Source organism: Lactuca virosa, chromosome 5 (assembly GCF_052849685.1).
Source record: "Lactuca virosa cultivar CGN04683 chromosome 5, Lactuca_virosa_CGN04683_v6, whole genome shotgun sequence".
NCBI classification, from domain to species: domain Eukaryota; kingdom Viridiplantae; phylum Streptophyta; class Magnoliopsida; order Asterales; family Asteraceae; genus Lactuca; species Lactuca virosa.
This window is the reverse complement of record NC_136430.1, coordinates 42,723,071-42,786,401: the sequence shown is the minus strand read 5'-3', so window position 1 is coordinate 42,786,401 and position 63,331 is coordinate 42,723,071. Positions and strand designations below refer to the sequence as shown.

At 38.0% G+C, this 63,331-nt stretch overlaps 2 protein-coding genes and 2 non-coding genes across 5 annotated transcripts; 2 read left to right on the top strand and 2 right to left on the bottom strand.

The window, feature by feature from the left end:
* Positions 1-19,307: 19,307 nt before the first annotated feature.
* On the top strand, positions 19,308-19,424 carry LOC145118239 (U5 spliceosomal RNA). Its single transcript, XR_013713199.1, has one exon. It is a non-coding gene; the product is annotated as a U5 spliceosomal RNA (small nuclear RNA).
* Positions 19,425-23,148: 3,724 nt separating this feature from the next.
* LOC145118243 (U5 spliceosomal RNA) lies at positions 23,149-23,266 on the top strand. Its single transcript, XR_013713203.1, has one exon. It is a non-coding gene; the product is annotated as a U5 spliceosomal RNA (small nuclear RNA).
* Positions 23,267-25,245: 1,979 nt separating this feature from the next.
* On the bottom strand, positions 25,246-28,314 carry LOC145115211 (arginosuccinate synthase family). Of its 2 annotated transcripts, XM_079051448.1 has the most exons (9): positions 28,163-28,314; positions 27,997-28,089; positions 27,471-27,612; positions 27,110-27,158; positions 26,630-26,812; positions 26,465-26,539; positions 26,196-26,381; positions 26,025-26,113; positions 25,246-25,937 (listed from the first exon to the last, which is right to left on the bottom strand). In XM_079051448.1, exons 1-9 carry the CDS (start codon positions 28,221-28,223, stop codon positions 25,376-25,378), a joined length of 1,440 nt encoding a protein of 479 aa, XP_078907574.1. In that variant the 5' UTR covers positions 28,224-28,314; the 3' UTR covers positions 25,246-25,375. The 2 variants fall into 2 exon arrangements, with proteins under 2 accessions (XP_078907574.1, XP_078907575.1); XM_079051449.1 differs by lacking the exon at positions 27,997-28,089.
* Positions 28,315-29,550: 1,236 nt separating this feature from the next.
* Positions 29,551-37,038, bottom strand: LOC145114745 (uncharacterized). Its single transcript, XM_079050833.1, has 26 exons — positions 36,752-37,038; positions 36,428-36,650; positions 35,896-36,011; positions 35,705-35,815; positions 35,413-35,556; positions 35,019-35,321; positions 34,773-34,912; positions 34,567-34,688; positions 33,989-34,080; positions 33,725-33,896; positions 33,588-33,642; positions 33,276-33,495; positions 33,022-33,195; positions 32,874-32,945; positions 32,524-32,715; positions 32,329-32,404; positions 32,149-32,242; positions 31,630-31,699; positions 31,368-31,547; positions 31,162-31,284; positions 30,923-31,006; positions 30,652-30,836; positions 30,437-30,575; positions 30,290-30,349; positions 30,094-30,198; positions 29,551-30,004 (listed from the first exon to the last, which is right to left on the bottom strand). The coding sequence occupies exons 1-26, from the start codon at positions 36,851-36,853 to the stop codon at positions 29,891-29,893; spliced, it is 3,468 nt and encodes a 1,155-aa protein (XP_078906959.1). The 5' UTR covers positions 36,854-37,038; the 3' UTR covers positions 29,551-29,890.
* Positions 37,039-63,331: the final 26,293 nt, after the last annotated feature.

Genomic DNA, 63,331 nt, shown 5'->3' with positions numbered 1-63,331 from the left:
ATAAGTTTAAGTATAATTCTGAAGCATTGGAAAAGTCTCGATGTATGGCAGAACGAATGAGAAGAATCAAATTAGGCAGAAAGATAAAAGTTTCTCAAATCTGAAAAGATGGGAGAGTACTTTAGTATCATGTTTTGTGATCATCTTAATGATTAAAGAACCACATCACAATTGGTCTTCTAAGGACATCTTAGTGCATTCTTATGACTAAGAAGAGGAGTCATGAATTGTTGAAATGGTTAAATCAAGAAGATGAGTCATACTTCGTTTCAAAACAAGTCTTAGAGTCATACTCCAAGACTATAAGTTGAGTGACATATCTTAAAGAAAGGTTTATAACACTTGTCAAATGTAAGAGTAAAAGTGTCCTACTCTTGTACATTTGAAGTTGGTAAGTTGTGATGTTTTGGATTAAACAAAGACCAACTAAGGCCAATTGTGTGAAGTGTCTGTCTTGATAAAGAATCCGCACTATCCCCTTGAATATTTGACAAGATAGTCTTATATGTCAAGAGGACAGTGGGAGTCTTAAAGGTCTTGAAAGTCTCAAGATCTAATCAAGAATAAAAACCTGTAAGTTTGACACTAACACACGACGTGACATTTATAACCTATCGTGTTGACATATTCTGTGCCCATTCCAGTTAAATTTGGCTTTGCATAGGAGTTCTGAAAGTTCTCAATTGGTTGCATAACAACTTGGAAGCAATGGCAGGCCATGTACTGCCAGGTGGCAAGAAGTTAAGATTGCATAAGTTCAGTCCATATGTGTTTGGATTTGTCATTATCCTTGTCTTGTGACTATGGTTTTGACGATTCACATGGATAAGAACACATACACCATAAAATCTAAGGGTCATAAGGTTTCTCTCCGATTCATGAAAATGATGGTGAGGAAACACTTTCACCAAGTAGATTTGAAGCAGATGGCAAAAGGTATAAACAATTGAGACTATGATTACGGCATCCCTTTTCATAGTTCTGAAATTGTTTAGACACACATGCATGCTATCTAAGGAAAGGTGTATGATTTTGATAAAGTTTTATCAAAGCATCTCGTATCAGAAGTCTGAACTTTGGTAAGAAAGTCAATAAAGTATTGATTTCTAGAAGTCCATCTGATTTCTGAGTACATGTCAAAGCTAGTGGGAGCATAAGTGTTATGCTAATAAACATCATGTTAGTGGGAGCATGATAATTATGATAAAGGATGCAAGTTAGCAATGTCAATTATAGAAAACAAAAGTTTCGATTCGTGAGGCTGCAGGGGTTGAAAAAGTTGTTTTTCTATAATTAAGGGAGAGGAAATTCTACTTCATGTCAATTCTAAAAGGATTAGAGTGAGATTTTAAGCTTATATTGAGATTTTAATCATCTTTAGTCAATAATATATATATATATATATGAATTTCATGTTGAATTGGTTCAACATAAGGAAAAACTCTATATATTGTGTTCTCAAAATTCGATTATGATTACGGCATCCCTCTTCGTAGTCAAATTTTGTAAACATGGCAAATAAAAATATTGTAGCAAAAGACTGGTCTAGAATCATGTCTTTATGTGAGACATCATGAATCGTGTCCTATTTGCTTTGGGTACAAGATCGATTACATGTGCTATAATGTTTATCCTTTCTAAATTTTCCAAATGCCTTGGGGCATTAAGAGGAAAAGGTCTAGAATTGGATATGACTAAAGTGATTAAGCAATTGTCGAGGACAATCTAAGGTTTACCAAAGATTGGTTGCTCAAGGACAGTTGGAAGTATACTGTTAACATTGGAAGGACCATATTGACATAGTCTGAAAAGAGGCAACTCTTGTTCAGAAGTGGTAGTCAAAATGGGAATATAGAGTTGTCTTCATAGGTGGAAGCAATATGTGTAAGGTTAAAGAAACTTAATGCAAGAAGCATGTTCAAAGCAATGCGCTTTGAGTTTGAGACATCGTTTCCATGGAATTGCTCTCCATTGGAATACTCTGTAATGATTGTTGCCAAGTCTTTGTGGCTTTGTGCATAAGCATTACAAGAGGAACAATGCATATAAGTTTAAAATCTAAACATATTTCGATAAATGTTAGGAATTCTTACATTTACGACAAGGATTTAGGAGTGTGAAAATAGAATCATTGAAATTATGTTCAATTGATCTAGTTCACAAAGAAAAAAGGATCATAAATAAACATAGAGTGCATACTTGGTGTATGGCAAAGCTATTGTTTAGAAAAACATAGTGTACATGCTTGGAGCATGGGACAAGTAGTGTTTTTAATTCAAGTATACGTTGATAAAACCGAAACAATGAATAATGAGTAATCAGTATGGTGATAAATAAAAGTGGTATATTTATATTCATAGGGTTTGATACCATATTTGATTCATTTATTCTTGTGTTTCACTTTGCATGTTTTGACTTCCATAATAACTAGGTTATTCTTCCGGAATGACTAAGTTATTCAAACCATCCACAGTCGGTTATATGTTGGAAGTAGATATGAATCAAGACTGTCATGGGTTGGCTTGTAGAGGTCCAAGTTGGTGGACAAAGTTGTGCTACAACACTCATGAGTGCTCATAAGTTATGAGTATTGGATTCAACCCATGCTCATTTGAATCACTTCATGGATTTTATCACGAGTGATCATGAGACGATAATATCTTATATTCTTAAAACCTAGAGATATGAGTTGTTACTATGAGTTGGTTATACATTGATTGCACGAAAACGCATTGGTAACTCAATGTTATAAAACGTGCCTTTGTGTGTGATTCAACAAATATTAGAACAAGCCATATGAGTCGAGGTTTATCCATTCCTTTTACCTTCGGGATAAAAGCGATATTTGTGGGCCCCTCGATGATTTAGCGATGACACATGTGAGTGCTTGGCCAAGCCAGGACTGATTTGATTTGTTCAATCAGTCAGTCATCTTGAATCGGAAATCAGGAAACAACAAATTGACAGAGAGAATGATTGATAATCCATGTCTCAATCCATATGATATCTAGAATGGAGGAATATATGATCACTTATCTAATGGACAAGTCATTGACAAAGGTCAGAGATGAACGGCAAGGTCAGAGTTCGACGAAAGCTTTTGAGAGCTACGATTGCCAGTCGGTTCTTGAAGTCATACACAATAATAGTTTTAGACTTATCCAAGTGGGAGACTGTTGGATTAATGTCTAAGTCCATAACTATAATTGGTAAGACTTGACCCGACCCGACATGGTCCATTTGGGTTGCATGGCATCATGCATTTGGATAGACTAAAATGAGAGAAATAACACTTAAGGTTTACTAATATATTATAAGTTCTAATATATTAATAAGATTATTTAATTAGTATTGATCAATAATTAATCTAGAATTAATTAAGTGATCAAAAGAAGACTAATTAAATATATGGGTTGATTGTGTAAATCATCCATACTTTTATAGTGGGCTAAGACTCCATGGATTATCAAGTTGGGCTGAAACCCATAGGATGCTCCATGGATGCTCCATGGTATATTTGAACCCATGGATCCAAGGAAATGGAAAGCCATGACAATTAGGGTTTACCCTAATTGTCACTAACTATATAAGCATCTTATTGTTGACAAAAATCGGCCACTAGAGTGAAAAAAAAGGGCTAGCCGATTTTCATGAAGTGTGTATGTTCTCTTAAGTTATTCCAAGTGCATTTGGTGTTGTGTGAACCATTTGAGGTGTCACACTTGGGGCACTAGGCACTCAAGCTTCATGAAGTCATTCTACATCAAAGAGGTATGTAATTCTAACTTGATATATTCATATGAATCAATGTTATTATGCTAGTTAGGATGAATACCTTGGAAAGTTCATATTTGCATGTATAATAGAGAAAACATAGATCCAAGGTATTTAGGGTTGCATGTACACTTAGGAGTGTTAGAATGCTCAAAACCCAACAATATCCTCATCCGTAGCATACTGCGGAATCAACAAAGCTCGCTCTCGAAATTTAGCGGTGATCTCCGCCACCGTCTTGGTGGTCTGCTGCAACCCATGAAACTCCCCCACCAACCGTTGCACCTCAATAGGTGGCGCAAACTCCGTATCAAAACGCCAAACAAACTTAGCCCACGACATCTCAGCCACACCGGCTGCTCCCACCTGGCTAGTAACCTCGCCCCACCAATATCGGGCCCTATCCCTCAGCATACAGGAAGCAAATCCGACCTTTGCCTCCCCCGGGCAAGAACTCGTGCGCTGGGCATTCTCAATGTCCGCTACCCAACGTCTGCTCATAATGGGGTCCCTGACCCCCGAGAACTCTGGAGCTCCACATGCCTTGAGCTCCCGAAACGAGGGAGTTCGGGCTCTACCCTAACCCGCAGAAACATCAACCCTGAATGCCCCAAGTCTCTTCTCCATGATCTCCATCATGCCCTCCTTGATCGTCCCAAAGATGACTGGGGTAGCGTCAAGGATGCCCCTCGTAACCTCGACCGCAATCAACTCACGCAACCTCTCATTAATACCATCAGTAGGGTCGCCTGACCCAGTCCTGGACCCAGATCCCGATCCTGATCCCCCTGCTCCAAACCGTGTCATCACTATGCTGAACTGAAATATACAAAACATAATGATCAGGATACCTATAACGAGGGTTCTTTCACACTGGTTTCCCTCCCCTTTGGAGCCCCAGGTAAAACATGGCTTTGGGTACAGGTCTTGTGCTTTCAGTAGTACGGGCCCAATACTACCTTCCACACCTACCTGTACCTTTCCCCCACTGCTCTACCTAATGACTCCAACACAACCCAATACAATACCACAATCCACAACTAACACCCGAAACCAAATCCTGGGATGCCCTATGATTTGTCCTACCCATGACAATCAAACCCATCACAAAAGGCTGCTTTTATGCATGCAAATTATACACATAAAGGATCAAATAGACTTTCGAATAAGATATTCTACCCTAAGACCACATCCAGACAAGGAAAAGAAAATATGGCCAAATCAATCATTATGAGGCTATAAGCTCCTAACCGTATATAATTTTAAAAGCATACACATAGCAAGTTCTGTTGGATTAGTGTCTAAGCCCGTAACTATATTTGGTATGTACTTGACCCGATTGTGCATGGTCCTTCTGGGTTGCCTTCACCAAAGCAACTTGACAAGGTAATTTGATATGAGAGAGAGGATATTATGGTTTATTAGTATATTATAAGAATAATATATTAAAGGAGAAATCATATTTATTTAATTAGTATTAGTCATAAATTAATTAGGAATTAATTTGGTGACTAAAAGAGATTAATTAAATAAAGGGGTATAAACTGTCAAATGTGTGATAGTTGGATTTTGGGCTAGGAAACCTAATGGACTAGAGGGGGAACGAAAATACGATGAAAGGATCATCATATTTCGTCCAAGGCCCTATTCCAGAAGGTTCCTTGGGCTGCTTGGTGGCTAAGATGTCCATTAGGGTTTAGACTGAAACCCTAGTAGCCTGCAAGTATAAATAGAGACCCCTGCATGTGATTTTCGGCTACCACTTCTTGAAGAGAAACCCTAGAGCCGATTTCTAGCATCCTCCCTCCTCTCTCTTATTGCCTTTTTTTGCTACTTGGTGTTTGTGATCCATTAGAGGAATTACAATTGTGATTCTAAGCTCAAGCAAAGAAGATTCAAGCTATTTGAAGAGGTAAACATCTAGATCTGATGTTGTTTGTTATTTTGATAATATGTATGCTAGTTTAGGGTTTGCAAGACTTGGATTCAAAGCATGTACAATAGAGAAACCTAGATCCAAGCATTAGGGTTTGTATGAGCACATAAAACCCATCAGTGGTATCAGAGCCTTGATTGGTTTCAATTGTATGTGATGCTTAACTGTTTTGCTTGCTGAAAATCGAGTTTTTTGCCTCTGCCCGACTCAACTCCGCGAGTCAGTATCTGGACTCGGCGAGTTGGCCCCTACTCGGCGAGTTCAGAGCTGACTCGGCGAGTTCGAGCGTCAGACAGAGGATATTTCGGGATTTAGTTGCTGTTTTGACTTGGATACAATGCCTAAATCGTTTTTTGAAGTTAAAATCCGAATTTTATCTTAATTAAATGATTATCCTTGCCAAAACAATAGATAATTTCAAATCTTTTGAATATTGGTTGTTTATATAAATATGGATTATTTAAAATTATTTGGTAATTATCTAATGACTAAATAAAGTTAGATCAAATATAGATAATTATGAAATTAATTGTTTAATTTAAATTATGTGTTATTTGATCCCTTATGTTTTGAAAAGTTCAAAACTTGCCCTCAAGTTTTGAAATTTGAATTTTGTGATTAGAAGTTTAATTTGAAAATTTAAATTTCAAACCCTTAGAATTTTACAAGCTTAAAATTCAACCTTATGCTATTATATTATTACAAGATTAATTAATATATATGTATAAGAATAAGCTAGTCTTATCGCTAGTAGGCCTCATTCACGAAGCCAGTCTATAAGGTGGGTATAAGGTTGCTGCCTATAAAATGGCGCTTAATGGGTGTACACTCACACCTACCGCTTGCTTGACTGGTGGAGGGTCGTTAGCCGAACGGATAGGATAGGGCATTTAATTCATCATTATAAGTATAATGGAAATATTAAAGTAACTACATTGTTTTATAAATTCCCAATCTTAGTTACTTTAGGGTAAAATGTGAAAATGATGCTACTCCATGGAATTACACTTTGTACCCCTGTCAAACGTTAGTGGAGCGTGCGTGGTTAACCGACACACTAATTTGGGATTGACATTGGTGACAAAGGGTGGCTCGAGGTTTTATCATAGATCAATGGAGCGTGCGTGGCTAACCAGCACATTGATTAGGTGATGAAGACATTGAGTGCGCCATGTTGATTCGCATGGTTATTCACAAACTTATTTGCGATACTCGGCATCCCAGTCGCAAATCTGAAGTGCATATCGAGATTTAAACATGCCATTGAAATGTTCAATGAATCTCAAAAGAAATCTAGGAATTTTCAAATACATTTAAAACTTAATTCTTTTCGTTTTGCATGGTGAAAATTAGTGAATCGTCATTCACTTACCTTCAATATTATTTACTTTTAGATTACGGCATCCTTTTTCTAAGTTGTATATAATGTTGTTGGATCCTAGCCCTAATTTCTCATTTGGGTGTTTAATTGGGGATTCATTTCTAATCAAACCTTGTTCCTTTCTATTTCAGATGTCTAATGCAAACGCAAACAACAACACTTCTGGGTCGTTCTCGTTGATGAACCTGTATCAAAAGGTGACATTTGATGGCTCGAACTTCAACGAGTGGATGAGATACATTCGCATGATAACTCGCTACGAGGACAAAGAATATGTCCTCGACGAGAAGCTAGAGAAGATTAACCCAGAAGAAGCTACTCCTGAAGAGCTGGCCGCCTTTGAGGCCCACGAGCGTGATGCAACGAAAGTTCATTGCATCATGTTGGCCACCATGAACCTCGAACTCCAAAAGTCCTATGAGGACATGTATCCATATGAAATGCATCAAGATTTGCTGGACAGGTACCACCAGAGCGCGAGGCAAGAGCGCTATGAGATCATCACCAACATGATCACCGCTAGGATGGGAAGTGGAGAATCCGTAACATCTCATTTGCAAAGAATGCAAAGGTATGTTGATCGTCTTCACAAACTTAATGTTAAGTTTGATGAGGATTTGGCTATCGACATCATCCTCCACTCCTTGCCTTCCTGCTACAACCAAGTCAGGATGACCTACCACATGAACAAGGAAGAGGTCACCCTGAGTAAACTCCAAGGGCTCCTGAGGACAGCTGAGAGCAACCTCAAGGACAAATCTGTTGCATCATCCTCTATTGTAGCTGCTCCTGCGTTGGCAATTAGCCAAGGAAAGGGTAAGAAGAGGAAGGCTCCTTCCAAGAGCCACCATAAGGGTAAGACCCAAGATGACTCCTCTTCTAGTGGGACCAAAGCAGGTTCTATTAAACCCTCTTCTGACCCCAAGGAAGCAGAGTGCTTCTACTGCCACCAGAAGGGCCACTGGAAACGAAGTTGCCCCAAGTATCTGCAGGATATCAAGGATGGGAAGATAAAGCCCACCTTCGCAGGTATGTATTTAATTAAATCTAATAACTCATCACTTGCTACTTCATGGGTCCTTGATACAGGATGTGGTTACCACATTTGTTCTGATTTGCAGGGGCTAAGAAAAGGTAGGGAAGTGGAGCATGGAAGGATAAGCTTGATCATGGGAAACAAGAAGTCTTCACCAGTAACCAAGATCGGAGTTTATTCCTTAGTGTTGAGTAATGGGTTAGGACTAGATTTAAATAATTGTTGCTATTCGCCAGATATGGCAAGGAACATCATTTCTTTTCATGGATTGTTTAGACAAGGTTTCAGATATTCGTTTGATAATAGTAATGGTTCTATTAATGCTTATTTGAATGGTGTCTTTTATTTCAATGCATTACCTTGTAATGGGATTTATGAATCTGTGTTAGTTATTGGTAATTTAGGAAATGATGTTTTGAATATTGATTCGTCCACAAGTTTGGACAAAGCATGCTTGTGGCATTGTCGCCTTGGCCATGTTAATAAGAAACGCATAGCCCAACTCCAAAAGGATGTAGTCTTGGAGTCATTCGACCTTAGGGACGATGACGTGTGCGAGTCTTGTTTGCTTGGGAAGATGACCAAGTCACCCTTTACTGGCTCATGTGAAAGGGGTGAGGGTGTATTGGATCTCATACATACAGATGTATGTGGACCCTTTAGATCCACCACAAAGGACGCTTGTCGCTTCTACGTGACTTTTACAGACGATTATAGCAGATATGGATATATCTACTTAATCAAACAGAAGTCAGAAACCTTTGAAAAGTTCAAAGAGTTCAAGAATGAAGTGGAGAATCAGTTGGGCAGGAAAATCAAGATGCTTCGATCTGATCGAGGAGGAGAGTACCTAAGTCTTGAATTTCACGACTATCTAAAAGAATGCGGAATAGTTTCACAATTGACGCCTCCTAGAACGCCACAATTGAATGGTGTGGCTGAGAGACGTAATCGAACCTTGTTGGACATGGTTCGCTCTATGATGAGTCGTGCTTCGTTACCAATCTCATTCTGGGGGTATGCCTTAGAGACTGCCGCCCATATCCTTAACTTAGTTCCCACCAAGAAGGTTACCAAGACACCTCACGAGATGTGGACAGGGAAAGCTCCCTCATTAGCACATATCAAGGTTTGGGGTTCTGAAGCTTTCGTAAGACGAGAGACTCACGACAAGCAAGAACCTCGTAGTGAGAAGTGTTATTTCATCGGCTACCCACAGAAGTCTTTTGGCTATCTCTTCTATAGACCAAGTGACAATGTTGTCTTTGTTGCTAGGAGAGGGGTTTTCAGAGAGAGAGAACTCATAAGTCAAAGAGACAGTGGGAGTCAGATTGACCTTGAAGAGCTTCAAGAGTCAGGAGATGAAGGAACCTCTGACACTGGCATGCAACCTGAGGAGGAAACTCCTGTTGAACCAATTGACCAGTCCTTACCTCTCAGACGTTCAAGTAGAGTTGTTGTTCCACCCTAGTTTTATGGTTTCCATATTACTACTGACGGGGATACGTTTATTAGTGATAGTACACTAGTAAATATGGATGAACCTAATAGCTACAAGGAAGCCATGGCAGGCCCAGAGTCTGATAAATGGAAAGAGGCAATGGACAGCGAGATTCAGTCCATGTATGACAACCAGGTTTGGAATTTGGTTGATAATGTACCAGGTCGTAAGACGGTCGGGTGCAAGTGGATCTTCAAGAAGAAGACAGACATGGATGGGAAAGTGCACACTTATAAAGCGCGATTGGTCGCAAAGGGCTTTACTCAAACTCCTGGAGTTGACTATGATGAAACCTTTTCGCCAGTTGCCAAAATAAAGTCTATTAGGGTAATGCTCGCAATAGCTGCGTTTCATGATTATGAAATCTGGCAGATGGACGTAAAAACAGCTTTCCTAAATAGGAAGTTGGCTGAGGATGTTTACATGAATCAGCCAGAGGGTTTCGTCGATGCGAAGCATCCAAATAGAGTATGCAAGCTTGAGAAATCCATTTATGGATTAAAGCAAGCATCTCGCAGATAGAATCTTTGTTTTGACGAGAAAGTCAAAGAGTTTGGTTTTCTGCGAAACGAGGATGAGTCATGTGTGTATGTCAAGACCAGTGGGAGTATAGTGAGCTTCCTCGTATTGTATGTCGATGACATACTACTCATAGGAAACGACATCCCAACCTTGCAGGAGGTAAAGTCCTGGCTTGGGAAGTGTTTCGCTATGAAGGACCTCGGAGAAGCTGCATATATTCTGGGAATAAGGATAGTGAGAGACAGAAGTAAGAGACTGATAGGACTCAGTCAGGATACATACTTGGAAAAGGTGCTAAAACGTTTTAGTATGGAAAATTCCAAGAGAGGGGAGTTACCAATCCAATGCAATACCAAACTGAGTAAGACTCAGAGCCCAAGTACAGAGGCAGAGATAGCAGATATGAGCCGAGTACCTTACGCTTCCGCAGTTGGCTCGATTATGTACGCTATGACCTGTACTCGCCCTGATGTGGCCTTCGCTTTGAGCATGGTCAGCAGATATCAAGGGAACCCTGGTAGAGCACATTGGATTGCTGTAAAGAATATTCTTAAGTACCTACGAAGGACCAAGGAATGGTTTCTAGTCCTCGGTGGGACTGATGACTTAAGGGTGCGAGGGTACAGTGACGCTAGTTTCCAGACAGATCGGGATAATTACCGATCACAGTCGGGCTGGGTCTTTACCCTGAATGGAGGAGCAGTGACTTGGAAGAGTTCCAAGCAAGAGACCGTAGCTGATTCAACGTGCGAATCGGAGTACATTGCGGCAAGCGAAGCGTCAAAGGAGGCTATATGGTTGAAGAACTTCATAGGAGACCTTGGAGTTGTGCCAACCATAAAGGAGTCCATGGAAATTTTCTGTGATAATGAAGGAGTGGTTGCCTTGACCAAGGAACCAAGGGATCATGGCAGATCTCGACATATCGACAGGAAATATCATTTTATTAGACATCAGGTAGAAGAGGGACTCCTTGTTGTGAAGAGGGTATCGTCAGAAGATAACTCGGCAGATCCCCTTACGAAGGGACTGAGTAGGGTCAAGCATTTGAAGCACGCTAGGAGCATTGGGCTAAAGGACGATATTAGTTTAGATTAGATAGGTAGGAAACTTGTAATAGATAATTTTATATTCAACATTTGATGATTAAATAAAGGTGTTTTATTTATAAGAAAGTTACTATCCTATGTTGATTATTTATCTATTGTTTCAATTTTTGCATGTTTTGACTTCCTGAATAATAAGATTATTCGAACAGTCCACAATCGATCATATGTTGGAAGTAGATATGAAAGAAGATTGTCATAAATTAGTTTGTAGATTGTCTAAAAGGTTTTAGACATAGCAAAAGTTTGCTGCAAAGTTTATGAGTGCTTATGAAATATGTTTTGAGCATTGGAATAAACCCGCACTTGCTAGTATCACTTCTTGAATGTTATCATAAGTAATCGCAAGATGATAATATCATATAATCTTAAAACCTAGAGATATGGTTGTTGTTTGCTAGTTTATTATATATTGATAATACGAAAACGCATCAGTCACTTGATGTTATAAAATGTATTATTGTGTGTAACTTAGCTAGTAGATAATAAGAGCATATAAGTCGAAGTTTATCTGTTCCTTTTATTCTAAGAGGATAAAAGCGATATCTTGGCCACTCGATGATTTGGTTTGACTCATGTGCCGGGCCCGGTCAGGATGATGTTGATGTGTTCAACTGAATTCTATGTCGAACGAATCAGAGATCGAGAAACAAAATGCTAGACAATAAGTATTGTCTACATGATATCTAGAACAGAGGATTATAGGATCCCTTATCTGAAGGACAGGATTTTGATCAGAGTGACAGAAGCGTATAAGAGCTACGATTGCTAATCGGATTCTGAAGACGTATGTGAGATATAGTTACTAGACTTATTCAAGTGGGAGACTGTTGGATTAGTGTCTAAGCCCGTAACTATATTTGGTATGTACTTGACCCGGTTGTGCATGGTCCTTCTGGGTTGCCTTCACCAAAGCAACTTGACAAGGTAATTTGATATGAGAGAGAGGATATTATGGTTTATTAGTATATTATAAGAATAATATATTAAAGGAGAAATCATATTTATTTAATTAGTATTAGTCATAAATTAATTAGGAATTAATTTGGTGACTAAAAGAGATTAATTAAATAAAGGGGTATAAACTGTCAAATGTGTGATAGTTGGATTTTGGGCTAGGAAACCTAATGGACTAGAGGGGGAACGAAAATATGATGAAAGGATCATCATATTTCGTCCAAGGCCCTATTCCAGAAGGTTCCTTGGGCTGCTTGGTGGCTAAGCTGTCCATTAGGGTTTAGACTGAAACCTGAGTAGCCTGCAAGTATAAATAGAGACCCCTGCATGTGATTTTCGGCTACCACTTCTTGAAGAGAAACCCTAGAGCCGATTTCTAGCATCCTCCCTCCTCTCTCTTATTGCCTTTTTTTGCTACTTGGTGTTTGTGATCCATTCGAGGAATTACAATTGTGATTCTAAGCTCAAGCAAAGAAGATTCAAGCTATTTGAAGAGGTAAACATCTAGATCTGATGTTGTTTGTTATTTTGATAATATGTATGCTAGTTTAGGGTTTGCAAGACTTGGATTCAAAGCATGTACAATAGAGAAACCTAGATCCAAGCATTAGGGTTTGTATGAGCACATAGGATTGTTTCTTATGCATAAAACCCATCAAGTTCCATATAAGCAACAAGACTCAAATATCAGTATAGCATAGCCATTCAAATTGGGAAACTACTTACTTGGCTTGGCTGATCACGCGCGTCGCACTCTCAACTTTTGGGTTTCTTTTAATTCCTTTTTGGTTACTTTTGAAAACATTTTATCACCTTCTTAGTTTGAGTCCTGGCACACCCGAGGATATGTCCGAATCCCTAAAACCAAGGCTCTGATACCAAGTTGTAACGATCCAATTTTACCAAGAAAGTTTTTCATTTTTAGTTAATCAAAACCAATCTCATAAACCATAAAATCCCAAAACATTTGCTTTCGAATCAACATTCATTACATCATTGTTTTCCTTTTTAAAACATCAGAGGGTCCCAAGCACATCAAGAAGAGAGTTAGAGTGCACGTCACGTCATCACGCCTTGCCCTTGCCCTTAGGCTCTGAAGTACCTGAAACAATTTAACAACTTGTAAGCGAAATGCTTAGTGAGTTTCCCAGAGCATACCACACACATTCACATACACATATCCTGATAGCTAAAAAAAGCTATAAACATGCCACAAAAACTATGAAATATGATTCAACAAGAATGCCATGGGCTACCCCACATGGTCTTTACCTAGGACCGCCATGGGCTACCCCACATGGCCTTACATCCAATGTCATGGGCTACCCCACATGGTCTTTACCTGGGACTGCCATGGGCTACCCCACATGGTCTTATATCCAATGCCACGGGCTCCCCCGGGGTCTTCCATACCAACATAATATCACATAACATATCAATTCATAAATGAATAACACACACATAACATGATCACATAATGGGCCGGCCTTGGTGGCGTAGACCCATAGGTATGGTGAGAAGACTCACCTCCGTCCGATGAATACAAATACTGCCCTCCCAATAATCCGCAACCTCCCAAGCTGAATAATAACAATAATATATAATCAATGATAAGACCTTAAATTACCCAAGGAAAGGCCCAACCTTCAAACTCTACCCCCAAGGCCCAATTACCCTTTTCTTGCAAATTGGGCCTCAAAATCCAAGTCCAATATCCTCAATGGGCCCCTTGGCCCAATAAGGCCCAACCAATAAGTCCTCCGCCCAAATAGATGAAAAGGCCTCAATATTACAGAATCCAATCAAGCTCAACAGCCAAATGAGGCCCAAAGGCGCAAAACAGCTTAGGGCCCAATTGAGCTGCGTACGCCCAACGTACCTCCCTCTGAAGGTCTAGCGACTACGTGTTGCGTACAGACAGTTACGCCCAACGTACAACCATACTAAGCACTTCTCCCATTAAGTGCTTAATGCTCGAATCCCTCACGTCCAAAAGCTAGATCTAAGTCTGAAAAGATGTCCTAAGGCATAAAGTTGGCAACTTTATGCCCTTGCATGTCACATACACACCCAACCACTCCATTAAGACCTTTCCAAGGTCTTTTACCCAAGCATGAGGTCAAATCTCCCATCAAGCTTCCATTTTTATACTTCTAAATGACTAGGGGACCTCAGATCTGACTTTCATATCAAAAGGGAAGGCTTAACTCAACAAAAGAGGTCCAAAGTTCATAAAAGGGACAAACCACCAAAACCCTAGCTAGATCTAAAGATTAGAAAGGAAAGATGCAAGATTTTTACCTCCAGAAGCCTTGCAATATGCTTTCGGTGCAGTATCTTGAAGCACCCACTTGATCCAAGCTTGCTTGACCACCCCTTCTTCTTGAAATACACACAAAAAGGCCACAAACGCACTCTTTAAGGCTTAAGAATGATCTCACAAGGTTTACAGGAGTATATGGACGTTCTAAGGATGTGGAGGCTCTCTAGGGTTTAGTCCAAGGGACTTAAAGTTGTTTAAATAGGCCTCAAGTCCGGAAAATTAGGGTTTTGCGTCCCTGACGCGTACGCCCCGCGTAACTCAAGGTACGCCTGGCATACCCTGATTCCTCCGCGACCACTTCCATGCAGTACGCTAAGCGTACACTTAAGTACGCCCAACGTACTTAAGGGACCAATTATGCAAAAATTATCATTTCTTAGGGTTTCAAGACATACCAGAGTTTTGGATGTTACACGAAGGTTGTTCACGGCCTTAGCCGGGTTTGCGGTCCTCGGTCCAAATAAATTTCCTCAATACACACACAACACCTTAGAATACTAGGTTTGAACACATTCATCTCATTAATCCAATCTAACCATAAGATAATGTTAGAAATAAGTTTGACTTTTATTATATAAGTTTGACTTTCATTTACCAAGTTTGACTTTTACAATATAGAAATTACGAGTTGTCACATCAAACGCGTTGTTAGTCCAACTACGAGTTTTTCCATGAACTTCATCATCTCTTCGTAACGTTCAGTTTGCTCCGAGAGCCCGTTAACCTTACACGGGTTTGGAGCGAATCATGATCAAAACCGGCTCCATTGCTAGTTTATCTTGTCCGCCTCGAGAATAAGCCCAAAGAAGGAAGGAGGAGGCACAAACAGACCAACCTCAAAGTAATAGAGATAGAAGTCGATCTTACCCGGGAAAGAATGATCTATGATCGCTACGGGACTAGGAAGAACGACACCACCTTCTTCAATAAGATGATACTTATGAGAAATCTGTTTAAGACACTCGTGAGTAACAGTTGAGTGAAGCAAGGTATAAGCTTTATACCTCAAAAAGACTACAACAAGTGGGGAAGTTCTGGAACTAAAGCCTGTCCACCAAGCTAGACACCTTCACTTCAAGGCTCCTTCAAGAGAGTACCAAAAATCAACACTCAAAGCTCTCCACAAGCTCACACACTCAACTATGGAATATGATACTCGAATTTAGGGTTTCTGGACAGAGGAGGCTGGTAAGGAGGTCATCCAAAGGACTTAAGGCCTTTAAATAAGGTGTAACGCCCTAAAAATTAGGGTTTCCTTCCCAGCTGCCAACTCGCCGAGTTGCTTCATTAAATCCCACGACCAAACATTCCTCAACACGCCGAGTTGATGTTACCCAACTCGCCGAGTTCGACTGAAAAATCATACAGGAGATAATTCTTATACCTAGAAGTCGGGATGTTACAACTCAATCGATGTATGCCCCTCTCACAATGCAAAACTCACACATGACACCGTCTATCCCTCCTCTGTTTACAAATCTATACTTTCTTCTCTTTAGTTTATCTCTACATGGTTAATATTAGAGTGCTCCCCTAAATCTTGAAATTTCTTGATGTATGTGATCAAATGCGTTATCTCCATAAGTATTGTTCGATCTTATTCGTAATTTCCTCTTGGTATCTTGATTTCTATAGGGTTATGGTCTCGTTGACCGTTTTATTATCACGAAAATGAGTGTATTAGTGGATCAATTTTAGTGACAATTGAATCAAATTCATTGTGTTTTTTTGGGGGTTGTGAAATTAAAATGTATATGAGCTTATTTAGGTACACTGTTTATGTTGTTGTAGAAATTTGACACACATTTGAATCATGTATTGAGAAAAAGTTTGATTTTTAGGAGGGGAACACACATATGATGCAAAAAATAGCAGCGGTGGTAAAGTGGCTACCACAGGTGGCTGTTGAGGATGAGTAGTGGGGCTAGTATTGATGGTGTTTTTTTTCTTGTTTGGATTATTGATGCACAAATTTTGGCTCAAATATGAGCACTTGACCTGATAGATAAATGTATTAAGAGGTGGTAATGGTTGACAAAGGTGACACTGATACAGTGGAGATGGTGTGGATGAGGATGTGTATTGGAAATGGTGGGGTATAGACGTGTCCCGCCTGATAAGAACAAATTAATGATAATAAAAAATACAAAATGGAGGGTAAAATGGACATTTCACAAAGCTTAACAGACAAAAACTAACGAATGTTAGTTCAAGGTCGACCCATGGGCCTGGGCAAGCTGGGCGACCGCCCTGAGCCCCCAAATGTCAAAGGGCCCCCATTTTTTATTACTTATATTAGTTATATAGTATTATCCCATTAAATTTAATCCCGTTGGACTGATTATTCAAAGCCCAATACGGTTATCAGCTTAAAGCAAAACGCCAACCCAAAAAAGAGAAGTGGGAGGAGCGCTGCGTGAGATGAGTGATTCTGACTTCCAAGGAACAATAAATCATCAACAATCAATTTTTATGGAGTATGGAAAATCCAAACGTTTTCTCCAGATTCCACAGGCAACGGTTAGTTGTATTTCTTCTATTTCTTATTCAAATTTCAACCGAATCGATTTCTACTCCTTCTGAATTTATGATTCTGTCCATAACAACTTACAACCATCGACCATCGTATATGATACTAAAATCGGCAGTGAATCCGTGAATGAAATGAGACCTTATTGATATTTGCTTCACCTTTTCAGTTTTCACAATTCCTAAAACTTGATTATTGCCTGTCTATTTTCGATTTCCAATTTTTTTCTATAATAGCGTTAGACCACCAGCGCATGAGAATCGACGATCACAATCTTCTATTGTTCTTGAATTGGGACGAAATTGCCAGTAAAATTTGAGTATCCCACCTTCTGATTGTGATTTGTGAATCTCTATTACTCTGTAAGTTCAACTTTCTAGCCTTGAAATTTCTTATTATTCGGTGATATATATATATATATATATATATATATATATATATATATATATATATATATATATATATATATATATATATATATATATATATATATATTATGACTCTTTTGTGATTTTCAGAATTTTATGTTGTGTTACTGTGTAGAATATGAGAATCTAAGTTTATGACCTTCTGATTTTGAATCCCTGTAAGCGGCTTCTCGGTTTTTTGGAGATGATTTCACATTCATTTGCTTAATTTCAAATTTTGAATGTTAATTTTCTTAATTTTGATTCCCCTGTTTTTTCTTAACTTCAAAATTTATGTTGTGACTATGTTGGGAAATTGCTTAGAGATTAATCAGATTATTCACAACATGCAGTGCATCATAAGCAACCAACAGTAGGTACAAAAGAACACTCTTAATCTTGTTTTTTTTTTGTAATATGTTTGTTATCTTTGTTATCTGTTTGCTATTAGTCTCTTATCACTTATATCTGTTGAATATGTATCCTAGAAAATATATGTTTGGAAGTAAAAAAATGAAAAAATAAACAATTTAATGAAACTAAAAAAAGATCTATGCAAAAAAAAATTTCTAAAAAGAAAATTATGCTGCTGATGTACAAATAAATGAAAATGCTCGAAATTGCTAGTAGAATCTTACACATGAAACTGTTTTAGTTGATGACTTTCCATCTAAGAATGATCGAAAATGTAAATTTTTTAATTTTTGTTTGCTATGTATATGTATTATGGTTTAGAGCCGCCGCATGTTCTCGCATTTTTATTTGTTGTTTTGTATAAATAATTGTTATGTTATATTGTTATTTGGCTTTTGGGGTCTGTCCCAAAACCTTTTCCTTTCCATAGGTGGAGAATTTCCAACCTGCAATTGTATTATTTTTTTTATTATTATTATAATTAATAAAAATTTTCTAAGGTTCTGCTCTCATTTACAAAAATTTTTTATATATATTGTAAAGGGGCCAAGTTTTTTATTTCGCGCGGACCTCAAAATGTCTTAGACCGGCCCTGTGTTAGTTTAAGGATCAAATTCACTGCTAAACCATCAAAACTATTAAACCATTTTTTTTTATTTAGGAATCTAATACTTTTTGGACCTTAACAAAAAAACAAAAATACACAACACACGAACTATTTCCTTGAGTTTTGTCAAACCCTTATTAGCATCCGTACCAATGAACACAATTGTCAATAGATTATTAGATGTTGTCTAATAAAATAATATTAATAAGGCATGTGAAATACTTATTATTAAATAATATCAATAGGCACAGATTTGTCTTTTCAAAGTGGTTATTGTAACTTCAACAACATATATAGCAAATTGGAGCAGGTAAGTTTTATCTCTAAATGGTCAATAGTCAAATTAATAGAGTTTAACTAAGATTTAAACAAGTTTGTTGAAAGTCATCCAAGATATATTTAACCTTTTAAGTTGTTTTATTCACATATTATATTGTTATTGTAACTACATAGTTGTCATAATAATGTGTAATAAATTAATTACCCCTGCAATAAGAAAAACAACAACAAAAGAATGTTTCGAATCAACTTGCCGACCTATCCCTTTTGTAAACATCAAAATGGAATTTATTAAAAATAAACATTATCAACTACTTTAATGTAAAAAGTAAAGACATAAAAGATTTATTAAGTTTTATCATATGCATTTTATTTAAACCAAGCACAGGAGTAAAGAAAAAAAGAAAACGGAGGGTAGGAAGACGCGTCACAAAAAGGTAGTTTGGGACTATATCCCACATCGCCTGCTTGAAGAAAACATAAGGCTTGGAATCCATTATATAAACCAAGCAGATGGGAGAAGGAAAAGCAAGCAGCCACGCATTGAACACAAAGCGAACTATTCTTTCGCCTTTTACTAAAGAATACCGTGTGTTCGTTGCATTAAGTGGCATACGTCCATTTTTGGAGAGTCCCTTCTAAATAAGGGCTCCAACCAATCTTAAGTTAAAAGTTTTGAAATGTAAGTGCTGTTATGGAGATAGTCTGTCAATTTTCATTAAGATAGAAAGAGACGATATATATAGAAAATACCTGATTATATACCTTAGAATGCAACAAAGATGATTTCTGCGATTCATATAAAAAAAATGAAGTAATAACTCATGAACATTGAACGTTGTTTATATTTCTAATACAGTTGTTTGGATATTATAAACGCCCTCTTATATTTTTTATCAACATAACTTATTTACAAAAACACCGTCATATTAAGGTCATAAACACCTTTTCCGGTTATATACTATAATCAAATAATTTATCAAGCTTATACTCGTACATTAAAAATCAAGATCAGTTAAGTTATTTAATTATTTTCATACAAATTTAGTCACACCATTCACACAAATCATTAATAACGGTTAGAATAGCAAAATATAGTTCACCAAGTTGGTCATTTTGCGTTGTTATCTTGTATTATCCCAAATGAGCCGTATATGTTGGTGAATCCTATTAGCAATAGGCAAAAATATGTAATTGATCATGTTCCAATTTGAACATGTGGACAAGTTGAGTAAATAATAAAAAAAAACGTATAATATATTATATAACTTGAAACGGGCCAACTTATGTTTGGTGGACCAAAACGTTTTTTGTCTAATCTAAATAACTTTTTTTTTTTTTTTTTGTAAACAATTAGTGTTAGATATAATTACAAAAGTATACTGCCAATAATAACCTAACTTTTAGATTAAAAAAATTTAAATGTTATATACATTTGAAATATATATATATATATATATATATATATATATATATATATATATATATATATATATATATATATATATATATATATATATATATATATATATATATATACATTTCAAATGTTATATACATTTGAAAATTTAACCTATGTTTTTTTTCCTCCCGAAAAAAAAAAAAGATTGGTTTTAAAGTTAAAAATATAATTAAGTATTTTTTTTTCTTTCTAAATGCACATTTTCATTCACCAATAGACTGTAAAGATAATTTTACAACATAAAGGTATTTCACAATTTACCACTTGTTAAATGTGTGTCTTCCATTTATTAGTTAAAATGATGATCAATTTGTCAAATGGATCAATTTATGTTGGTTGTTTTTACAATCATATATAAATGACGTTTGAATAGTTGTACCGAAAGACATGTAAAAATAAATAAAAATAAAAGTCAAAGACCAAGTTGGACTTGAAGCAATAGTTCGAAGGAATCAAGTCCCTAAAAATGTTATTTTTAGGTAGGGTCGTAGGGATGTCAAAACCCCTGTAACGGTGGTTTGAGGGGGTGTGGTATAAGCAATTCGGGGGAAGAAAACGTGAAATGAGGGATTTCAGAAGCAGAGAAAATAAATAGTCATTTAATCTGTCATCTAACATAGATGTGAAAGATAAGAAAACATATAAGTTGTGTTTATTTGATTGAAGTGGAAAAAATGACATTTATGATCGAGCCATTTGAAGGTGTGTTTTGGAAACTTTGATTGGTTATCACAAAAATCTTTAGTAGGCTACGTGGAGTGGTCACCACCAACTCACCGGAAAAGTGGTGTCACCTCTGCGCCACGTCACCTTCACCACCAACCCACTCCACTATGGAAATGGTCACCACTAACAACATTTACTTTTTTTTTTTTTTAACATTATATTAAATAAATAACATATTTTATAAATAACATATTTTATATTAATTAAAACCACATTACATAATTTAAAACATAGAAAATTAAAACTAAAATACTAAAAAAACATAATTCATACTTAGAAAATTAAACCTAAATTACTAAAAAACATCAAATCTAGTTGCGATATTGGTCGAGAACTTCTTGTTGAATTTTCAAAAACACCCTTAAATTTTCCGGGTCAAGATTTGGTTGCGGCACTGTGTTTACGATTTGAAGATTGGTGAGTGCCAATTGTTGCCGGCATTGCTCCTCCGTTGAATCAAATTTTTTTTCTAAAAAATTTAGAGTTTTTTTCGATTTTCTCCGCTAATACGTCCTCGTTGGTTGATTTCCCGCTATACGAAGCCCCCTTTCTCGCTTTATCCCTTCCCGGTGGTCAACGAAGATGGACGTCCGATGGACCCTCCCCCTCGGTGGCGTCGAACTCATCATTGAGGTCGAGGTTAGCACCGATGTTCGACTCAGACGTTCTCGACCTTTTGTTGGAACCGGTGGTAGATCCCGAATGCGCCGTTTCCGGATAAAGGACCTATTTTGGGCCATTGCGACAAACTTCTCACGCTTTTTGGTTGCCAAAAGGTTTACCATTGTTGGTAATTTTGTATTGGTGCAACGCCGTTGACAAAATGTTGAAATCGTTGCTACCACTTAGATGCATATTTTTTAGATTGTCAAATACGCCATTAAATTTGGTACACGTCGCTCTAAGATCATGCCATTTAGCATTGACTGAATCATATGTCCAGCTCGTTTGTCTTCCTAATAACGCGTGGAAGTGGTCTAAAACACGATTCCAAAAGCTTTGTCCTAATTGCGCGTTGCCGACATCCCCGTCTTGTGATATGGCAATCCAAGCTTTAGCTAAAGCTGCCTCCTCCTCCTCGGTCCATTGGGTATTTTTCTTTTTTGTTGAATCTTTTGATTTTTTTTGCCTTCTACAACTTGGTTGTGTTTCTTGAACCCGTTCGTCGTCGTCTTCAATGTCGAGGTTTACGGGTTGAGATTGCGATAATGGAACTTGAGATGGTTGTAAACTTGGTTGTGGATGTTGGGAAGTTTGGGGCTGAAATCGCGGAGCAGGTTGTTGTTGAAACGGTTGAAATTGGGATTGAACAAATTGTGGTGGTGATTGTTGTTGGTAGTAGTGTGGGTGGTATGAAAGATTGGTGAATAGAGGTTGTTGTTGAACGGGGGATGATAACAATTGCATATAGCCAATGTTCGCTAACAGATCATTTGGAGTGTTTGGGGTGTTCGGGGTGGGTGAGTTATTTTGGTTTGGATCCATGGAGGAAAGTGTATTTTTTGAATGAGAGTATATGTGTTTGTGTTCAAAGTTTGTTGTGTGTTTGAAATGTAAAAATATGTTGATATATATAGAGAAATGATTGTTAGTAATTAATTAATTAATTAATTTTTTTTTTTTACAAACGGTCAAGAGCGCAACAACGGTCAAAAAAGTCTTCCCCCAATCAAATCACCCGTCTTCGTCCGTCTCCAGCTCCACGGAACAAGAAACCCACCAGAAGGTGGGGCGGTGTTCACGCGTGAAGGGGGCTGACACGTCAGCTCCCACACGTCTTTCTGCTTCCACTCCGGGTAGCCTTAAAGAAAACTATGGTTCATATGTCAAAACAATAAGCATCACATTACTGAATACTGATACAAAAAGTAAAACCATATTACATATATATATATTTACACCGAGGTTTAAAGTAACATGATGAAAGGCTTTTACAGTTTTACTCTTATTAGTGGAATACCTTATTTTGAATACCCGATATCCCCTAATTACTTTCTGAAAATGCATTTCCAAACACTTGTTTAGAAAAAGAAAACCAAAATGAATTCAAGGTAAAAGAAGGGAAAAAGGCCGAGGAGGAGAAATTTAATTGAAGTATGGGGTTCATCCCACATCTTCAGCTTAGAAGAAACAAAAGGCTTCCAAGTGATTATATAAACCAAGCAACTGGAGAAGAGAAAGGCACGCAGCCATGCAGTGAGCACAAAGCGAACTATTCTTTCGCCTTTTACTAAAGAATACCGTGTGCGCGTTGTCTATAGTGGCATACGCCTATTTTTGGAGAGTCTCTTCTTCTTGAAGAGCTCCAACCAATCAAAGTTAAAATTTATTTTGTTTACCAAATAATACTTGTCAAACTTTCTACTACACTTAATTTAAAATATATTGTTTAACTTAACTACTTACAAAATATATATTCTTTGTCATATTAGTCTCAAACCTTGTTAGCTTTTAAGCTAACGATGTATAACATTAATTTATCTATCATGTATACTTATAACTTTCAAAATCATATAAATCAAGTCATTTTCCTAACACTTTTAATCAAATTAGTGATGACAGTCATTCCATCGTCATTTGTCCCAAACGAACCATATAATATGTTACTGAATCCGATTAGAAATAAGCAAAAGTACTGTAATTGCCTACACTTGTAAAGTCAGGCTTGGTTGCCTAAAACATTTTGTCTAACTTTCTCCTTGTATACAATTAGTGTTTAAATGTGATCACAAACTATATTATTAAAAATGTTAAATATATTGAAAAACTTTGCATAACAATTTAGCTATTTTTTTATTATAACAACTAAACCCGTTAAAAATAAAACATAACTAATAAACGAGTCAGAAATCACCATCTCTACCACTGATATAAGTTAAAACATAGCAACTGATAAATTCTTTTGTTAGAAAAAAAAGACACTCAAATAGTCTGCTAAAAGCAATAATATACTTGTCAACTAAAATATGCAACATATTAAGAACCATCTCTAATTGTCACTTTTTTATGGCTTTTTTAGTAGTTGTACAACCCATTGCAAATCCTTTTTACCATTTGAATGTTTTTTATGGCTTCTGCCACTTGGAAATCTATAACTACTTATTCCTTTTATTTAATTTCTACATTTAATAAAAGTTTATTTAACACCATACTTGCATTTACGTGGTAAACCTTTATCATTTTATTAAATATACAAGATAAAAATGAATGTATTCAAGCAGGTTTGTCATAATAGATGAGTATAATTAGTTTGTTATATATGACGTGCACTTAAAAAAGGACAATGTAGATGAGGATTGAGGAGCTTTATAAGACATTTAAGATAGATGAGTTTAATTTAGTTGATTTTAAGAAAAAGCTTTTAAAAAGGTTGATCTATTGAAGAATGTGTTAAAAATAGAAATCATTTGAAATGTTAACAATGGGAGATGTTATAATTGGAAACCAATTACCTTATGCCATGACACTGATTTAAATTTTAAATGCTTATTTATGCAACAATGTTATAGTGATACATGGTTTCATATTTTGGATCTACAAAGTCGTAGAACAATTTAGGGGCGAAATCAAGCCTCATATTAAACACAAGTTGTACACATCAAAGCCTTTTTCATCACAAGGACAAAATATGAAACTCATGAGGTATCTGAAGGTGTGTTTTGGAATGCAAAAATCTTTGATAAGGCAAACTATGATTCTCAGTGTATAGAAGCTAATTAATAAGCATCACGTTACTGAAAAAGAAGTAGAGTTAACAAGAAGACAAATGCCAGTGAGAATTGGTCTAACCTAGAAATGTGAAAGGATCAATCTTTCAAGTGAGTAGAGTTAACAAGAAGACAGAGCATCAGAAAAATCAACTGTATTTGATGATGTTGGCGCTACTTACAACCTATGATTTAGTGTTAGGAGCAAATATCTTGCAAGTATGCAAGTCTCATTGACACCTTGTTACTTTACAAAGTTTGCACAATAACTTATTTACAAAATAGATCAAAAATTATAACATGTCTTTTCCAGCATCACATCTAAAGTGTATGGTCTCAAGTAGTCATAAAGATACAAATACCTTGTTAATTTTAAAGTATAAAACACCTTTTTAAGCTTATATACATACTCCCACGGAAATAATTTATCAATTATATGTACTCAATACTTTTAGAACCATATCAATTATTGTTCATTCCATGGTCATTTTGTCCCAAATCACTATCTCTACTACTAAAAAAACATACAACTCATAAATGCTTCTTTTAGAAAAAAAAAAAACATACGCAAATAAAATAATCTTCTAAAACAATAATATAGCATAATCAACCCAAAATCAAAAAGCTTCAAAACACATTTATTCAATGTTAAATCCCCACAAAAATCTCTAATTCAGCAACAAAGAGAAAGCAAGAAGAAATAGATTTTAATTTTTCCCAAGCTCCTTTTCAAGCATGGCCCTGACCCTCATAGGCAGCCCATACAACTTTATAAAGCCAGCAGCATCAGCCTGATCATAAATCTGGCCACTTTCAAACGAAGAAATATCCTCTCTATACAAACTAAACGGACTCTTCCTGCTAGCCACAATAACTGAACCTTTATACAACTTAAGTGTCACCGAGCCCGAGGTCGTTTTGGTAATATTCTCCATAAACGCATCCATGGACTCACGGAGCGGGTCGAACCACCGACCCGCATACACCAACTCAGCGTATTTGAGGGCCATGATGTCTTTGAATTGGATGGCTTCTCGATCGAGTGTGAGGGACTCAAGTTCACGACATGCTGCGGCTAAGATGGTCCCACCGGGGGTCTCGTAGACCCCACGGCTTTTCATTCCGACCAAACGGTTCTCCACCATGTCGATTCGACCGATTCCATGACGACCACCGATGTCGTTGAGTTGGGATAGGAGAGTCGCGGGGGAAAGTTCGATTCCGTTGATGGAAACGGGGATTCCGGAGACAATTCCAATCTCCAGGTACCTAATAGTATTACAAAGTTAGAAAAACAATTTATAATTTTATTATACACATGAAAATCTAAATTTAGAGAGAAAAAAAAAATGTTACTCGGGTTTGTCAGGGGCATCTTCGGGGTCAACAGACATCATGTACATATCCTTCTTGGGTTCATTTGCGGGGTCTTCCAAGATGTCTCCCTTCAACAACAACAACAAAAAACAATCAGATCAAGATTTTTTTTTTTTTTTTTTTTTTTGACACATAAAGATATATAGTTACCTCGTGACTGAGATGCCATAGGTTTCTGTCTCTACTATAGATGGATTTCTTTGTGACTGGAACAGGGACATTGTGTTTCTTGGCATATTCAATTGCATCTTCTCTCCCTGTTATGTCCCATTCTCTCCAAGGAGCCACAACTTGGAGATCAGGATTCAGAGCGAAAAATGTCAGCTCAAAACGCACCTGTAAAAATTTATAAAATTTAATATTATGTCTTTATTGTAAAAAAGAAAAAAGAAAAAAGAAAATCATAATCTTAAACATGCCTGATCATTTCCCTTTCCTGTGCATCCATGGGCAACTGCATCAGCTCCCACTTCTTTTGCAACATCCACCATAGCCTGTAAATGTTCATCACAACATTTTTTCAAATTTTGGAAGGTTTTTAGATAACAATTTACTTATTTACCCATTAACTATTCTTAGTTAACCTTTGCAATAACGGGTCGAGCCATTGAAGTTCCCAATAAGTACTTTCTCTCGTATACAGCTCCAGCTCTCAAACAAGGGAATACATAATCTTTCACAAATTCTTCTGTCAAATCTTTCACAACCAATTGACATGCACCACTAGCCTTAGCTTTTGCTTCCAGACCTTCCAATTCTGATATCCCCTAAATGAAGTAGAAATCATTGAAAATGTGAAGGCTTGTTTAGCTGATATTGTATTCTTTAGGGGTTATCTCCCTCTCTGATACATTAAACAACACTTTTTTTATTTCTTTACACTAGCCACTATGCGTTGCCAGGTTTTATGACTTTAGACAAAAACTTGATATGTAGATGCAAAAATAAGCATAATATTCTGTCAAAATTAGCTCAGAGTGGTGTTCTTTTTCTGCATTTAAGCAAGGATAACACTTTTCTTGCCAATCAAACCAACTGATTACCAAATACACTAAAAAACTTACTTGACCAACATCTGCAGTAAAGCAGACAACCTCACATCCATAATTCTCCCTGCAACATTTTTACCAAGTTACTAGAAGATATCGGATGTAATCTATGAATAAAATGTAGATAGGTCTATATATATATATATATATATAATAAAGCATTCTCTTCCTCATGAAATGGAAAACCTTAAAAAAACATTTTGCATGTGTTCAAGATTAGCATCTTGTAGTTAAAAATCTACAAGAAAAAACCTTTAGAACTTAACAGAAATCTCAAATTTGTCTATCAAGATTGGATCAAGTCTATTAGTATTAATAATGGGTTAAGTAAGGAATCCTGAACTGGATGTATGTTGTAAAATGTAATGTAATGTACCTTAGCCAAGGAACAATGACGGAGGTATCCAAGCCACCACTATAAGCTAACACAACTTTGTTCAATTTGCCACGAAGACCCCTTTCTTTAGTTCCACTTGATGCATCTGTTTCCTTATCACTGGCCAAAACTGCTTGAATTGCTGTCCATCAACCACATTCCGTATATTAAGCAATTTAACACCATAAAATATTAATGAAATTGACAGGGTTTGCTCAAGAACAAAACAACATTTTGAAGGGGTGTTTGGAAGTGTGTTTACAAACTAATTGTGGCGATTAGAAACTTTGAATCAGATTCAAATAATTAATTTATTAAAATTTGGGAATTGGGATGGTTAGGCGATTTTACGTTTATCTCAATGGTTACAACAGTTTACCCCAAAATACGACTATTTGAATCAAATCCAAACAACCCTAGTACAAATATTCTTAGTTCACTCTTCTTATCTCACACGATGATCAAATTCTACGTGTAGGTTTAGAAGATGCCAAAACGACATAGTGAAGTGATTAAGCTAAAATACCTTGATTTTTACAGGCCTGAGAAAGATTCCTAGTGTTATGATGAACAAATGCCACTCCACCAAACTCACTTGATTTAGCCCCTAATTTACACTCTATCATAAAACAAAAGACATTTCACAAACTGGTATTGTCTATATCGAAACAACAACTAGAAAAAAAGACTACCCCGATTTGGAACAGGAACAAGGGGTTTTGCTGCAGATGTGGTGACCTGCAAGTGAGCCATGGTCAACGGCGTATCTCCTTAGCTAGCACGCACGCACGCACGCACAATTATCGGACAGTTTGTAGTGACGACTAGGGTTTATACAAAAATAGGGTTTAAACCATCTATTAAAACTTAACCGTTTCAGATTTGAAGGTGGGTGGGCTTTGTAATTTGTAATTTCTCTTGTTGGGCCTCTATTTTCTCTTGACAGGGTAACTGCTCGTACTTTCTATGACATTTTTTTTTGTTGGAGATAGACTCTCATTCCATATGGTCAATTATCATGCTTTCAACAAATCAAAAGATACGGATTAAATGATATATTTGTCAATCATGAAGATGTATTTTCCTTGTAATTTGACAATGACAAAGGTTTACAACATGTTTTTGAGAAGGGTCTTTGGAGTATAAAAGATACTCCCATTCTCAATAGACAATGGGATTTGGAAACCTCCCTCAAAATGATAGGGTTCCGGTTTGGTGAACGTTTATATCCCACTTCAACTTTCCAATAAGGACGCATTGGTAAAAAGCTTGGAAACCCATTCCAGGTTGATTCTTATACAACATTTAGATGTGAAATTTGCTGCAGGTTTATGCTTTCCTTATTTATTGAAATGTAAAATGTTGGCTAAGTAAGTTTGGAATGATGTAATCAAAATAAAAGGTCAATACTCCCAAAGGTACCACCACTACTTGGAGACCTAAGAGATGTGACCAATGCAATATATTTGGCCATGACCACTATTCGTGTCCTATCCATGTTGTTCTTCCAACTTCGGTTGAGCAAACTTCCAATGGCATGGCTTAAAACGGTTGGTCAATGATGATATAGTTACAGTTTTAGTTTTTTCCCTATTTCTTCTACTTTGGTGCTTTTGGGCTTGGGCGAATCATTTGTAGTGTTTTATATATTTTACATGAGGCTTGTTTTCTCTTACCAATAAAATAAAATAAAATACAAATGAAACTTTAAAAACAAATTTGATGTTAATATAACACCATATTTTGTGATACACCAAATTCAGTTATCGATTTTTTTAAATATATTTAAGTCGTATTTAAGAACAATCTGCTTAATTTGTTTGGTAAATAAGAATCCAAAACGACGTTATCATACTAATAGGGTTGACTTACGAAAGCAATATTTTATTTAACTTTAAACTTGTGTATATATTTGACAATAGTCGAGTATTATTGTATTAAACCAAAATGAAAACGTAGGATATAATTGAAGAAAATCAAACAGTTTTTTACCAAACGACCTGAGCCACACTTTTTTTATTTTATCCTTGTACTAATGGAACTTGAATCAAATAAATAAATAAAGATATGGATATAGATATGCACAAGATTGATTGATTGACTGATTGATATAACTTTTATTCCTATCCAGCAGCAGTTGGTGTCAAATAAATAAACCAAAAAAGACAAAAAGAGATGGAGATGGAGATGGGGTAAAGAAACAAAACAAAAGCTGATGATAACTATGATGATGCAGCCTTTTATGCCAACCATCTCACAGAGACCGAGACCACTCACTACTTGAGAGAGAGAGAGAGAGAGAGAGAGAGAGAGAGAATATTTTTTAAGTTAAAAAAGAAAGAAAGAGCCTCTTCCTCCTCCTCCTATACTTGATGATGATGATTGTACAAAGGAACATGAGTAGTAGAATGTGTATTTTATCACATGAAGTAGCTGAGAGGCTTCTTTCTTCTTGATCCTCCTTCTCCATACAGCTCGTTCCATTGCACAAGCTCATTCATGTTTACCGACTCGGAAGACACGCTCGCACAAACCTATCATCCACAATCAACAATAATATTTTAATAATTATAACCTATTTTATTATCTCTTTTAATATAAACAGTAAACAGTACTACCCTACCTGTTCATGTGCAAATTTAAAGTCGTCCAGGTTCAAAGCCCGGATATCAGAACTCTCGCTTAGAGCTGGGACTGGTTTGCCTTCTGCTATAGCTGCAGCATGCTCCTGAATCATTCATCCAATTCATATCATATCATATCAATCCATCCACAAAAACTAAGTTTTAAAAAGTACCTAAAATACTGTCTGTACCTACCTTTTTCTCCTTTTCTATGATTTCTCTAATCGGACAATGCGCCGCAGTTACACATAGATTCTGCAATGCAAAGCAATATAAAATAAAATATCATCACCTTCAACATTATTAATTTTTAATTTAAAAAAAAAAAAAAAGACAACAAACCTTTAGGTCACTTCCAGAGTATCCCTCGGTCATGCTAGCCACTGCATCCAAATCTATATCAGGAGATAAATCTTCTTTTGCCAGTATTACCTTTAAGATCTTTGCTCTATTCGCCGCGTCTGGTAAATTCACCATCAATCTAAGACACATTACATTAAATTAATCAATATTTTATATATTAAAAAAAGAAAAAGCATTAGGATTGAGATTATTACCTACGGGGGAGCCTTCTAATAACAGCCTCATCGAGGTCAAAAGGTCTATTTGTGGCTGCAAGCACAAGAACCCTCTCTGTATCTTTTGTGCGCAGACCATCCCAATTCACCATAAATTCATTCTTCATCTTCCTCATTGCTTCATGCTCCCCCGGATTCTCCCTCCTCCCCAACATGCTATCCACCTGCCCCATTCCCATTCATACAAATTAACACCACAGACCACACTATTTTCAAATCAATTACTCTCAAATCACACAAACAAACTTACTTCGTCCACAAACACAACACTCGGGGAAATCTTGCTAGCCAGCGTAAACACAGCCTTCACGTACTTTTCACCCTCACCAAACCACTATTACCAAACAAACAAACAAACAAAAACTCACATCACATATATATATATATATATATATATATATATATATATATATATATATATATATATGCTTAATTAATCATTAAGTCATTGGTTTCTAAATCTAAATAATAGTAGTATTAGTATATTACCTTTGATGTGATGCTTGACATGGATATATTTATGAAGTTAGCACCAGCCTCCGTCGCCACAGCCTTAGCAAGCATAGTCTTTCCAGTTCCAGGAGGCCCAAACAGAAGGATACCCTTGCATGGCTGTAATTTTAAAAACATTCATTATTTTCATAATAATTCCCTTTAACTCTTTTAATCACATCAAATATATTAAAAATGAAGACCTTGGTTAATTGGCCCTTGCAAAAAAGTTCGGGTCTTTGTAGAGGAAGCATCACCAGCTCCTTCAACGTATCTTTAACTTTTTCCAATGCTCCAATATCATCAAATGTTACTCCAATGTCACTAGGAGGAATCACATCCGCTAGAAGCCTTTTCTCAAACTCATTTTCCGTTACAACATCCTATCAATATTAATATTAATCAAAACTGTCAGCAAATTTCATATAAACTCCAAATCTCTTATAAACCATCAAGTAACATCACCTTGAGAGATTTCTTCAAGCTCTTGGATTCATTCTGAATTGCTTGGAGAATTTCAATACCGTATTGTATGCTGCCAAATTAACAATTACATATTCTTTACTACGCTTCCCAACAAAAAACATTATCATTATATACTATTTTTATCAATACGTTACTTTATCTTTTATCCTAGTATCCATCCATGTATTTACATTTCTTTACCCACGATAGCAACATACTTATACTTATTTTACCGATAACAACCACAGACTTATTTATTGTTTACTCATATCGTAATAAAACTGCACTTACAATTTCTTACCCGTAATACCAATATGTAACATGAAACTTGTAAGCATTTTACAGTTTCAAGTTATATATTGGGTTGCTATTATGTGTAGAAAATAAAATACATTGGCCCTTTTGGTAGAAATAGATAGTAATACCCACACCACATGACAATTTGCTCAAAAAAAACATACTGTATATAGGAAAACAGAAGAGTGAGATTAAGTAAGTGAGTTTTAAATAATAGGGTACCTGTCGTTTGAGAGAGCAAGTCTTGCCTCTGGGTCAGCTTGAGCGTGCTGCATTAGATGATGGCTTAGAGCCCATCCAACAACCTTCTCAGCACCTTCAATATAAATTATAATGCCAAAATATTTATTTAAATAATAATTCACTTGCAAGATTCTCAAAATCAATCTTACATTCACATACCTTCGTTTGTAAGCAACTGATCCTTGATGCATAACGTCTCAAGCCCATCACATTCTAAACCAGTCCTATTAAGAACCTGTCATAATAGATCCATTTTAATCTAAAAAGGAAGGAAGATTTGGCATCGAATTTAATTTTAGAAAACCTGTAATAGCACTAGTAATTGATTAGGAATGAAAAGTGTGAGTTGCTCACATTACGTAGATTGTTGAGATTTCCCTTCATCTTTAAGGTTTCAGAATCACGATCCAATAGCTGTTTCCAACTGGCAAGGAGGTTCTCATCCTGAGGCATGTGAATGGCCACTTTATTCGGAAAAAGTCTGGTTAAAAGCTTAGTCGCCTTCGGAACCTCCTTCCCCCTTTCATGTAGCCTCCCAAAACTATCCTGAATATTATATAAACATCATGCTCAATACCATTACATAAATGCCCTTTATTATCTTATCTTATTAATTATTATTATATAAATAGTCTTCAAGTAAAGAAACTATATTTTCAGGCTTCAGCTTAAACTTGTGGAGTAGAGGCAGAACAAGTCCTTACCGGAAAAGCCAGGTCAAGAAGAGCTGTTTGGTTGCTGCCAAATTTTGTAAAAAGCAAACCACCAGGATGTGACTGCAACAAAAGCAAACAAACTGCAATTATATCATAAAACTTTAACAACATAAAAGGAATTGGACTAAAATTTTACCTTTTCTTTGCGACTATCTGTATGAGTTTGTGAACCAATAACAACAACATTGTCTGGTAGCTTTTCAAGCCTGGTTTTAAATGTTGAATATGATTCTGAGCTCCCAACAATCGACTTCTCTGCATCTTTCATGAACAAAATAAAAGGAACATTCCTACTCTCACTGGTTACAACCTGCAGCAACAATCCATTCATTATCTACCCTTATAAAAATGGAGGAATGATAATCATATATTTGGGGGCCCAAAGCATACCTCAAACAAAGTGGTAATGAGCAATTTATCCAGATCTTCAACCCCAGTTGAATCCAATCGAAGCTCATTAGCAGAGCAGAAGTATCCATAACCCCCATCACAAAGTCCACCAAGGTCAACCCCATCAGTAACGACTTTATCAAATTTCACACCAATTTTTGAGAGAGAATTGTCTTCAAAAGGTAGCAGAACCTTCCCACGAGCTCCAGCAGTAGGACCCCTTTAGGTCAAGAAAACATAGCAACCAACCAAAACTTTAACTAGGAAACAAACACAAGAGTTGTATTGTACCACATGAAAACCAGATTGTACCTTGAAGAAGAGTATATGGCTCCTGAAGTAGGACCTATATATTTCACTCTGTCATCTACATGTTTGTATTTAAACGGGTAAGAACTGGAATAAGAAAAGAATAAGCAATTAGAAGAGAGTGAGTGCATAATGCATACCCAATTTGAATGTGGGGGTTTTAGAGGTTCCTGCAACTGGAGGGACAAAGTCAACCTCCATTTTTTGTTGTGGCTCAGAAACACTTTCATTCCCCGGAGCATCCAATTCACTAGGGCTGGTGCTTTGCTTAGTGCTTCCTTCTTTCAATAGCTCGGCTTTCAGTGATAAACCCTAAAACACAAATTCACCAAATGACTTCTCGTTTCTAAACTTAAAATAAGCATTTTGGCACCATAATAATAATAATAATAATGAAATCTTACACCCAGAAACGAATGGCTATCAAATATAAGCAATTTGGCACCATAATAATGAGCAAGTGCCTTTGCTAGCATCTCTTGATAAATTTCAGATCCTGAAAAGGAGGATTAAAACTCAGAAGGAAAATACATAGTAGCAAAGATCCAAACTCCAAACATTTTATACAATGCAAGCAATAGCAATATAGTTTCATTAATTTGCTTATTATAGCATCCTACTGTCTTAATAAGAATTTTTATTTAAGTAGAATGCTATAATTGATGGATTTTTCAAAAGTATAAAAAGGAAGGAAAAGGCAGAATGCTATAACTGGTGATTTTTCAAAGTAGAATGCTGTAATAAACAGTTTTGAAAGTAGGATGCTATAATAGACAGATAAATGACAGTATGTTGGCTGTTTTTGCATAGGTTAGGATCTCAATTTCTTTTCTAAAACATTTGCAGAAGCTACAATAATGAAATTAGTACTGAAGATCTACATAATAAACAGATTAATGAAAAGCAGTTAAAAATGGGCTTATGGAAAATTCATAGTTTCTATTTGATGCCAAACTGTTAAGAAGCATAATTTAAGACATACCTGCAGGCCCAGAAAGCAAGATTCTAGGATTCACAGTTGGTAGTTCAGAGGCATATTTAACTTGGTCTCTATGCTTCAAATGTATATAAGAAGCTGCAATAAGAACATTTTTTGTGTTCTCACTGCATAAAAAAAGTAGAAAAGACATAAGAAAAACATGGCCAGATCCTTTAATAGCATGACAAATGGTCCATTGAGTATAAAACCTTAAATAATAAGGGAAGTCATCAAAAGAAACTCCAACTTCCTTCCCATCAATAATCCCTGCAAAAATCTCTTCCTTCAACATTGCAGATCTTATAGACATCCCTGGAACCGGAGGCAGTGAATCCCTTGTTTCCAATACCTGTCAAAAAATTATATTTTCCATCAAGTTACAAAATAATAACTAGAAGATGATGTCAGCAGTCAGCAGTTGGGAAATAATGTTAATTAGGCACAGAAAGCTTTACATTTCCTGTTTCAACAATACTAGGATCTAGATTGCTGCCAAGTGGCGTGATCTTGCTGGTAGCTCCAATTTCAGATGCACTATCATTTCCAGTATTTGTAGCTGAATTCACTTCTAGACCATCAATCTCATCATCATGATTAGGAGCAGGCTTCAAACGAGATACATCTGCTCTAAGATTTGAAAGAGATGCCAAAATTGAAGCACCTGCAACTGCTGATGGGTCCCCTGCACGTCTTTCAGTATGCAGCGTTTTGGATGTATGTGTTTTTAACAACACATCGCTTGTTAGCTGCTGGAAAATCTATTGGAAGGAAGATTAAAGAAAACCCCAGAAGAAAAAATAATAATACTAGTAGTAGTAACAAACACTGGAAACTGGAAAGGAAGGATACATAAGCATGAGTCCCAGGAGGACCAAAAGCAACTTCATCTCCTGAATTCAAAACATGGTTTGTACCCTTCTTAATACTCTTCCCATTTATATGCACAGATCCCTTGCTTCCTTTGCTTTCAAGCACAGCAGAACCACCTTCGAGCTGATCATGTCGACAAACAGTAAGTATTCATACTGCAAGTAGACAATATGGAGTTCATCTCCAAGAATCCCCTATAAACTTCTGTTTGTTTGTGCTTAATCTTAATGTCATGTGAATCCCTAAATATCACTTAGTAGTTAGTAAGTACCTCATCAGGCTTGATAGTGCAAAGAATAGCGCTTATATCCTTGATGGAAAGATTAGCATTCTTGTTTGATCCAACTAAAAAGTTTGCTGTATAAACGGTCATGGTTTGGTTCTGCCAAAAAAAAAAACAACACATTTCTTTCAGCTCTATGTATCCCTTTGCTGAAATAAAGAGGAAGGATTTATACTAACCGATGGACTCTGAGCAAGAAGCCTGCACCAAGGTGTGGCCATCTCACAGCTCTGATTTTGCTGCTTCCATGAAGAGAATGAACTTCTCAGCTTCTCCCCTAAAATGGGCACCGATGCTTCATAGCAACCAATAAAAACCCTCAGCATTAAGTGGTTAAGCCCTTTCCAATAAAAAATACCCAACTAAGAAGAAACTTTTGCTCTTCAATACTAATGTCTAATACTCATAACAAGCATATCTCAACAAGTGCCCAAAAGCCCCATTAGACTTCTGTGGGTAAACAAATTTATATCGACAGTTAAGCACACATGTTGACTTCTGCACTCCTTAGAATGTGTGCTAATCCTAAACCCTGATGTGTTCTGTACCTACACTATTGTTTAGTTGATCATTTTCATCATGAATTTCAGACCATGAGATGTGGTTCTTAACAGCTACAAACCCAACAGATTAGATTTAACAATGCAGAAAGCCTAACATTTTAGTAATTTGCATGCAATAGATTTAGAAGACAGCGAAAAAACAACTTGCCTTGAGCGATCGGAGTGACGACGGATGCAGCCGGAGCCGCCTCCGGCTTCCCAGCACTAACAGCCTCGCCTTCGGCGCTTCCATCTTTCCGTTGATAACTTGCTGCGGCATTTTCAGGTGGATCCAGCGCCGTTGGCGAACTAAATTCTTTCGAATTGTCTACCACCGGCTGTTGCAAAGGTTCCTGCGGCGTCGATTTCTCCGATGCACCACCATTATCAGCCTATGAACATAAAATTAAATCAAGGCTCAATCAAGACGGGTGAAATTCGAGAAACGACGAAGAAAAGTGCGTGAAACTACGGGGGGTAGAGCATTTGGGACCTTTTGGCGTTTGGGGGACGGGGGTTTCTGTTCGGAAGACGATGATCGTTTGTTGTTGCTGTTGTTGTTTGATATAGATCCGCTGCGACGCGTTGACACCATATCTTTGTGCTTCTTTGTTGTCTTCTTCGTCGTCTTCGTCCTCTCCGAGAGAGAGAAACAGAGCGAGAGAGAAAGAGTCTAGAGAGGGAGAGAGATAGAGAGAGAAACCGAATGAGACGAAGGGAATAAGAGAGAGAGAGAGAGAGAGAGAGAGAGATGAGCAAATATTGTTTCCTCAAAAAGGAAAAAATAAAAAAGATTTATGTAAGCAATTTTTAAGTAGTAGACGTTAGATTTACTAAATTTGTTAATCTTACACTTTGCATGTCTAAAGTTTCAAGATTTAATTTTATGCCCTCATTGTTTGATTTTCTTTAAAAGGGTTATTTGTCTAATTGTTGTACTACGGTGGCATTTGGATGTATGTCCTTTGAAATGTTATTTGATTATTGTGATTTGAAGCGATAGTAATTAGAGATGTACATAGGTCAAAATCATATTTGGCTAAACTAGAACAAGAGTAAATCAAAGATTGATTCGGTTACAATAATATTTAAATGTGAGAGCTAGTTTTCTAAAAACTCTAAGAATCGGAATAAAGATAGTTTTAAAACTATACAACCAAATGTAATGGGTCTATATTTGATTTTATGATCCATCAGTGTTAATCGAGTTATGCACATCATTCGTAATAATCAATTTTACAATTTGGAATAAATATATTTTGTTTCTAATTACTTGATTATTTGGATATCATACAACCAACTTTGATTAATCACATTCATACAATATGTAATTAGGATAAAACTATACATTTTTCTCTTAATTAAACATATGATTTGGAAAAGATTGGCCCAATAGCATAAACATAGAATTGAAAAAAATCACTTGGTCATAATTGTCGCACCTAATAATAGTCTAAATAGTTTGGATGTGTCAATGAGAGTTTTCTTAAACGATCTAAACATTGATGAAAGCCTTTGATACATTGACAAACCCAAAAATATTATCGATCGTAATGTATAAATACTTTTAAAAGAGAAGTGAGAATAATGAAGATGTAATGGCAACACCATTTGGGGATGATGTTACATGGAAACTTGAATGATAAGTTCATGTCAAATACTGACATCTTATCACTTAAGTGATTACTGAAGACGAAGCCTTCTTTTGAGGATGGACGAAATGTAACTGTAACGACCTAAAATCACGACACAAATTTTTTTTGTTTTTAAATAAATAAATTACTAATACAGATTGTTTTTACAAAACTAGAGTAACCAATATTTAGCAAAACATCAATTAACCAGAGTAATCCACAATGTGCGGAAACATGTGGTGTATGCTCTGCAATCATCCTGAGCTTTTCCATTTGAAAACCGGAGTACCTGAAACATAAACTGAGAGTTGTAAGCACAGAGCTTAGTGAGTTTCTCCAAAATACCATACCACATACAATCACAGACTATCACACACATAAATATAGGTGTCATGGGCTCCCCCATGGTCTTTATCTATTATGTCATTGCCCCCCCCCCCCCCCCCCGTGGTCTTTACCTGGAATGCCATGGACTTTCCCCTCATGGTATGACATCTAATTGCCATGGGCTCCCCCCGGGGTCTTCCATGCAAGTATCACAGAGACAACTAGCATACCACGTAACACATAATGGGCCGGCATTGGTGCCTTCGACCCATAGATATAGTGAGAAGACTCACCTCGCACTGCTAAATCTTATAGAGAACTCCTGGCTGCAGGCTGACTGATCCCCGAACTATTAATAACAAAACGACACTCAATTAATAATTGAGTTCCAATCCAAACCACAACTCCATGCATGGGGTAAAAGGACCATTTTACCCCTACCTAACCTTGTCCAAATTTATGACCCAACTACACTCTGAAAGGCCCAAAGGCCCACAAATCAACCACTAGCCCAATTTTCCAAATTGGGCCCAAACCCCTTACATGACCTTGCCTTAAGGCCCAACCATTCTCTTTAGTCCAATACTTTGTGTTCTAATGGCCCATTAATAACTCAAACTCTCAAGCCCAAAACCAAGGATCCACAAAGGCCCACTAATGGCCTAATTTCCCAAATTGGGCCCAATCCCATATGGGCCTTATCCTAAGCCCATATTTTCCTTAGATACATTTCAGATTACCTCAAGCACCCCCTTGAGAAAAACTTGGTCAAAGACATAAGCCAAAAGGACAAGATCCATAATCCATATGGACCCAACTCGCCGAGTTGTCTAATCAACCCGTCGAGTTCTACATCAACTCAGAAAACGGGGAAAACCAAAACAACTCGCCGAGTTGACCAACCAACTCGCCGAGTTCGCCCGAGACTCAACAACTTAATACATTAAGTTGCCTTCATCGAATCTAAGAGCTCCAAAGCTCAAGTCTCGACCAAAATGAGATCTAGAAGGGTAAAGTTTCCAACTTTACCCATAGGAACCACCGAAATGGGTTCAAACCCAAACCCTAGACTTAAAAGAGTGATGACTTAACCATTAAGCACTTAATCTCCAAAGACAAAGCCTCAATTTGTAGATCTGACACCCTAGAGCTGAAAAACCACGTAAAGTTGCCAACTTTACATTCATGCATGCCTAGGAGAAACTCAAAAGCTCAAGAAGGGCTTAATAAGGGACTTAATTCAGACAAGAAGTCCTTAAATCCATAAAGTTGTCACCTTTATACCAAAAGAGACCATGACAACCCCAGATCTGAAAGAATAATGCTTTGGGACTTCCTAATCCAAACATTCATCCAACCCATGGCTAAAGCATAACAAATTAACCCAAAAGAGAGATCTAAGCATCTAGCCATCAAGATAAGAACTTGATACCTCAAACTCCTTGCAAAATGGGTGCATATTCTGGATCCAAGACTTCATTCTCCAAGCTTAGAACTTCAAGATCTTGTAACTCCTTCATAATGCCCAAAATAACCACCAAACTTCATCCAAGGCTCAAATGTTTGACAATGGAGGCTACAACTTGATTTAGGGTTTTGACAATAATGAAGACTGCTAAGGAGGCCAACCAAGCGAGCTTAAGGCCTTTAAATAGGGTGCAACACCCTAAAATTTGGGTTTCCTTCCCAGCCACCAACTCGCCGAGTTGAGGCACCTCAACTCGTCGAGTTGGCCCATTTAATCCCGCGAATATTCCATCATAAACTCGCCGAGTTGGCCCTCCAACTCGTCGAGTTCAACTCAAATAAAGCTTATTCTCAACAATTTCTCTTCAAGATTTCGGGTGTTACAGTAACATCCACAAACATTTTCCACGTAGTGTATTCCAAGTCTTAATTTTTTGGTAAATAGTTGAATTTGTATGTGTATGGAGTATAAACATTTTAGATAATGTCATGTATTTTATTCAATATGTAAGTATAACGGATTTGGATCGATATAAAGGTTCTAAATTAAAAGGATTTGATATTGAATGGAAATATAAGTTCTTTATATTGAGAATTTATGCATAGGTACATATAAAATGGGATAACTACAACATTATATTAAATCTGGTAATAGGATACATAGCGATCTTTTTAATATTGGTTATCAATGATGGTATAGACCATTAAAATTGATAGGACCATGTGGAGTTTATATTGTGGATATATGTCAAAAACACACGAGAATGTTATCTAAGCTAATAGATATATGTTTGTTTATGTTTATTCATGTTCATTTATATTTGTTCGTGTTAGTTTGTACATAATCGTTCGTTTATGTTTGTTCATTTATTTTCATATATGTTTGTATATTTATGTCCATTAACGAACATAAACAAAGTAATTTCTTAAAGGAAAGAAAACGAATAAGATAAGTCGTTTGTTGTGTGTTCATGTTCGTTTGTTGTTATGTTAGACTTAAATTAACGAACATGAACAAACACTCGTTCGTTTTAATTTGGTTCGTTTATAATTCTATACATTTTAATGCAAAAATCTACAAATTTCGGAAATTCACTGCAATTTGAAATAGAGTTTTCATACACATATTGATTTATATGAATTTTTTACTTAAAAAAATGGACATTAAAAATTTAGATGTAAGATTATATTTGGAAGAACAGTTAAAAAATTAGTTGTTAGATGATAAAAAAAACATCTGGTCAAAAGTATGTGATAAGCTTGTTGAAAAATATTAATTTATATAAAATAGCTTATGTATAAATAATTTTAAAATTCATATGTATAATTATTGTGAAAAAATAAAATTATGTGATATATATATATATATATATATATATATATATATATATATAATTTTACTAGTCTAATTCATTAGTTAAATTAATATCCGCGTCAATAAGATAAAACGATCAAAGTTGTCAAGATCAAATAAGAAGGAAATTTTTGGTAGGAAGGTAAAAAAAAATTTTTCTACATATTTTTTTCGCGAACAAACAAAATGAAACATTAGATGATTCATTTGTAAGATGATTCACAAGAAAAAATTCTCAAAAAAACATCTCGATGATTCATTTATACAATGATTTTGTTGTTATTCACTAAAATTGTCATAAAAGTGAATTTTTTCTTAATTTACTTAAAAATGAATAATAAAGATGTTTTTTTGGGAATTTTTTCTTGTGAATCATCTTACAAATGAATCATCTAGTGATTCATTTATTTTGTTCGTCAAAAAAATATGTAGAAAAAAAACTTCTTACCTTCCTACTAAAAATTTTTTCTTACCGGATCTATATCCTATATATATATATATATATATAATTTTACTAGTCTAATTCATTAGTTAAATTAATATCCGCGTCAATAAGATAAAACGATCAAAGTTGTCATGTTTGGGAAAAATTTAGTAATAAGCTTTAACGTGTAAAATCAAGAATGGTTATATTTATGATTTATATGATCAAAAGATATAAATTGAAAGAAAAAAAATTAAGAGACACAACACTCATATGGTCACTATTTACTAAGGACAAAGTTATAAATATTGTTTTCAAGTTTAATCAAATTCTGATTGTAATGTTTGAATTGTAATAATTATTATTTAAGTCCTCATGCATTCATGCGCATTGTGGTGGAAAACTTCTTTACAATTAATAATAACGAAAACTATAAAAATAAATTATATAAAAGACAAAAAACGTAACTTAAAAATATAATGAGGGACGAAAATCACAAATTATAAAATACTAATAATTGAACTTTAAAATGATGAGGAATGAAAACTTTTAAATCAAAATTTCTTTATAGGAAAAAGTGTAAATTTAAGTTTCCGCTATGACCAAGACGAAATCGTTATTTCCAAGAAGCTGTTTATTTTGCATCTTGTAAGTATGTTGTTAAAATTGTAATGTGATATGAATTTAATTATTTTTTAATTGAAATAATAAAAATAAATGAACAATAACTTTATCTCATAGACTTATTTTGGTAATTAATATATATATATATATATATATATATATATATATATATATATATATAGTTTTCGAAAATGAGTTTGGTTAAATTTGTGTTTTATTTATGGTTTGAATTTTTATATTTAATTCTTAATATAATGTTAGAAAAATCATGGTTATTTATTGGAAAGTTTAAATTAAACAAAAAAATACAAATTTATAAAATGTATAATTTTGGAGGATTTTAATAAGTCTTCAAAATCTCTATTAGAATAGTAAACCATATCATTGAGCATTCCAAGCCAACCCACAAACAAATATATTGAGTTTTAGGTGTGTCATGATTTAAACATTTACATCTCTTTAAAGTAGTACTATGAGTAGTTTTTTTATAAAAAGTTGACTTATAAGCTTTTTTTAAAAATTTAGCAAACATAACAATATTAACACTCGGCTCTCGATGAAACGTCCAAAAACATGATCTAAAAATTTTATTTTTAATTTAAGTAAAAACAGTATTCCAAACATTTTCATACATCCCGAATAAAATAAGTGTATCAAACATCATAAAAATCAGAGTGAAATCTCTAGTGCAGAATCCATATGGTGTGTGCGATGCAGTCAACCCGAGCTCTTCCTTTTGGAACCGAAAGTACCTGAAACATAAACTGAAAACCGTAAGCACAGAGCTTAGTGAGTTCCCCAAAATACCACATACCATACATATAGCACATAACAGACCCCACCCAATGAGTGTAACGGCCCCCACCCTAACTCGCATAACGGGCCCCACCCAATGAGTATAACGGGTCCCGTCCTAACTCACATAACGGGCCCCACCCACATAAAGTTCATATCAAATAATAACATGCAAGATAATCATCGGGCTCCGCCCATAAAGCATACAAGCACATACACATACTAGTGCCACACAAACAATGAGCATTCTAACATATCAATTCTTGGGTCGGAATTGGTGCATTCAACCTGCTATACATGGTGAGGGAAACTCACCTCGAATGCCAAATCTCACTGAAGATCCTTAGTTGTTGTCCTGACGATTCCCCGATCTATCAGTACAAAATAACACCCAATTAATACTTCATGGCCCAAAACCAAATAATCCTCGAATGCCAAATCTCACTGAAGATCCTTAGTTGGTCTAGCTTAACCCAAAACCAAATAATCCTTCATGGCCCATTTATGGTCCAATTTTCCCAATTGGGCCCAACCACATCATGGGCCTTACCCCTAAGCCCAATAACTTTTTCCAAGACCAAGATACTTGTTCCCCAAGAGCTCATAAACCCAAGCCCACCAGGAGGCCTAGACCATTGGCCCAACTCGCAAAATCCCTCTGACTGAGTACGCGGGGCGTACTCAGCTGTACGCTAAGCGTACTTGCTGCTTGGTTTGTAACTGTGCTGTAACGCCCCAAAATTCATGACTAAAAATTTCCTTTAAAATCATTACTTAAAACATAATTGTCAAACCATAAACGAAACCATACATAAACCAGAGTATTAATTCCAAAACATATTTTCATTATCAGAGTAAAACATCCCAGGATGTCTAATCAATGGTGTGTGCCATGCGATCACCCCGAGCTCTTCCCTCCGCTACCGGAAGTACCTGAAACCAAAACTGAAAACCGTAAGCACGAAGCTTAGTGGGTTCCCCAACCTACCACATACCCTGCATAATCACATACTGCAAATACTGGGCCACGCCCGCTACTTTTGGCCTCGCCCGCTACAACGGCCCCGCCACTCCAGGCCCCGTTTGGCTTTGAGCCCCGCTCGGATACAGATCTGTTTCTCTTAGGCCCCGCCTGTCCCTGGGCCCCGCCCGCTAATCATATACTAACACATAAACATACCACAACACATAACCAAAACATATACTACTCAATCCTGTTCTAAGGCCTCGCCTATCTTGAGCCTCGCCCTTGTCCTGCTACTGATGAGTCATGGAACCCCGTCCACACTCCTTCTGATAGTGAGATACGGGCCCAGCCCACACTCACTCCTTTCCTAACTTGGGCCTCGCCCCTGCACTGCTGCTAATGAGATATGGAACACCGTCCACACTCTGCTATTTGTGAGTTACGGGACCTCGCCCACACTCACCTCCCTACCAGGCACATACATGTATCACACAGACAACAAGTATATTCTATCATGCAAACCATTCCTTGGGCACCCGCCCGCTATCACTGGACCTTGGTCCTGAATATCATACTAGCATATAGTGCCTAGGGCTAACCCCCGAGTCTTCCTACTCATTACTACATGGGTCGACATTGTGGCCGTAGACCCATCCACACAAGGGAAACTCACCTCCTACTGCTGAAGCTGAACCACGAAAGCACAATCACAAATTACTGCTCCAAACTCCAACACCTAAAGCCATCAATGAACCATTGACATAAATATCCAATTTACCATAATACCCTTGAAGTCAATCGGTCAAAGTCAAAGTCCTGGCCAAAGTCAACCTTCCTGATTGACTCTACTCGCCGAGTCAACCCATAGACTCGCCGAGTTCTTAAACTCATAAACTCTCATAATACGACTCAACTCGCTGAGTCACCCCAAGACTCGTCGAGTTCAGCGATCTCTGAGTCCCATCCTATCCAACTCACTGAGTCACCACTCAACTCACTAATCTGTGCCTTAACCAGAAGAGGTTGGGGGGTCTGCGACCTGACTCGTCGAGTCCAAGAACAGACTCGTCGAGTCCATGGCAATCTTCAACAGACTCGCCGAGTTGTTCTTCCAATTCGTCGAGTCCCTGCCCATCATCATACAACTCGCCGAGTCCACCCATGTGACTCGCCGTGTCTCTTCAGTCCTTAATCTATACAGTGGCTTTCCGAGCCATGCAGGGGCTCCAACCCATAGATCCATTCTTCTAAAGTCTAACCCCCACGTAAAGTTGCAAACTTTACGTGAAACCAAGGAGCTAAAGGCCCAAAACACTCTAGGGCTTGGGTTTAAGACAAAGGGGCTTCACCAACAATTCATTGACTGCTGCTTTAAGGCATTTTGGACCATCACAACCCTAGATATGAAGTAGCAACCTCAGATCTAAGCCCCAAACCCGAAATAGATCTCAATCTTACCAAAATAGCCCCAAAATCTCATTCAAGAATAGATCTAGATGCAAAAAGGGTGAAGGTAACAGCTTATTACCTCCAAGATGACCTCCCACTGAAGAATAATCCAAATCTCTGTAAATCCCCTTGATCCAAGCTTATTGATCTTCAAAATCTCTTCACAAAAACCACTTATCTAAGCTCCAAATTGCTCCCAAGGACTCTCACTCACGATTTAGGGTTTATGGATCTCAAAAGGGTGGTAAAGAGGCTGAGGGAGGGATATGATGTTCTTTATATAGGGTGCAAACCCTAAGATTAGGGTTTTTCTCGCCCAGACCAGACTCGCCGAGTCCACTTGCCGACTCGCCGAGTCAGTCACTTACTCTATGACCCGGATCCCGCTCCGACTCGTCGAGTTCTTCCCTGGACTCGACGAGTTGACTCCTTGACTTAGAGCTTTTCCTTTCTTTTCTTGGTCTTTCTGATTCTGGGTGTTACAACTCTCCCCCACTTAAACTAAACTTCGTCCTCGAAGTTCTCTATGGCCAATCGTCCTGCAATCTGCTTTCAACACCCTGCTTGAAAAATCTAACACCCGCTAACTACTTCCGTTGGCCTTCCGCCCGGTCATGCATACCAACCCTAATTCTTGTAATAACAATCCTCCACCGTCCAGAGAACACATCCTGTTCCATTGGTAATCCTTCCAGTACTCCCCGAGCACTCATACTGAACCCCTTAGGGGTTCACTCCCCTTTGACTTGCGCATTTTCTGGCCTTCCCAAGGCTACTTCCCATAACTAACCACTTCTCCTATCACTGTGAAGGACATACCTTTCACGATATCCAATACTCCAGCCACTCCCAGTGCTGGTTACGGCTGCCGTACACACTGAATACTTCTTGCTACTTACAATTTAATGCTGAGTACCCATCCCAGCGAATGGTTCAGATAATCCTTCGAGTAAAGGATTCATCCCTGCAACAGTTAAGACTCAACCGAGATCTGTGCAACATGGTCAAACCTTTCCCTCTGAGATTATCTAACCCTGTTGTGAGAGGCGCAACACCCTTAGTCAAATATCTGCCTTACCCCATAGTCCTTCTATCATCACTGCCACTAGCCGAAAGTTATGCTGTCCCTTATCCGCCTTCCGGATGAACTGAGACCACCCCAGGTCCCAACTAATCTGTCCATAACTGGATTACCGAACTCCCACCGGTCACTACACCCAACACAATCTCCTAGCCGCTCCCAGCGACTTCCGAAGAAACTTCGGCTATCTATTACTGCTCTATCTACTATGCCACTCTGGCGCTACAGGTCCTGGGATCCTCGATCCCCTGCCCTGACCCTACGGTTCCTACCAGGTCCCACCTGTGCTGCTAAAATCTCACGGGCCTCGCCCACAAGTCTCACCCGACTATACTACTGGGCAACCCTGCTCCTAGGTTTCACCCATGCTGCTACTATCATACGGGCCTCGCCCACGGGTCTCACCCAACTGTATCCTGGAGCAGCCTCTCCCAAGGTCTCACCTCTTTAGGGCTACGCAGGTCCACTCCATACTAATCTCAACGAACTACCCTTTCCTGATCCCACCTTGATCACTAAGAGATAAGGGCCTCGCCTAAACTCCGCTAACTAGGAGATACGGGCCTCCGCCCATTCTCCGCTAACTAAGCTGCTAGGGAATGCTACGGCTTACCCGCAGTCTTTACATCACTTCCGCCACTAACTTGCTGCTGGGAAAAATGTTGCGGCTCTCCCGCCGCTCTACCGTGCTCTACATGCTGTCTCTGCCACTGACTACTAACACGAAAGCATCCCATGCTAACTGTTCTCAAAATCTTCATTCCAACTCACTCGAGTCTTACAGACGATCCTCCAACCTGAATTCCCAACCAATTACTAACCATCTCGATTACATGAACTAACTGTTGGGAAGTTTCTCAAACTCCCAACCCTGAACTCCTCAATCCATCAATCGTTGTGCTACTTTCTTTCCTTCTCAGAGGTCGCATACTCATTCTGGATCTGTGTGCTCTTACCCTTGTATACTCGGAGGGTTCTCCCCCACTTTGATCCTGCTTATACCTCACTGCTCAATGCTTGTGAAGAATTCCCAATCTTTTCTACCATTCCACAATCAATCTGCTGAAAAACCCAAGCTTGCCACAACTAGGGATCTAACCAATCCATCACTCAATAACACCTTCATGAAGCTAGCAGGACACTACTAAGTTCCACATAAGCATGCTATAGTTACTGCATCCTAAGTAACCTGCTCCAATAGGGCACAACCCCTAACTACCATTTTAATATCCAAGGCATGCAGATGGCATATAACTAAATCACAAGCAAGCCACACAATTCGGAAATACTTATACCAATAGCGATGCAGAACCATAACAATATAATCATGAATAAAAGTTAACAGAGAAACGAAAGACACACACCTGCAACGTCCGGCGCTGCTCGCGCCTCCATGGTAGTCATCTGAAAACCCCTGCCTCCTACCGCAGGCGCCTCTGCTCGGCTCTGACGGCCGTCCGTGATCCTCAAAGTTGCAGGGGCAGGTGACATCACCCGTCCTGCCGAAAACAAACTGGGACACTGGGCCTTCTTGTGGCCCCGCTGACTGCAGTGAAAACATATCAAGTCTGATCCCTGCGTGGTGGTAGCAATACAATCTCTGCTAAAATGACCAGTCCGGCCGCACTTGAAGCAGCCCGAATCTCCACCACTACCACTCCTACACGCACCCTCGTGCGTCCTGTCGCACCTCCCGCATCGCCGCGGCTCTGGTAATCCCTCGATCTCGAATCTGACCCCTTGGGCCTTTTGCCCGAGCCTGTGGCTACCTGAACCTCATCCGGCTTCCTTTTCCGGATCTGTTCCAAATCAATCTCCCTCTCTCTAGCTCGTGCGATCATATCCTCCAACGTTTTGCAGCTGGACCTGCTCACAAACTGCCTGATGTCATCCCTCAACATCTCGTGATATCGGGCCTTCTTCATCTCCTCATCCGCGACATACTGCGGAACAAGAAGGGCCCTCTCCCTGAACTTGGCGGTGATCTCCGCCACAGTCTCAGTAGTCTGTGTCAAATCCTGAAACTCCCGTGCCAACTGCTGCACCTCAATAGTCGGTGAGAACTCAACCCTGAACCTGGCCGAGAAATCACCCCATGTTATCGCGTCCAACGCGGCATCATCCCCCAAGGCATGAACAATCTCCTCCCACTAATCCCTTGCTCTGTCCTTCAGAAGGCAAGAGGCGAGTCTGACCTTGTCCCCCTCGGGACACCGGCTCGTACGGAATGCATTGGCGACATCGGCCAACCACCTGCTGCTAGCAATGGGGTCCCTAGCCCCATGATAATCTGGTGCTCCGCAAGCTCTAAACTCTCTGAATGTCAAGGTACGCGCTCCCATTAAGGCCATCATCTCGGTACGGAAGGCTCCCAGCCTCTCATCCAAGATCTCCATTATACCCTCCTTGACGGTGCCAAAGATCACAGGAGTCTGATCTAGTATGCTACGCATAACCTCCGCTGATACAAACTCTCTCATACGCTCCTCGAGCTGCTCGGTCCCTGAACTTGAGCTTGATCCCTCTCCGGCGCCTGACCCACCCACTGGTCTCTATCGCGGTGTCACCATGCTTAAAAACATATCACATAACTATCAGAATACACATCACTGCTGAGGGATTGCACACACTCTACAAGTTCCCTGGTTTTGTCTTGGCCCCTCTTGAATCGAGTACGGATCCTCTGCTTCCAGTAGTACGGGCCCATACTACCTTCCACATATATCCGTACTTTCCTCAAGAGTTACCTCGACTCCACCAAGTCCCTGTTGGATAAGGTGTCTAAGTCCATAACTATTTCTGGTATGTACTTGACCCGACCCGGCATGGTCCATTTGGGTTGCATGGCACCATGCAATTGGATAAACTAAAATGAGAGAAATAACACTTATGGTTTATTAATATATTATAAGTTCTAATATATTAATAATATTATTTAATTAGTTTGATCAAAAATTAATTTAGAATTAATTAAGTGATCAAAAGATAACTAATTAAATATATGGGTAGATTATGTAAATATTCCATATCTTATATAGTGGGCTAAGAGGCTCCATGGATTATCAAGTTGGGTTCCACCCATAGGATGCTCCATGGGAGTTACAAACCCATGGGTCATGGAAATGAAGAGTCATGACACATTAGGGTTTACATGGTGTAACCCTAGATGTGTCAACACTATATAAGAAACCCATTCTCCACCAAAATTGGCTACACTAAGAAACAAGAGGGCTAGAGCCGATTTTGCAAGTGTAAGATTCTCTCAAAGTTTACTCCTTTGCATTTGGTGTTGTGTGAAGCATTTGAGGCAGCACACTTGGGGTGCTAGGCTCACAAGGTTTCAAGGATCATAATCAACAACAAGGTAAGTTATTCTATCTTTCATTCAAGTTAAAAATGTTCCCCATGTATGCTAGATAGGAATATAACCTTAGAATTCAACTTTGCATGATTATTAGACAAACATAGATCCAAGGTTATTAGGGTTGCATGTACACTTAGGAAGTGTTAGAATGCTCAAAACCCATCAGTGGTATCAGAGCCAGGTTCGCTTGTTGTTTTTTTTTTTGTGTGCAAACAGCTTGGAAAAAAATCGTTTTTCTGTTTTCTGCTCGTATGAAAGTTTGCACATTTGTTGCTGGAAATGGACTAGAAACATTACCCTAAACTGTTTTGATGTTTTAAAGCTTGTTTTAGATGGTGTAATGTTTATGCTAATCCATTTACAATGGCAATTATTAAAATTACAAGTTTTTTTTAAGTGTAATTTTTGATTCTTGAAAGTGTTCATATTCATGTTCTTGAACTTATGAATATTATATGATCATAGGAATTGTTTGTAACCTTCATGGTAGTTTAATTCATGATCATAATGTGTTTTAATGGAGTCCATAACTTGTCCTCAAGTTATGGAAAACCAAAAGTCTCACTTTTATTAAAGCCATTAAAAGAACACAAGAGTTATAAAAATGAAGAGTCTTCATTTTTATTACTCAATTAATTCATAAGTTATAAGAAATGAAAAGTTTTGGAAGTTTACAAAACTTGCCCTCAAGTTTTGGAACATGTAAAGTCTTGATTAAAACTTTAGTTTCAACCCTTAGAATTTTAAAAGTTAAAATTCAACCCTTATACTTTATAATATTATAAGTTACTAATATATATATGTATAACGTCAAGTCGTCTTACCGCTAGTACGCCTCATTCACGAAGCCGGTCTATAAGGGGGGTATAAGGTTGTTGCCTATAAAATGGCAACTTAATGGGTGTCCACTCTCACCCACCGCTTCCTTGATCGGTGGAGGGTCGTTAGCCGAACGGGTAAGACAAGGACTTATAAATTCTCATTAAAAGTATGACGAATATTATAAAGTAACAAAATGCTTTTATTAAATTCCCAATCTTAGTTACTTTAGGAAAATGTGAATAAGGTGCTAATCCATGAAATTACACTTTACACTTTGTTTAAGTCGTTGGTGGAGCGTGTGTGGTTAACCGGCACACTAACTTGGACTTAACAAGGTAGGTAAAGGGTGACTTAAGGTTTACCATAGCATCGGTGGAGCGTGTGTGGTTTACCGGCACATCGATTGAGTGATAAACCTTGAGGGTACCAAGTGATTTGCATGGTTACTTCACACCTCGTTTTGTGATCCTCGGTATCCCAGTCACAAAACTTGGAGGGCACACTCGAGATTGAAACATGCCTTTGAAAAGTTCATTGAATCTCAAAAGAATCTAGGAATTTCTAAGAACCAATTAAAAACCTAATATTTATATTTCGTTTTTCATGGTGGAAATTGGTGAATCGTCATTCACCTACCTTTCAAATATGTTATAGCTTGGATTACGGCATACCTCTTCTAAGTTATAATATATTGTGATTGGATCCTAGCCTTAATATTACATTTGGGTGTTTTATTAAGGACTCTCTTAATATCTAAACTAATCTTGTCCTCTTCTTTCAGATGTCTTCAAACAATGCTGCTTCTGTCTCTAATCCTAATGGCTCCTTTACCCTTATGAACTTGTGTGGGAAAGTCACTTTTGATGGATCCAACTTCAATGAATGGATCAGAAACATCAGGATGATTACCCGCTACGAGGACAAAGAATATGTCCTTGACAAGGAGCTTAAGGAGATTGATGAGACACTGCAACTCCCCAGGAGATCGCTGACTTCCGGGCACATGAAAGGGATGCTACAAAAGTGGCATGCATCATGTTGGCCACCATGACAGCGGAACTCCAAAAGTCCTATGAGGACTTCTACCCTTTTGAAATGCACCAAGATCTGATGGAAAGATACCATCAAAGTGCACGACAGGAGAGGTATGAAATCATATGCTCTATCATAACAACCATGATGAAGGACGGGGAATCCGTCACGAGCCACATGCAGAAAATGCAAAGGTATGTGGATCGGTTGCTGAGGCTTAATGTGAACTTCCCTGAGGAGCTTGCAATAGATATCATTTTGCACTCCTTACCATCGTGATATGATCAATTCCGCATGACATATCACATGAATAAGGAAGAGGTCACACTCAGCAAACTTCAGGGACTCCTCAAGACCGCAGAAACAGGTCTTAAGGGTAAGTCAGTTGTTAACACTCCTACTCCAAACTCTGCCCCGGTTTTGGCAATCAGGAAAGGTAGAGTGAAGAAGAGGAAGAGCTCTTCGAAGGGTACCAAGGCTAGGACCCTTGATGGCTCTTCTTCAAGTGGAACCAAGAAAGGTTTTGTCACTCCTTCTTCTGACCCTAAAGAGGCTGAATGCTTCTATTGCCATGAAAAGTCACATTGGAAGCGGAACTGCCCAAAGTACCAGCAAGATGTGAAGGATGGGAAAGTTAAACCCAACCATGCATGTATTTACACTATCTTATCTAATAACTCACTCCATTCTAACTCTTGGGTCCTTGATACCGGTTGTGGTACTCATATCTGTTCTGATTTGCAGGGACTAAGAAGAAGTGAGAATGTGGAGCATGGAAGAATAAACTCAATCACGGGGAATAGGAAAGCTTTACCTGTCACCAAGATTGGAGTTTATACTTCATCGCTAAGTAGTGGGTTTAGTTTAGATTTGAATAAATGTTATTATTCGCCAGAAATGGCAAGAAATATTATTTCCTTTCATGCATTGTATAAACAAGGTTTCACCTTTTCATTTGATAATGAAGTTGGTTCGATTAATGCTTTCTTTAATAATGTTCTTTATTTTAAAACATTACCTTGTGATGGTGTGTATGAAACTGTATCTGTGGTTGATAACTTAGGAAATAATGTATTGTGTATTGATTCTGTTAATGATAATAACTTGGATAAAGCATCATTATGGCATTGTCGTCTTGGACATATAAGCAAGAAACGCATAGGCCAACTCCAAAAGGATGGAGTATTGGAGTCATTTGACCTAAAGTCAGATGATAGTTGCGAATCATGCTTACTTGGAAAAATGACAAAGTCACCCTTCACAGGTTCTTGTGAGAGGGGTGAAGGTTTGTTGGATCTTATACACACGGATGTGTGCGGGCCCTTCAAACATGCCACAAGGGATGTTAATTGTTATTATTTGACTTTTACTGATGATTACAGTAGATATGGATATGTCTACTTAATCAAGCATAAGTCAGAGACTTTTGAGAGGTTTAAAGAGTTTAAACAGGAAGTCGAGAATCAATTGGGCAGGAACATTAAGATGCTTCGATCCGATCGAGGTGGTGAGTATCTTAGTTCAGAGTTCCTCGACTATCTTAGGGAATGTGGGATTGTCTCACAATTGACACCTCCCAGGACACCGCAGTTGAATGGTGTAGCTGAGAGGCGTAATCGAACCTTGTTGGATATGGTTCGTTCCATGATGAGTCGAGCTTCGCTACCAATCTCATTTTGGGGGTATGCCTTAGAGACTGCCACCCATATCCTTAATCTAGTTCCCATAAAGAAAGTTGCCAAAACTCCTCATGAGATGTGGACTGGTAAAGTACCCAAACTAGACCACATTAAGATTTGGGGTTGCGAGGCTTTCGTGAGACGCGAGACTCATGATAAGCTCGAACCTCGAAGTGAGAGGTGTATTTTCATCGGCTACCCACAGAAATCATTTGGTTACCTCTTCTACAAACCTAGTGAGAATGTGGTCTTTGTAGCTAGGAGGGCTTTCTTTCGAGAGAGAGAGTTCATAAGCCAAGGAGACAGTGGGAGGCAAGTTGACCTTGAAGAAATTCAAGAGTCAAGTGGTGAAGGAACTTCAAACCCTAGCACTCAACTTGAGGAGGAAACTTCTGTTGAGCCAATTGACAAGTCTGTACCTCTGAGGCGTTCCACAAGGGTTAGGAATGCACCTGAGCATTACTATGGATTCCATATTACTGCGGAAGGTGATACTCTTATCAGTGATGAGACACTGATAGGTCTGGATGAACCTAACAGTTACGCGGAAGCCATGGCAGGCCCTGAGTCAGCCAAATGGAAAGAGGCAATGGACAGCGAGATACAGTCCATGTATGACAATCAAGTTTGGAACTTGGTTGAGAATGTACCAGGTCGTAAGACTGTAGGGTGCAAATGGATCTTCAAGAAGAAGACCGACATGGATGGTAATGTACACACTTATAAGGCACGACTGGTTGCAAAGGGTTTCTCACAAACTCCGGTAGTTGATTATGATGAGACCTTTTCTCCAGTGGCCAAGATTAAGTCTATTAGGGTTCTGTTAGCCATAGCCGCATTTCATGACTATGAAATATGGCAAATGGATGTCAAAACCGCTTTCCTTAATGGAAAGTTGGCTGAGGATGTTTACATGAGTCATCTAGAGGGTTTTGTCAACACAGAGTACCCTAATAGAGTGTGTAAGCTTGAGAAATCCATTTATGGGTTAAAGCAAGCACCTCGCAGATGGAATCTTTGCTTTGATGAGAAAGTCAAGGAATTTGGCTTTTCTAAGAGTGAAGATGAATCTTGTGTATATGTCAAGGCTAGTGGGAGTATAGTTAGCTTTTTGGTATTGTATGTGGATGGCATACTACTCATAGGAAATGACATCCCAACTCTGCAGGAAGTTAAGTCCTGGCTTGGGAAGTGTTTCTCTATGAAGGACCTAGGAGAAGCTGCCTATATTCTAGGGATAAGGATCTTGAGAGACCGGAGTAAAAGACTAATTGGACTTAGTCAGAGTACTTACTTGGATAAGGTGTTGAAGAGATTCGGCATGCAGGACTCCAAGAAAGGAGAGTTACCCATCCAGAGTAACGCCAGATTGAGTAAGACACAAAGCCCTAGTACTGAGGCTGAGATAGCAGAAATGAGTCGAATACCTTATGCTTCGGCTGTAGGATCGATCATGTATGCTATGACGTGTACTCGACCTGATGTAGCCTTTTCTTTGAGCATGGTTAGCAGGTATCAGGGGAACCCTGGCAAGGCACACTGGACTGCGGTAAAGAATATCCTCAAGTACCTATGGAGGACTAAGGACTGGGTCCTTACCCTCGGTGGGAGTGAAGATTTGAGAGTTGTAGGGTATAGTGATGCTAGCTTTCAGACTGATAGGGATAATTTCCGCTCTCAGTCAGGCTGGGTCTTTACCTTAAATGGAGGAGCAATTTCTTGGAAGAGTTCCAAGCAAGAGACAGTGGCTGATTCAACTTGCGAATCAGAGTATATAGCAGCTAGCGAGGCAACAAAGGAGGCGATATGGCTGAAGAACTTCATTGGAGACCTTGGAGTTGTACCAGCTATTAAAGAGCCAATGGAAATTTTCTGTGATAGTGAAAGTGCAGTTGCCTTAGCCAAGGAACCAAGGGATCACGGGAGATCCAGACACATCGACAGAAAATACCATTTCATCAGACATCGAATAGAAGAAGGACTCCTCGTGGCAAAGAGGGTATCATCGGATGAGAATCCAGCAGATCCCCTCACGAAGGGACTGACTCGGGTTAAGCATCTCCAGCATGCTCGGAGCATAGGGCTGAAGGATGATATTAGATTTAGTAGTTAGATAACCTTGAAATTTGTAAAGTGTAATTGACATTAGATGATGAATAAAAGGTGTTTTATTTATGAGTAAAGTGTTGCTATCTCTTGTCGATCGTTTACTATATTTCTTTTGCATGTTTTGACTTCCAGAATAATTATGTTTGGTATATCATATTATTCGAACCTCCACAGTCGGTCATATGTCGGAAGTAGGTATGAATCAAGACTGTCATGATTGGTTGCAGAGGTCTAAGTTGTTGGACATGGCTACAACACTCATGAGTGCTCATAAGTTCTGAGCATTGGACTCAACCCACGCTCACTGGAATCACTTCATGGAATTTATATCGAGTGATCGTGAGACGGTAATATCATATAAGTCTTCAAACCTAGAGATATGATTTGTTACTTATGAGTTGGTTATGCATTGATTGTACGTTAACGCATTGGTAACTCGATGTTATAAAACGTGCTTTTGTGTATAATTCAATGAGTGGTAGAACAAACATATGAGTCGAAGTTTATCTGTTCCTTCTTGGATTAGAAGCTGATATCTGGGCCCCTCGATGATTTTGTTTTGACCTATGTACCGGGCCCGGTCAGAACTAAGTTGATGTGTTCAATTAAGTTCTTTGTCAAACAAATCGGAAATCGGGAAACAAACTGCTGGACAATAAGTAAGACATTGTTCCATGTATTTGTCCGGCTGATATCTAGAACAGAGGATTATATGATCACTTATCTTAAATGGCGTATCATCATCTTCTCAGTTCCGAGAGACCTTGAAAGAGCTACGATTGTCGATCGGTTCCTGAAGTATTGCAGTTATAGTTATTAGACTTATCCAAGTGGGAGACTGTTGGATAAGGTGTCTAAGTCCATAACTATTTCTGGTATGTACTTGACCCGACCCGGCATGGTCCATTTGGGTTGCATGGCACCATGCAATTGGATAAACTAAAATGAGAGAAATAACACTTATGGTTTATTAATATATTATAAGTTCTAATATATTAATAATATTATTTAATTAGTTTGATCAAAAATTAATTTAGAATTAATTAAGTGATCAAAAGATAACTAATTAAATATATGGGTAGATTATGTAAATCTTCCATATCTTATATAGTGGGCTAAGAGGCTCCATGGATTATCAAGTTGGGTTCCACCCATAGGATGCTCCATGGGAGTTACAAACCCATGGGTCATGGAAATGAAGAGTCATGACACATTAGGGTTTACATGGTGTAACCCTAGATGTGTCAACACTATATAAGAAACTCATTCTCCACCAAAATTGGCTACACTAAGAAACAAGAGGGCTAGAGCCGATTTTGCAAGTGTAAGATTCTCTCAAAGTTTACTCCTTTGCATTTGGTGTTGTGTGAAGCATTTGAGGCATCACACTTGGGGTGCTAGGCTCACAAGGTTTCAAGGATCATAATCAACAACAAGGTAAGTTATTCTATCTTTCATTCAAGTTAAAAATGTTCCCCATGTATGCTAGATAGGAATATAACCTTGGAATTCAACTTTGCATGATTATTAGACAAACATAGATCCAAGGTTATTAGGGTTGCATGTACACTTAGGAAGTGTTAGAATGCTCAAAACCCATCAGTCCCTTTCACTACTACTACTGCGCCCAACACTAAATCATCTTAGGCTTGCCCTAGGAAATCTCTGACTCAACCAAAACCAGTCCTCAGCTGCTGAAGGCCTCCTTGTAATGCCAATCAGCCATCACCTGAACACCATCACATGTGACGAGGCTCAGATAATCCTTCGAGTAAAAGACTCGTCCCTACAACGGTTAGACTCAAACAAGAGCTACGCAATAGGGCCAAATCCAGCACTCTGAGATTATTCAACCCTGATCACACGTGACGTGACGTATTCACCTAATGGCTAACTCCCATCACTCAGAGTCCCACAAAGCACAAAGCAAGCAGCATTCGGACACAGGAAACTACTCAAGCAAATATATTCTCATAACGAGAACTATACTAGCATACAATGCTAAGCTCATACTACCAGGCATAACCTATACAGGCTATCCTACTACTGTCTAACCAACACTATCATGCAGCTCAAAAACACATATAACAGGCACATAAGGCATCCTTCCTAGATCCTTAGTCCTAATCTAGCATGCTGATCACATAGTCATAACATATCATAAACTTGTATGGGTAATTTGGGAGAACTTACTTGAGCTCGGTTGATTGCATGCACCACACCCTTTTCTCTTATCAAAGTTCTTTCCTTTCTGAATTATTTTCGCTTTTCTAAAACTGTTTCCTTTCTCAAAACTCTTTTTACAAAACTGTCTTTTCTCTTTGAAAATTTCCATACCAATTCCTTAGTTTGAGTTCAAATACACCCGAGAGTATGTCTGAATCCCTCAAACCAAGGCTCTTATACCAACTTGTAACGCCCCAAAATTCATGACTAAAAATTTCCTTTAAAATCATTACTTAAAACATAATTGTCAAACCATAAACGAAACCATACATAAACCAGAGTATTAATTCCAAAACATATTTTCATTATCAGAGTAAAACATCCCAGGCTGTCTAATCAATGGTGTGTGCCATGCGATCACCCCGAGCTCTTCCCTCCGCTACCGGAAGTACCTGAAACCAAAACTGAAAACCGTAAGCACGAAGCTTAGTGGGTTCCCCAACCTACCACATACCCTGCATAATCACATACTGCAAATACTGGGCCACGCCCGCTACTTTTGGCCTCGCCCACTACCTCGGGCCTCGCCTGCTACAACGGCCCCGCCGCTCCAGGCCCCGCCTGGCTTTGAGCCCCGCTCGGATACATATCTGTTTCTCTTAGGCCCCGCCCGCTAATCATATACTAACACATAAACATACCACAACACATAACCAAACATATACTACTGAATCGTGTTCTAAGGCCTTGCCTATCTTGAGCCTCGCCCTTGTCCTGCTACTGATGAGTCATGGAACCCCGTCCACACTCCTTCTGATAGTGAGATACGGGTCCAGCCCACACTCACTCCTTTCCTAACTTGGGCCTCACCCCTGCACTGCTGCTAATGAGATATGGAACACCGTCCACACTCTGCTATTTGTGAGTTACGGGACCTCGCCCACACTCACCTCCCTACCAGGCACATACATGTATCACACAGACAACAAGTATATTCTATCATGTAAACCATTCCTTAGGCACCCGCCCGCTATCACTGGACCTTGGTCCTGAATATCATACTAGCATATAGTGCCTAGGGCTAACCCCCGAGTCTTCCTACTCATTACTACATGGGCCGGCATTGTGGCCGTAATATCCAATTACTGCTCCAAACTCCAACACCTAAAGCCATCAATGAACCATTGACATAAATATCCAATTTACCATAATACCCTTGAAGTCAATCGATCAAAGTCAAAGTCCTGGCCAAAGTCAACCCTCCTGATTGACTCTACTCGCCGAGTCAACCCATAGACTCGCCGAGTTCTTAAACTCATAAACTCTCATAATACGACTCAACTCGCTGAGTCACCCTAAGACTCGTCGAGTTCAACGATCTCTGAGTCCCATCCTGTCCAACTCACTGAGTCACCACTCAACTCACTAATCTGTGCCTTAAACAGAAGAGGTTGGGGGGTCTGCGACCTGACTCGTCGAGTCCAAGAACAGACTCGTCGAGTCCATGGCAATCTTCAACAGACTCGCCGAGTTGTTCTTCCAATTCGTCGAGTCCCTGCCCATCATCATACAACTCGCCGAGTCCACCCATGTGACTCGCCGTGTCTCTTCAGTCCTTAATCCATACAGTGGCTTTCCGAGCCATGCAGGGGCTCCAACCCATAGATCCATTCTTCTAAAGTCTAACCCCCACGTAAAGTTGCAAACTTTACGTGAAACCAAGGAGCTAAAGGCCCAAAACACTCTAGGGCTTGGGTTTAAGACAAAGGGGCTTCACCAACAATTCATTGACTGCTGCTTTAAGGCATTTTGGACCATCACAACCCTAGATCTGAAGTAGCAACCTCAGATCTAAGCCCCAAACCCGAAATAGATCTCAATCTTACCAAAATAGCCCCAAAATCTCATTCAAGAATAGATCTAGATGCAAAAAGGGTGAAGGTAACAGCTTATTACCTCTAAGATGACCTCCCACTGAAGAATAATCCAAATCTCTGTAAATCCCCTTGATCCAAGCTTATTGATCTTCAAGATCTCTTCACAAAAACCACTTATCTAAGCTCCAAATTGCTCCCAAGGACTCTCACTCACGATTTAGGGTTTCTGGATCTCAAAAGGGTGGTAAAGAGGCTGAGGGAGGGATATGATGTTCTTTATATAGGGTGCAAACCCTAAGATTAGGGTTTTTCTCGCCCAGACCAGACTCGCCAAGTCCACTTGCCGTGTCGGTCACTTACTCTATGACCCGGATCCCGCTCCGACTCGTCGAGTTCTTCCCTGGACTCGACGAGTTGACTCCTTGACTTAGAGCTTTTCCTTTCTTTTCTTGGTCTTTCTGATTCTGGGTGTTACATGTGCGTATGGGCTTGTACGCCCAACGTACTCATCCATTAAGCCAACTTTCCATTAAGCTCTTATTACTTAAGTCCAAGGGTCCAAACCACAGATTTAAGTCATAATCAACGTCTAGAACCATAAAGTTACTGGCTTGGTGACTTTGCATGCCCCAAATGAACACAAACTCGAAATATAACATTCTACTTCCATGAAGTGAACTCAAACTCATGCATGGGTGAGTTCCAACCCAAAAGATGCTTACTTTAAGGCTTAGAAACCTCAAAAGCGTCAAGAGGGGAAACTTATAGCTTCTGGTATTGCATCAAACCACCAAACTCACTCATGGGACCAAAAGTTAACTAAAATCAAGCTAAAACAAGATTTAAGCTATAACACATCAAGTTCAAAACTTTATACCTCCAAAGAGTGCCAAATGATGATGATGTTTTGGATCTACAAGCTCACACTCTTCCAATGAAGGTTCAAGATGATCTACTTCATTCAAAAGCACCAAAATACACACAAAATGACCTTCTAAGCTCAAGAACACTCAACAATGGAGTTAAGGTTTCGTGGAGGATGATTAGGGACAAAAGGGAGGCTGATAGAAAGGATCCTTGGGACATAATGTTCTTTAAATAGTGATCAGACCCTAAATATTTGGGTTTTGGGTCTGGACATGTACGTTGCGCGTACGTGCATGACACCTACGATCCACTTACTTGTGTACGCTCCTCATACATGGGTGGTACGCCCTCGAACGACACCCCGAAGTCCAAAGATCAAGTCCAAGGTCTTCAAGCCCAAAATCATAATGGAATAAGCAACCAAATTAAATAAATAAATACCTTAGAATTAACGGGCGTTACACCCGAATTAATTAAAGGAAAGAAAAGAAAGGAAAAGAAGAAAAAGGAAAGAAAAGAAAAGAAATGGAGTGGAAAGAATAAAATTTTCCGTGCTCCCGAGTTCGAAAGAAAGGAGAAGAAAGTATTCATTTTAGGCGTTCCCGAGTTGAAAGGAAAAGAAAAGAAAGATAAAAAAGACAATTATACCCTTCATGTTATTGAGTAAATTTTAGGTGTTTAAAACCCCATATCCCCACACCCATTCACCCCCACCCCACCAACCCTCTGTTGGATTAATGTCTATGTCCATAACTATATTTGGTATGTACTTGACCCGACCCGGCATGGTCCATTTGGGTTGCACTTCACCGGCACAATTTATATGGATAATATTTTGAGAATAGTATATTTATGATTTATATTAATATATTATAAGTTCTAATATATTAATATGGAATCATATTATTTAATTAGTATTGATCAAGAATCAATTTAGAATTAATTAAGTGATCAAAAAGAACTAATTAAATATGGACTCTTATATATATGGAATGGGTCAAGTTCATTTAGGTTGGGCTAAGCTTTCATGGATGGTCCATGGAGCTTTTAACCCATGGATCCTATGTAAATGAAAGGTCATGGGTATTAGGGTTTACATGGATGTAACCCTAATCCTCCATAATATATAAAGGGGTCCTTGGCTCACAAAATGGAACAAGTGTGTGAAAATAAGAGTGGGCCGATTTAGTGTGCATACATATTCTCTCAAGTTCTTCGAAGGTGTTTTGGTGATTTGTGATTCCATTTGAGGCTTCCACACTATTGGGGATAAGCTCTTAAAGCTTGAAGACATCAAGCAACATCAAAAGGTATGTCATCTAACTAGAACTTTGTAGTATAGATGCTTCATAATATGCTAGTTAGGATGAAACCTTGGAATAGTTAATATTTGCATGTATAATAGAGAAAACATAGATCCAAGGTTTATAGGGTTGCATGTACACCATAGGAGTGTTAGAATGCTCAAAACCCAACAGTGGTATCAGAGCCATGGGTTGTTTTCTGTTATATTGATGCAAATGTTTTATTTTCAAAGTTGGAAAAAAAAGAAAAAAAACATGACGTTTGTCAAATTTTAAGATAATTACTTGTTTTTGTGAAAAACTAATTATTTGTAAAATTTGAATCATTTGCTATATGAGTTGAATTAGGTCAAATTTAGTAAAAGATAAAATGATATGATTATTTTATTAGTTTTAAAAGTTTGATCTAAAGAGTTTTTTGAAACCTCCATAAGTTATGGATATGAAAAGGTTTTTAAAAAAAAATTGATTCAAAGTTTTTTATGGAGTTACAAAACTTGGTCTTAATGTTTTAAAGAATTCCATAACTTGTTCTTAAGTTATGGAACATGAAAAGTTTCATCATAAAACAAGTATTTAACTCCATAAGTTATGGAATCCAAAAGTTTTCAAGAGTTACAAAACTTGCCCTCAAGTTTTGGAATTTGGAAAAAGTTTTTTTATGATAAAAAAAAGAATTGAATTCTAAAACTCTTGGGTTCATAACTTAAACAATTAATTAAATGGTTTTAATTTTTAATTTAATAATTGGAATTATGATGTTTTTATTGAATAATTCAATTAACTCTTATGGATTTTATTAATAGTTAATTAAAGTGTTTAATTAAAAGAGTATTATTAATCCATAAATATATGGTTTGAGTTTAATTAAATTAAAAGTCTAGTTTAATTAATAGATTAAACCACCAAGTATTTTAAATGTCTAAAATAAACCCTTATACTATTATAATATTAAAAGTTTAATATATTATATGTATAAGAGGAAGTCGTCTTACCATTAGTAGGCCTCATTCACGAAGCCGGTCTATAAGGGGGGTATAAGGTTACTGTCTATAAAATGGCAGTTTAATGGGTGTCCACTCTCACTCACCGCTTCCTTGACCGGTGGAGGGTCGTTAGCCGAACAGGTAGGACAAGGACTATAATTATCCCTTCATTATAAGTATAATGATAAATACTAAGTAACTAACCACTTATAAATTCCCAATCTTAGTTACTTAGGAAAATGTGAATAAGGTGCTAATCCATGAAATTACACTTTGCACTTTGTTTAAGCTGTTAGTGGAGCGTGTGTGGTTAACCGGCACACTAACCTGGACTTAACAAGGTAGGCAAAGGGTAACTTAATGTTTATCATAGTATCGTTGGAGCGTGTGTGGTTAACCGGCACATCGATTGAGGGGTAAATATTAAGGGTACCAAGTATATTTGCATGGTTACTTCACACCTTGTTTTGTGATCCTCGGCATCCCAGTCACAAAACCTGAAGGGCACACTCGAGATTGAAACATGCCATTGAAAAGTTCAATGAATCTCAAAAGAATCTAGGAGTTTCAAAACCAATTAAAACCTAATAATACATTTCGTTTATCTTGGTAGAAATTGGTGAATCGTCATTCACCTACCTTCAAATATTTTATAGCTTGGATTACGACATCCCTCTTCCAAGTTATAAAATAGTTTGTTGGGTCCTAGGCTTAATATATCATATTGGGTGTTATATTAAGGACT

Bases quoted from the DNA above. Each gene is read 5' to 3' on its own strand.
- LOC145115211 (XM_079051448.1), bottom strand. From the start codon at position 28,223: ATGGCTCACTTGCAGGTCACCACATCTGCAGCAAAACCCCTTGTTCCT. The intron at 27,159-27,470 runs GTACATTACATT...AAAATGTTGCAG, and splicing joins GTCATTGTTCCTTGGCTAAG to GGAGAATTATGGATGTGAGG. The intron at 26,813-27,109 runs GTAAGTTTTTTA...TACTTCATTTAG, and splicing joins TTACTGCAGATGTTGGTCAA to GGGATATCAGAATTGGAAGG.
- LOC145114745 (XM_079050833.1), bottom strand. From the start codon at position 36,853: ATGGTGTCAACGCGTCGCAGCGGATCTATATCAAACAACAACAGCAAC. The intron at 33,643-33,724 runs GTATGCATTATG...ACAAACATGTAG, and splicing joins AACCCCCACATTCAAATTGG to ATGACAGAGTGAAATATATA. The intron at 32,946-33,021 runs GTAAAATTTTAG...CTTTTGTTGCAG, and splicing joins CAGATAGTCGCAAAGAAAAG to TCACATCCTGGTGGTTTGCT.